Source organism: Ylistrum balloti, unplaced genomic scaffold (assembly GCF_031769215.1).
Source record: "Ylistrum balloti isolate Yb309-2 unplaced genomic scaffold, AGI_CSIRO_Ybal_v1 Utg371094, whole genome shotgun sequence".
NCBI lineage: Eukaryota > Metazoa > Mollusca > Bivalvia > Pectinida > Pectinidae > Ylistrum > Ylistrum balloti.
This window is the reverse complement of record NW_026782603.1, coordinates 156,220-225,000: the sequence shown is the minus strand read 5'-3', so window position 1 is coordinate 225,000 and position 68,781 is coordinate 156,220. Positions and strand designations below refer to the sequence as shown.

Sequence of the window (68,781 nt, the reverse complement as noted above, 5' to 3'; positions counted from 1 at the left end):
CATCACTATCACAGGCTAGGTAATCATCAATATCACAGGCTAGGTAATCATCAATATCACAGGCTAGGTAATCATCAATATCACAGGCTATGTAATCATCAATATCACAGGCTAGGTAATCATCAATATCACAGGCTAGGTAATCATCAATATCACAGGCTAGGTAATCATCAATATCACAGACTAGGTAATCATCAATATCACAGGCTAGGTAATCATCTAGGTAATCATCAATATCACAGACTAGGTAATCATCAATATCACAGGCTAGGTAATCATCAATATCACAGGCTAGGTAATCATCAATATCACAGGCTAGGTAATCATCAATATCACAGACTAGGTAATCATCAATATCACAGGCTAGGTAATCATCTAGGTAATCATCAATATCACAGTCTAGGTAATCATCAATATCACAGGCTAGGTAATCATCAATATCACAGGCTAGGTAATCATCAATATCACAGGCTAGGTAATCATCAATATCACAGGCTAGGTAATCATCAATATCACAGGCTAGGTAATCATCACTATCACAGGCTAGGTAATCATCAATGTCACAGACTAGGTAATCATCAATAGTACAAGCTAGGTAATCATCAATATCACAGACTAGGTAATCATCAATATCACAGGCTAGGTAATCATCAATAGTACAAGCTAGGTAATCATCAATATCACAGGCTAGGTAATCATCAATATCACAGGCTAGGTAATCATCAATATCACAGGCTAGGTAATCATCAATAGTACAAGCTAGGTAATCATCAATATCACAGACTAGGTAATCATCAATATCACAGGCTAGGTAATCATCAATATCACAGGCTAGGTAATCATCAATATTACAGGCTAGGTATTCATCAATATCACAGGCTAGGTAATCATCAATATCACATGCTAGGTAATCATCAATATCACAGGCTAGGTAATCATCAATATCACAGGCTAGGTAATCATCAATATCACAGGCTAGGTAATCATCAATATCACAGGCTAGGTAATCATCAATATCACAGGCTAGGTAATCATCAATATCACAGGCTAGGTAATCATCAATATCACAGGCTAGGTAATCATCAATATCACATGCTAGGTAATCATCAATATCACAGGCTAGGTAATCATCAATATTACAGGCTAGGTAATCATCAATATCACAGGCTAGGTAATCATCAATATCACAGGCTAGGTAATCATCAATATCACAGGCTAGGTAATCATCAATATCACAGGCTAGGTAATCATCAATATCACAGGCTAGGTAATCATCAATATCACATGCTAGGTAATCATCAATAGTACAAGCTAGGTAATCATCAATATCACAGACTAGGTAATCATCAATATCACAGGCTAGGTAATCATCATTATCACAGGCTAGGTAATCATCAATATCATTAATTTTTGAATTCATTTTAGTTCTCGCAACTTACTATAAATCATTTTACATTTACATTTTTATCATCTACGAAGAGCTGTTAAGACTAAGGCCATTTACTTCTTTCTTTTGTTTTCAAAAAGGAACTATATTTGTAAGGCCTATTTTAGATTTTCAGTTACAAGTTTTCTCGTTTATCTCCTTTTCCTAAAGATGTCTACATCTGCAAGACCTCAGCATGATACAATTTAACTTGATTTATGCCTAGGTATATTTTAAAAAAAAACAGTGGACAATATTCCATTTCTCATATAATTATTTGTGCAACCGGTTTGAATCAGTTTTATTCGGTTTATTATATTATTTTGTTCAATATTTTGTAAACATTCATCATTTCTATATTGTTCATGTTAGCCATTAAATAACATAAGTAATTATAATTTTGTTGATAAAAATTTAATATATTTCAGCAATAACAAACGACTTGCCAATTAAAGAGGATAACGAGAGTTCTCAGTAACATGACACGTGTAGAGAACAGCTGCCATACTCTTCCAGTCGGTTCAGGCGTGCCACTCACTATCTCTTTCTCGAATAGATTCTTTTCTATTACCACTTTGTTGACCTTAGCAGCCTTTTGAAGTACTTTGTTAGCATCTTCATATCGCTGTTTACTGATCAACCAACGTGGTGATTCGGGAATCAACCTGAAACGGAAAAACACGATTTGCATAATCAGAAATCTTCCAAAAATGACGTATTTTCGATAACATTCGATATCTACCATTTATCGTTTTCAGAACGACGAAAAAAATATTTTCAAGAAAACGATCTTATGATGCATTCTTCTGTGGGGGAGCGAAAAAATACATGCTTATCTGTTTAATTTCTAAAAAATACTTACCACCAATAGAAAATGAAAATGAATGCTGGAGCGGAACAAATGATGTTGATGTAATACCAATGTCGGGCAAAATAGCTGATACCGGCCAGAATCATTAAACCCAACGAAAAAAAATACTCGATAACTATTCCAGCATACTTTCGCTTTGAGGGGCCAACTAACTCAACACCTGAAAGCAGAATATGAAATACAACACTACCAAATTATAGTAGTCACCATAAAGATTAAGTCTCCCAGGTGTTCATACTGTTGAAATATTACGAAATCATCATTTTACATAGAGTTTTATGATGAATTCCGAAAAAGTGCTATCGTTTATTATTTTAGGTCTCGGCCCTTGTGAAATCTTACTTAAAAATGAGGACAACTTCGTTACAATATCACATATATTTGTGTTGGCTTTCAATTATTCAGCATAACACGTTGTTGGATAAGGATGATTACACTGGAGGAATTGATTGTTAAGAAGCTGAGTATAATAAGATTGGCAATAGATTTTTTTCATTTCACGGAGTCGCCTACCGAGAACAAATCCAACCGGAAAGACTCCTTGGGTAGTGGCACCAATAGCCGTCATGATGATAGCATATACAACATAGGAAGGGGACCAAGACATTCCGAACGTCAATCCAACCATCATCATAAGGGAAACATTAAACGTCATTCGCCGCCCAAATCTGTGAACAAATTGAACAAAAGGAAATCTGAAGCAAATAAAATCTCGTCCCAGTATCAAAAGGTAAACCATATGCATAGAGTTTGGAAGGAGATATCAAAGATCAGTAATATATAGTACAAAATGTTCAGAAAAATGGACTTCTAGAGATAAATCGGCCATAAAACATTGCTTGAATTTTAAGTTAGTTGTATATTGATATTTTCAAACCTGATGGAATTAATAGAACCAACACATTGGAATAGATTCTGCTAACACAAGCCGAAAATTAAGATTTTTTAGTTACCCATAAAACTATTGGAAAAATATTTAATGTCCCATAATGTCATTGATTTTCAATTGAATATATTATATCTAATCAAGGTTGTCGAATTTGGTTCAATTAAAAATCATATGGTCGAACTATATCGGACAATGGGGCTCACCCACGACATTTTTGTAGACAGCGGGCGCCACTGCACTATCGGTTATAAAGTATGGAACTCTTTTTGTTTGAATGCTGTGATTCGTTTACTATGCTGAAATATCGATGTTTGTCAGGATTTCCGGCTTTTTCAGGCATATAGATTCCACGTGTATCCAATTATTCATTTTGATTTGTCATCAAGAAGATCGATCCCTTGACGAAGGGATGAGGCAGGGAAGTCGGATTTGTGAACACTTGGTATTAACGTTTCATTAGGCCTACCCAGCAGTAAAATATTGTTTTTGACTCATGATTGATTATTTGTTGGTTATGTATACAAAAGTGTGGATCAGACAGATTTAAATGAGTGTAAGTTGAAGTAAGGTTGACGTAAAAGTGTAGATACTGTGATTTGATCACCACAGAGGAAAGTGCATGTACCCAAAGTGAGTAAAATAACGACAGAGAGTAAACATTTTAACTTGGAAAATAGGTATAGCTGATGACATTCAAAAATGGCCAAACGACCAGAATATTTCACGGAAGAATTCGCCATTGGTTTACTTGTGTTACAACCGTCGCCACATCTTAAAACAGCGCCCCTCTGTGGTTCCGCATGTTCATGTAACCTTAACAGCGTAGAATCACAATGAAATATCGAACTTGTGATCGATATCATCAAGGCATTATAAAAGGGATGGGTTTTATGATTTATTTTGTATGTTATTTGATTATCATTATATTCCGCCACGCGTTTGTTTTGCCGTTGCGCTCGCGTGTATTTGATATGCGCAACCGTATTTCTTAGTGTGGTCTTGCTAAGTAGTGTTAGTGTCTCGTTACGTCATATTGGTCACTGTAGTTGTCTTGTGTTCTGATTGGCATTCACACATTTTGAGACTGGACGTGAATGTAAGTAGATTTAAAAAGTATATTTGCTAAATTCACTATTTTTCCTTTTCTATCAGAATAGTAGTGTTTGTCATAATTGTTTGTATTTTACATTTAGACATCACGAAATGTTAATCAAATCACACCTTTTTATGTAAGGAAAACTAATGTGAATTCAAATGATTCATGAATTATAAATCTGCGATTTTAAAGTAACATTTTGGTGATTGTCGAAATATCTGATGTTAAACATGGGGTATGAATGTATTATTTATACCTAGATGTGAGATGTTTACGTGTATGTCCGAGTCTTACGATCACTTCTTATGATGGGTTCTTCACCACACGCAGGTACGGTATTGCTGAAATGTGTTTAAACCGTATTTATTTAAAATACGGTTTAGTGTTATAAAGATATTTATTGGTCACATTCATTGTGATTTACGACTGTTTCACTTGTTTAACAACACTTGACGGGTAATGTTAGATAAGTGAGAGTTATGTCCCTTGTTTGTATTTAAGTATGCGAGTTGAAGTACAAGTATTGATTGTTATGGTCGAGTCAATAAAGCTTGGTTCATGAACTCATTAAAATGGTTGTGTTGTCTCATTTAAAACACCGCCGGATACAGGCATAAAAAGTTATGAAAAAATCTGTGTTACAAAATACAACTTACGCATCTGAGAGATTGCCAAATATGATGGCACCAATGAGCTTCCCGGCGAAGAAGAGAGACTTAATCAATGAAGTTAGATGTTTATCACCACACACAATGTTGAACTATAAGTATTCAATGCATAAAATACACTAATTGATAGTATGTATTGCTAATTATACTCACTCGTGTAAATCTGCTAATTGCTTGAACAATATTTATATTTCCAATTTTTTTAATATCATGTACGATTAGATGTATGTATGGACCGAACGACCTGGTATTAGTTCTTCAGTATGTGCACGAGTGGTTATCCAAAAGGTTTTAGTCGTACACAGAAAGAACAAGATATTTTTATTTTTACGGCTTTATTATTTAATATAGTCTCCTTTCAACTGTACACACTTGACCATCTAGATTGCCAGTCAATGATTCCCGACAAATGGGATTTATAACTTTTTTTATATCCATAGTATCTATGGTAAACTTTCATATCATCTATTTCACAACGAAACAAACGTATTTGTCATTCAATAGAGAAAATGTAAAAGGAATATACTGTCTCCTCGTCATACAGAATACAGAAATAATTATGCTGATTTCGAGTTTTACATATAGATAATTATTGAAATATATTAATGGGAAATACACTATATATTGTCCTACCTTCGAAGCAAACGTTTCCTTAAACACGGAGTCGCTGTATACCCACTCACTACATTCAATAAGCGAAGCGTTGATTGGTCTACTGGAGTTGTCGAACTTGACATTGTTGTAATCAAACGAGTACAGATGGCACTGATCATAATCTTTGGTGTCATCATCCGATGGGGGAGGTATGTAGTTGTTGACAAGGCTCTGTTGAAAGGTACTGTGTATATCGTACGTGTCATTCTCAAGGCCTGGAATCTTACACCTGTATAACGATAATATCACATAAACGGAAATTTTAACTGTAACTAACTTGATATTTTTCCTTAACACACACAACCTAATAACGTAATTTCCTTTATATAAATACCGTTGTCGTTAGACATTGTTTGTATACATAATGAGAAATAAAGATGAGTTTTAGAATTGTTAAAATCTGAAACAAATACAAATCAATGCCATAAGACATGAATATAAAATTTTAACATTACAATGGCTTTTCACTTCTTTTATATTGTCATAGTACACACTATCACTGTTACGTTTTATTAAGAGATTCATTTTTTATGAATGCTGACGTTTCAAACTTTCACACTTAATCCAACAACACAAAACACGCGTTTTTTTTACAGAACCTCAAGTTAAAATGCAAGTTAAAATGGTTAGTTTGCAGCAAAATGCATAACGAACAACAAAGAAATGTCAACAGAATGTTAATCTAACTCGAACGGGATAAGTTCACGTTATTGAGCATCGAGCACCTTATATCACTCAAGGACAATGAACTTCAACACAAGAAATAATGATGGTGATCGTAAATCTTCTTCAACTTGGATCACTCGAAACTCTTTGTTAAAAGGTCGCCTGTCGGTTGTCAACTTCTTGCAGAAAATCGTGGTGTTATTCTTTCTCTTTCTAGTTTCACTGATGTTATTGAACTGTAGCTGTTGCATGGTACTTGTTTATAGAACGTCGTTTTAGACGTCTAAGGGAAACTGGGCGGGCTGCTCACAGGCGTCCGCGCGTGACGTCACAACGTCAGGGCAGGTTTATCCGTCTCTCGAGTTTGCGTAATCGGCACCTTACTGCCACTGAATCTGTCCTTCATACCATAGACTCTCATAACCGTCGTATCCATGCAAAAACTGTAAGGAAACGATTGCGGGAAGATGGTCTGCGGGCACGTCACCCGTTTGTAGGTCTGCTCCTTATCACTGCTCGTTGCCAGCGTCGTATGGCTTGGGTGGCGGCATATGTCCCCAGAATATTCATATTGAGGCAGTGGAGGCGGATAATGCTTACAGATGAGTCCCGGTTCATCCCGTTTCGAGCAGACGGTCGAGGTTGTGTATACCGACGTCGTGGGGAACATTTGCCGATATCTGCGTAGGAAAGGTTTGGGGATGGATCGGTTATGTGTGGGGGAGGCATCTCACATGGTGTTAAATCACCACTGCCACTAGGTATAGAGATGAGATCGTCCGACACCTGATGTCCCATCATTGCAACAAAACACACCCACATTCCAGCAGGATAATGCACGGCCTCATGTTGCGAGGATTTGTCGCGAATTTCTCACTAACAACAATATCCACCCACTGGACTGGCCACTATACAGCCCCGACCTTTCCCCTATTGAGCACTTGAGGGACCAGCTAGATAGACAGGTTCGACGACGCCGGCCTCCTCCTGTATCTCTGGCCGAACTGCGAGATGCCCTCTTGGAAGAATGGGCCAACATCCCATTGACGAGGATAAACTCACTCATGAACTCCATGCTTAGAAGAAACAGGGCTGTAGGGAGAACGAATTGGGACATACTCAGGATTGACCAGCCAAATCCCACAATCAGTCCATTTCGATTTCAAAGTTATCTTTTAATTCCTTTAAATAACTTCTAAATCACTTACCAGACACAAATTTTGCAGTTTGTTCTGTATGGTTTTATCTTCAGTCTTACTTAGTAATATTGAATATTATACTCGACGTCTTGCCAAGAATCATCTTCAAAGTGCACCATGCGTTTCTTTATCCCTTAAGTATATATAGTGTTTAAATCACTGTGCAAACATTGGAAGACTAATAAAGCTGAAACATATCTCATCACATGTTGATATCTCCTCGTTTCTGACCCAGGCAATGATATATAAAGCCTAAAGCTAATTTTTTGTCTAAAGCAGATTTTTAGTGTCTCAAGCTTGACAGGAAAATATCTGTATTTTAATATCAAGTCATGTATTTTGACAGCTAAAGTTAAACATTCAGACTAATATATGCCACAGCAAAATTATCAAAGTTCAAATGATATCGAAGTTAATAGGATCAAATTCTAATGAAAATATCAGCATTTGTCAGATATATCAACAGCTAAGTTGATGAAACGGAATAGACAAAACCAGAATACAGCTGTTTGTATTTGTCTATCAGTGACCTTAATGGCTCGTGAAATCACGTGAAATAAATTGATTTCGTTTACACTTGACACTATTCCCAAGTCTCGTGTTAGGGGAGGTCGGGTTAAAACATCAATCCTTTCCTCAAATATTGGTACAAACGCGAGCAGATACCGAAAAAATGAAAAAGCAATTTAGATCAAATATATTACGAACTTGTGCCTTCTATCTTAAATTAGCTTGTATAATTTAGACATCGATGCTTTTTTCATCAGTGTATATAATATATACATAAGTCGTATTTCAAATGTATCGCACGTTATAAACACTATGATACTTCTCTGTCAATACATCGTTTTGATACTTTTCAAGTAGTGAGTGGCCATTAATTTAATTCTAGCGATTACTGATTTTTTTTATCTCGGACGATAATGAATGCAGCCATTGATCAGTTTAAACGATAGCACTAGTGTAGAGGAGTTGTAGTAGTAGTATTGGAGGTATGTAAAAGTGTTATCTCTATGTTCAGTGCATCTTTATGTTTTTAAAACGTATAAATGATCCAGTGGCTGCATGTAGAAGATTAGTTTTAATGAAGTACGTATGTCGTAAAAGTTACGGAACAAACACAGAGATAATTATAAAAGCTTAAACATATCTCAACATATTATATTGTGACTCGTGTAATGATATAAAATGCTTAGAACATTTTGCCCGGCGAAGATTGAAACAAGGTATTTCAATATCAAGTTATGTATTATGTTATATACAGGAACACTTTCAGACTAATGTATGTCACTTAACAAATACCAAAGTTAAAATGAAATCGAAATAAACAGTTGCAAATTAACATGAAATATCAGCATTCATACTGTAAATGTATTATATTTGTCAATCAGTGACCTTAATGGGTCATGAAATAACCCGTTATACATTGGCCATTTAAACAAGGGGTATGACCAGCGAAAATGGTAAAAAAAAACAATTTTATATAGGTATAACGAACAATAAATTTCGCTAACATCTTAAGATATGGAACAACCAGAGATCATTATAGAGAAGAACAGTATGTATTGCAAAATTAACACTGAATTACCAACCCACCAAGCGATCAATACAGAAGGAAAAGTCAGCAATGCAAAATGAACGAAAGAAAATGAAGATCCGTTATCCGAATAAACGCTAGATGGCGCTCGAGTCTACGGCCACGGCCCCAAAACTGTTACAAAATAATAAGAAGTTTTGTAATAAGTTTGTTTTGATCGCTTCGTTTTGACCGTTCTTTCTTAGTTTGTTGATTTTATTTATTTAGATATTGACGAAATTAATTGTTTGTTTGTAATGATGTTTTTTAACCATTTTCGCCTCTCACAAACAATGAAATTGGGTTGCGACTTATTCTATGATAAAAATGGCATAAACTTATATATTTACTGTTGAATATGAAACAATTTAAAAAGATAATAAATGCTTATTTCGAATTTATGCAGCTATTCGCAAGATAGTAAATATGGCATACAAGATTAGGACAAACATCGGCCACAAATAAAACTACATCATCAATGCAAAATATACTGAACATTTATAGCTTCATTGAAAAATCAACTTTATAACAAATTCAGAAAAGAGGTCAAATACTTGATTACGGCTATATAACATCATAATATAAGCTGTCAGTAAAGTACAGACGAAGTTTATCTTATCTGTTTCATTGAAGTATTTGTACTACATTAATAAAATTCGGTCTTTTGTTTTCTTAAAAATATACTGTCGTTTATTGTCGATTGCTTTCAATTAAAATACATGTATGTTTTTTGGCGGCAATCCCATCGCATTAAAAGCCTTTCATCATTGTCTTATAGAATAACACCTACTTTCAATCTCGCGGTATGCGATCACTGAAAACTGTTGTATATTTTTATTCCTGAATCACAAAGAAATTATTAGATTTTTTATTTACACTGAAACAAATTTAAATATTCGTCTACCGAACTGCATTGTTTTATTTAATCTACACTCAAAAGTTGAAACAAACGTTATTCATTTTCATGTTGATATGCTTCATATCAAATATCTATTGAATGCAAATTCTGACTGTATATGTATTTAAAAGGTTCAATTGCACAATTCTTCAATCAATTGTTTTTTCCTCCCCGGTATGTTTACACATGGGGCATGGTTAATTTCAGATAAATCCAATATCTCTGTATTTATACGAAATATTACAGTTAAGTGGCTGACATATTGTAACACGGAAATTATCATTTGATGACAAAATTCCTTTAAAAAACGAGGAAAGAGGAATAGATATTCAGATACCGATCTCTACGTTTATACTCACCTGTGGTCGAGAGTTTCAAGAAATATCACTGACATCACCGCATACAATCCGTTAAAATATATACTTAAACATATTAATCCATATAGGTATTTTTGGTAAAATCCAAATTCTCCAAGTTTGACGAGAATCTTATCCAGATTCATTGTGAATGAAATGTAGGTCCTGTATATACAAAGTAGTTAATACAAACACGAGAACACTATCTATCTAAAGGATGTTTAAACAGGAGATAAAACCAGTATCAGATCATTGCTGTGTCCCTAACCTTTTATATCTAGGTTGTTTTCGATAATTGGATGTTATTGTTTTGACAAGAAGTTATCATTTAAGATTATGTACATTACACGACATATATACGACGTACAAATGATGTCTTCACAGACAAGATATGTTGCTGAAGCCTCTCACAGAATTATTGAGGTGATGAGGAACTTTGGTATGCGAGGACTAGTGAACTAATAGAGGAACTTAACGTGACAATCATATACCACATGTTCCTTAGTGAGGCATAGGGTAAGTCAGCGTGTACTACATACCTGACCGTTCATGGATTATACTGCAATTTCAATTAACTTTATTGATTAAGTGATGTCCATTTTAGGAACTATGTATACCATAAGGGACAAAAACAATGTTAGAACTTTTAAAAAGAAACAAATTCTTAAAAGTACACGAGACAAGTGTGACAAAGGAAATCTCCTCTTGCTGCGAAGAGATCAACATAAGTAAATCAACAATATGTACATAAACACATATTGTACATATTGTTCATATAGTAGGAAATCATACAAAAAGAGGAAATATAACGTCTAGAATTATTGCGCTTGATGTTAGTTATTTGAAAATATTAAATCAAATTTTACTGTAAATGACATTTGATATTGTTCATTCAATCATAATGCTCATAAGCGTGGACATTAAATACTGTGATCTAGTGACGTACCTATGATCAGGAATGTTGAGGAATATCACAGACATCAAAGCATATATTCCGGAAAAAAGAGAGGTCCAGCATATCATTAAATACAAGTATTTCTGATATAATCCGAATTCTCCAAGTTTTATCAAAATGTCGTCCAGCTTCATTTTAATTTTGTTTCTATCCAACACAATAGATAATGTACTGTTCTCGCTAAATTTCCATGTACACCCTTACAACGTTGTGCACATGACTTTTATACTTTTACAGTGTTTGCATTATGGCTTAAAATGAATAACGATTAAGGTTAGCCTTACTTCGTGAATCGTCGGATTTACACCATAGTAAGAGCAAAAACTAAGACCCGCCTCTTGGTACAAATAAATATGGTAAAAAGAAAATTAACTTTTAATGTCTGTAGTTTTTTCTAATCTGTATATGCCTTTTTTGTCCAATTTTACTATTATGATCCTTAGTATTAAACAAGTAAGTTTAACTGATTTAACAGTGAATTTCATATAAACACGAATGTTCTTTTTTGCATTGAGTTTTACATAGGATATAAGTGATGGATAACGGGAGCAGTGACAGTTTATCTGTTTATGACAAATAACAAAAATTATAGTGGATGCTGTTATCACTCGCGGTGAAGGAATAGTCAAAGTGCAATCTTAAGAATGTCTTCTGGGTGCAGTTCTGACAAAAAAGTTAAAAGGATGAAATTTTGCCATATATTCTTGACGATAGTAAGGGTAAACTCATGAGTATGATTATATCTCTAGTTGACAACAGTTTCGTTTTGTTTAGTCATAAAACTGTCCTCTGACTATTGGTATATTCCATGACTATTGGCATACTCATTGTGTTTGTCACATTGCTGACGTTTTAATATGTTGCAGAATTCACCAAATAGTCTTTCATAGCAGATGCAGCAAAGGATGCAAAGTCATTTCGCCTTTAGATCGCTTTATGATGACGATTTTCTATCCTGAATTGTCTATTTGTGAAAAGTAATATTCATGTGGCGACAACTTATAGTGTTTACAAGTCGCAGTTGTCGCAGAAGACATTGAAGTGCTTGTTCCCAAAATTTCATACTTGTACAAGATAGTAACACACATATTGCAAGGTACTAGATGAATATAATGATCTGAAATACAAACAACATAATGATATGTTTTTGTTGCGTGAATCCCAAAGGTGCAGTTTGGTAAAATGGTTGGGTGATATTATGCATTGATAATTAAACGGAAAACTGGTGCAGTTATGACTAAATAGTGATCACAGGAATATCAAAATTGATCAGTGATTATAAAAATCGGCAGTTTTCGAAATAATACTGGAACCTGCATTAATCAGTCTTTATTGTATATAGTTTTACACCACAGAAAGTGATGAGTGGTGTGCCTCGGGCAACAAAAATTACCGGTATACAGTAAAGTTTTTCGCGTGAGGATATTCATAGATAATTCATGAAATAAAGAGAATGATTTTTATGAAAAATATTAGCGTGTGCGCTCTCATAAGAACGAGATTCACATGTTTCAGACATCATTTAAAATCTATTGATAAAAAGTAAGGTAAAGATTACACAATGAACCATTTTGTATGAGCCTTCGACAGATAGATACGTACTATCATATAAGCGTGTGATAGTCAACACTTAGTACCACCCCATTAAGGTTGATCTACCTATTGCAGCCAACACATTATCATTTAAGTACTTCTTTACAACTGATAAGTGTTACATTTACACATACTGAACTAGGTACTACCATATAACTGATGAGCGTGTTACGGTCTGCAACCAATCGGTCATGATAAATTGAAAAAGGCATGATGTATGTTATTATCTGTAAAGAGTAAGTAAAGTCTGTCTGTCTGTCCCGCCGTCCGTCCGTCCGTCTGTCTGTCTGTCTGTCTGTCCTATTACCAAGTCTAGACCGTATCTATTTCAATTTTTATCAAAACATCAATTATCAAGTATTATCTAACGTCAAACTGCTGTTTTAATGCCTTATATCTATTTGTAACTAAAGCACTTGTTATCATAATATTGGTATTACGTTAGTTCAATTATTGACATTCAAAAAGAATCTGTTTCCTACATAATCGATTTGAATAAATTTACATATATAACGAGCACCTTGCCAGTCCAGACGTTTAATTTCACATTTGTGTTTTCCTTTAAGCGCCATCTGTGTTGACATATGATTGAATAAGCTAAATTTATTTCAGTAGTGTTAGGTGAATTATGAAATTTAAGTAGAAGTACATGTATTAGCATAATGAAGGACAGCAAAAAAATTAACTTGAATTCATAAAAATATAATGACCTTATCTTGCCTTTGATATGTTGTCGTTTCTTTTCTGATCAACGTAAGTTCTTTTTGTTCAGTAATTTTTAACGAAAGATACAATAAATTGCCCTTTAAACTTGATTTTTACAATCAATGCGTATGCTAAATCCATGTTGATTAATCAGAGACAAATAAAAAATTGTGGTATTGTTACTCAGAAATTATAATTTGTGAAGCCATTTTGAAAAGATTTTATCTGCTTATCCTGTCTGGAAAATTAAGCATGTGAAACATTTATTTATTTTTCTTTTTACCACGATTGACTTTAGGATTTGATGAAAGGAGTTAATTGACTGTCATATTTACTCAACTGTGAACTGTTTATTGAGCAAAGGTATGGAGCATATTCTGTGAATGCGACGGGATATGAATACGTTTTGAGCCTTACAAATCTTTGCCTGTGGAGTGGTACACTGCCCAACGCCTGACTCGTTGACAAGGCTGAGTATATTGGAATAAGTTTCTAGTCCTGATCTGGACGATCAATCTGCGAGAGACTTATGCAACTAACAAAACGTTCGATAATGTATTCGAACATAAAAGAGATAGCTCATAAGAATACCCTGGGTCAGGACGATTAGTACTAGCCAGGCAAGCATTAAAACTATACACAAACTAGTGATGCCGCCGTATTACTCTTTATGAGTTAATAAAACAACCAGGCCTTGGTTCCATACACGGCTTACTTCAAAACAAATAAGATATGTCTAGGTGATGTGCAAGACATGTTCCAAGAATGCTTATCGGATGACATGAAGAAATCGAAGATCACCAGCAGTGGAGCTTTGCTTACTAGGTACAATATCAACCAGGATGATTTTCATTTTTGGGTAGTAACCTGTGATAAAAACAGAAATAGATGGAAACGCACCTCATCTCCAAAGGCAAGAAATTCCACGCCACCTGTTCAATCCAAAAGGTTATGGCGACCAATTAGTAAAGGAATAGTTCCCATCGGCTTCCTGCCCATGAACACAATTAATGAGGAATACTACTCTAATCTACAGAAGCAAATGCGCAAATAAATGTATAGGAACCGAAACGATATGGAAAACATCGGTCGAAGGATTCTGTTTCACCTGGCGCACCTGCTGAGTTAAGTAAATTTTTCGTATCACCTCGAATACATTCTAAAATCTTCCTATACAACATGGTGATGGTCATTGGTATGAGGGTAGATATCATGTGTCGTCATTAAAAAGTTTCATTTGATATTTTCGAAATAAGACTTGTGCATGTCACAGCATTGCGAGGATATCACAACGGCTACAATCAACGTCTAGTTGAATATAGTAACTATCAAATCGCAATGTTAATATAATCAAAAGTAGCAATTTCGTGAATGCAATTTTGATTAGTTGATAATGACATTCAGTTTCTGTCACTTGAAGAACATTTAGATTTTTTAAACAAGTCATTCAATCTCAAGTGAAAGTCCTAGTATTTGACCAGCTTTTAAGTAATCCTACATGTACGAAATATTGTTTCGTAATGCAGCTATGATGAAAGGTAAAGGTAACTAAGAGAGAAAAAAATTGTGTGCCTGAATGTTTTTCATAGAAAATGTCCTTTAACTATTCTGATTAGAATCCATCATAAACTGGGAAGATCCGTATCTTTGTTATTGATAGACGAACGAACTGGTTGTAATATTGAAGCATGATAAGCCATTATTTCTTTTTTGCTGATATATTGATAGGTACTTCCTTCGTCAACAAGCAAGTCTGATTCTTTTTCTTTGTAATACCGGACGCCTAATCTGAGTGTACAATAATTTACTTGTCATTTAAATCTTGAAGTGTGGATTTCACATCACAATCGGGAAAACTGACTTGTGTATTGTTTTCCTTTTAAATTTTATTTCAAACTGCTTGTTGTTTTAAGAATGATGGACGAAATGATTACACCTACTATGAAATTGAATCCCACGAAGCAGCTTTCAATGGAATCCATAAATATCTTGGAATCCATATTTCGATAAATGGATTGGGTTCACGATATTTAGGACCATTTATACAAAGCTCTCGTAGTTAAATATTTTGAATGATATTTAAATTACCAGTTACTATGTGCCAAGTTGAACTGTAGTTTTAAGTTGAAGTAGAACACAAACAAACCGATGTACTTTGGTCATCTTCTTTCATTTGCTGCAGCGTTTGTTTATAGTTAGAAAGCTTAGATGCAATGGTCTTGGAGTTTAATCCCAATAAAATGGAAGCATTTCCTATTTATCTTAAATATCAGTACGGAACTTGACAGAAATTTAGTTTTTAATAATGTTAACATCGATTTTAATTGAGCATCATAAACATTTAGGCATTTTTCTAGATGCCGGTTGTTAATAGACTCATCATATTGGTAAGATTTGAAAAAAATGTCACGAAGCATATTGGGATACGTCCTAAGTTAAAATATACTTTGAATCACAAGACTTTAAATACAATTTATCCTACTATTATTATTGCCTCTGCTCACTTTGTTGTGAAGTTTGGGACGGATGTACGATTGCGAATGCCGATTAACTATAAAAAACACTACAGCTTGAAACGGCGCGTATTGTTACTAGTCTGCCTTCATTTGCTAACAGAGCATCTCTTTATTTCAAAACTGCTTGGAAAGTTTTATCTAAACGACGCACTCGCCGCAAACTTCAACTTTTTTATATATATAGATATATGACTCCCTCATATCTAACAGCCCTTCTTCCCTCATTAGTATCTTTATTAACACAATACAACTTGAGAAACTGTGAAAATTATTCCATTCCTAATTTTCGTTAACAATCTACACTCAATTCTTTTATACCTTCTACGTTAAGGTTGTGGAATGATCTAGACACTAATATTAAAACTGCACCTTCTTTTAAGATCAAAGAAAATCTTTCTCAGCAAAATGAAATATTTAATGTACCTGATGACTACCTAATTGGAGATCGTAAGCTAAATATCTTATTTACCAAACTCTGCCATAAATGCAGCCCTTTAAATGAAGATCTCTTCAACATTAATATAATCGACTCTCATTCTTGTGCATGTGGATATCCTTATGGAATTTTACATCAGGTCTTCTTTGCATCTGGTGGATATAACGACCAACGTCTGGCCATGTTCTGAAACCTTCATAGATATTTGCCGTTAAGTTAAGATGGATTATCATTTTTGTCAGGAAGACTACTCAGGTGACGATAATAAGGATTTATTTATATATGTCCAACAGTACAGATTGAGTACTTGCCGGTTTTAAAAAGGTCACGTTCCACATTCTTGTGTCTCTCTATGAGAACGCATAATTATTTCTTTCCAATTTGTTTAATTTTGTGTCCGAATTTTCGTGGCTTGCGAGCATGCTTGTGTTGTGTTATAGCATGATTCGGTTGGTATGGTTAACTGTGTAATATAGTGTATGGTTTATTTAAGATGCATTTTGTAACAATGTATTTATTATTATTATTCTCTCTCTCTCTCTCTCTCTCTCTCTCTCTCTCTCTCTCTCTCTCTCTCTCTCTCTCTCTCTCTCTCTCTCTCTCTCTCTCTCTCTCTCTCTCTCTCTCTCTCTCTCTCTCTCTCTCTCTCTCTCTCTCTCTCTCTCTCTCTCTCTCTCTCTCTCTCTCTCTCTCTCTCTCTCTTATAAATACTTATTACCGCTTAACTGAAATAATAGTAGGAAGAAGAAATTTAGCGAAAATGTTATAATGTCTGCTGAGAATCAAAGATAATTATTGATGTAATAACCTTGGATATAACATATCAGATGAAATATAAAGATATTTAGTGATGTATTAGCCATGGAATTAACATACCAGGTGAGAGACAAAGACTGATGTAATGACATTGGAGTTATCATTATTATAACTGTATGATCGTTTAGTATTAGGTCGAGAGTGAAAATGATAATTACTATATTAACGGTGAAGTTTGAATATCAGGTGACGATGGATGTTTCTGGAATAGTAATGGCATTTTTATGCCAGAAGAGAATTAATGATAGTTATTTATGTTGAAATATGAAGACCACTGAAATATATATGTAAATTGGTTTTTTTGTTTTTTTTTTTTTTTCAGAACGAAGATTTTTCTTACGCAATTATACAGTTGTGGATTATATATATGATCAAAATCTAAATCCTATTTAGTACAAGTTGTTAAAAACATCGAGAAAGAAAGAATACTTTTGCTTATATCATTGCTGATATCATGAGAAAAGATATATACAATATATAAAAATAACATGCATTATTACGGATCATGTTTTATAACCAGAATGTTTGTGATGTTCCCTTTATACATAGTTACCCTCGTGAAAAACGACCAACTTCACCTTCAGTCACCTCTGTGTGTTGAGTCTACTCAATTTATTACAGACTCTTTCGTCTTGTGATAGCTGTGCTGTAAGTAGTAAAATTAACAAGACTAGGCGGGGAAAGTTGTCACCTTATTACAGAGTCACATTTTCACTTGACATGATCTAATTTATCTTAACGAAGACATGTTATGCAAAATCATGCATCAAATCATCTCAGAAACCCCTTCAAATTATAAGTCAATTGAACCAAATGATGACGCTCGCTTTTTATGATTACATACATTTTCAAGTGAATATCAAATTAGCGTTTAAGTAGGTTTTTTGTGTAAGGTGTACATTTAATTTGTGGGACGCCTTAATGTTTACTATGATGTGAGTGGCTAGAATATAAATGGTATTCATTTATAACTAGCATTTAAGGACAAGATATACAGAGCTCAGATACACATCCTAGAACCTTGTTCATATGACAATCTGAACAGGTATATACTTCTTGACCTGATATACTGAAACGAGAAAAACAAAATGAAGTTGGACGACGTTTTGATTAAACTAGGAGAATTCGGATTGTACCAGAAGTATCTATATTTAATGATATGTTTTACCGCTATATACCCCGGAATATATGCCTTGATGTCTGTGATATTTCTCACTGCACCTGATCACAGGTACGTCACACAGTCAGTCTAATCTACGGTAATGAACCACTAACCTTTTTTCTGATGTCACGTACATTATACTCGACACGTCTTCCATCTCGTCAACATTGTTATGTTATAGGATGGTTATTTTTTAAGCATAAATACTTTTGAAACTAATAACCCGTTTTTATAGTATTCTGTCATTGTTTTATCTCTCCCTGTCCAATACATATTCTTTTCTCTTAACATTTGTGCTTTCTTTAGTTCTGTCATTTGCTCTTTGTAATACTTTTAACCGAAATGTCAAATTTATTTCTTTCGTTTACCTTTTAATGTATTCTATATAATTATTTTTGTATTTCTTTTAATTTTTTAACTATTCTTTTCATTTTTATCATTGGTTCTATTTATTTATTTTCCTTTTTTCAGGAGTAGCTATTTATGTATATTTCTTTGAACAATCTAATTGTATTTTTATAAATGTATTCTACTGCAACAACTAATGTCATGGTGCCATGTCGTAACAAGTAATGTCATGGTGACATGTCGTCGCTAGGCTAAGGAGAAGCTGCTGTAACAAGTAATGTCATGGTGCCATGTCGTCGCTAGGCTAAGGAGAAGCTGCTGTAACAAGTAATGTCATGGTGACATGGCGCTGTGTTGTTGATAAGGAATGGCTGCTGTAACAAATAATGTCATGGTCTGTGATCTTAATGGCGCTGTGTTCTTGATAAGGAATGGCTGCTGTAACAAGTAATGTCATGGTGCCATGTCGTCGCTAGGCTAAGGAGAAGCTGCTGTAACAAGTAATGTCTGTAACAAGTAATGTCATGGTGACATGTCGTCGCTAGGCTAAGGAGAAGCTGCTGTAACAAGTAATGTCAAGGTGACATGTCGTCGCTAGGCTAAGGAGAAGCTGCTGTAACAAGTAATGTCATGGTGCCATAATGTCATGGTGCCATGTCTAGGCTAAGGAGAAGCTGCTGTAACAAGTAATGTCATGGTGCCATGTCGTCGCTAGGCTAAGGAGAAGCTGCTGTAACAAGTAATGTCCTCGTCTGTGATCTTAATGGCGCTGTGTTGTTGATAAGGAATGGCTGCTGTAACAAGTAATGTCATGGTGCCATGTCGTCGCTAGGCTAAGGAGAAGCTGCTGTAACAAGTAATGTCATGGTGCCATGTCGTCGCTAGGCTAAGGAGAAGCTGCTGTAACAAGTAATGTCCTGGTCTGTGATCTTATTGGCGCTGTGACGACAAGGAATGGCTGCTGTAACAAGTAATGTCATGGTCAGTAATCATATTGACGCTGTGACGACAAAGAATGGTTGCTGTAACTAGTAATGTCCTGGTCTGTGATCTTAATGGCGCTGTGTTGTTGATAAGGAATGACTGCTGTATCATGTAATGTCGTGGTCAGTGATCATATTGGCGCTGTGACGACAAGGAATGGCTGCTTTAACAAGTAATGTCGTGGTCAGTGATCTCATTGGCGCTGTGTAGTTGATCAGGAATGGCTGCTGTAACAAGTAATGTCGTGGTCAGTGATCTCATTGGCGCTGTGTTGTTGATCATGAATGGCTGCTGTAACATGTAATGTCGTGGTCAGTGATCTCATTGGCGCTGTGTTGTTGATAAGAAATGACTGCTGTAACATGTAATTTCGTGGTCAGTAATCTCATTGAAGCTGTGTTGTTGATAAGGAATGGCTGCTGCAACATGTAATGTCGTGGTCAGTGATCTCATTGGCGCTGTGACGACAAGGAATGGCTGCTGTAACAAGTTTTATATCTATAATGTATAATGGATCATAAACATAAAGAAAAGCGTATCTTTTTCGCATGGAAGATGATAGATACAAGTGTACATCTTACACATTGACCTTGAGATCTGTTATTCTAAAACCTTTGTATTAAGTAAAGAGGTACATGAAAGAATATTGTCACCTCTCACCCTTCTCATAGACTGGAAAACAAAAACCAATTTAAAGGGCTGTTGGCTTTGAGTTCAAAAAGAAGGACTGATGGTGTATGGTTTAATCTATTCTAAGCTATCAGCCTATTGAGCTGAAGTACATTTTGACATACATCACACCGCAATCTTAACAGTCACTATAGTTTTCATACTATAGGGTTCTTTTACCGGATGAACGCCACCTGTGGAGAAACTTATTTTATTCATTGTCTTTTGACTCTACATGAAGTAGGAATAACTTGTGTAAAATCGCACTATATTACGAAAAACGGCCTCAACTGAACTAAAATGAGACGATTCCTTGCCTAAAAGGTAATTATCCGGCTTTATTTTGCGATTTGTATGACTAACGATCTAGAGTACAAAACTGGTTATTTTTTCAATGATTTTATTTTCGTTCTCCATATTCCGGCTCATAGGGAAAATACAAGTGCAATCAAAATTGCTGGATGGAATACTTCTGTTGAATATATATATATATATTTTTTTTTCAAATAGATTATCATACATTTACTTTCTTTGCTCTTAAACAAATGTACTTAACACCCAAAAGACGTGATAGCACTTTGAAGTAGATACAGCAGAGCCAAATAATGAATTAATTATCTTCTGAACCGTGCCACGAATTATTTTTAAACTTGCAGGCATGTTACAGCAAATATTTGTATCTAATAGTCCATTAGCAGTGTCTACCACCCGCATTGTATCTAATAGTCCATTAGCAGTGTCTACCACCCGCATTGTATGTAATAGTCCATTAGCAGTGTCTACCACCCGCAATCTCAAAGACTGTACGAAAGTCACGTTACAAAACTAGCCCCTTAGAATATAAGTTTGAAAATTACAGTAAAAATCGATTGATGAGGCTCAAAAGCCCCACCATTCAAAAATTGTTGCAATTTTCGTAACTTCGCTTGATCTTCAAGTGCATTTCTATTTTATGAACCATACGAGTATCTGAATTAAAACGTGGCATGCAGATTACGGCAAATGTCGGGGACTAAAAGTCCACCAGCAGTGTCTACCAACTGCCATCTCTAAGACTGAATTAAAGAAGCACATATGAATATTGCTTTTTATCACAGAATTTTAAAAATGTCAAAAATGAATTAAACTTATTGGCACAGCTGCTTCGTCCTTCTAGGAATCGTTAGTGATGTTAAAGGCCTAAATTGTTGAAACTTATGAGCCGACGGAGGAAAGTATGTTAAAATCTGGATATCAGCTGTGATACCTGCATATTAAGCCATTATGGCAATCCTTGGGGGCTAAGATTCACTAGCAGTGTCATTCATATAAATCTTAAAGGTATGTTACTAACACACTCGAAAATTGTTCAATTTAATTTAATGTAACAACAACTGATTCGGTGGTCATTTGAAGACGATGAATAGTCAGGTGAAGTTTGGGAATTATTACATTGCTATCATACTAAAATGTCATAATCTGGTCAGTACAGATTTGTATTGCAAGCATTTATCCGATCATGAGAATATGAGAATATTCAGAAATTTCAGTATCAAACAAATGTATTATATTCTTATCTAACGATGTGAATGAGTATAATTTTTGTGGAGTATCATAGTTTATGTTTTATTATGCTCAATATTTTTAATCGACAGATGTAAGATCCCTGGTCTTGATAATGACACGTACGATATACACAGTACTTATCAACAGAACCTTGTCAACAACTACATACCTCCCCCATTGGATGGTGACACACATGACTATGACCAGTGCCACCTCTACTCGATTGATTACAACAATGTCACGTTCTACAACTCTAACAGACCAATTAACGCCTCACGCACTGAATGTAAGGAATGGGTCTACAGTGAGTCAGTGTTTAAGGAAACATTCACATCGAAGGTATGTCATTTTGAACAATAAGGTTATGACTAAATGGATGATGATAAAATTGAGTATTTAATTTGATGGAAACGACAAGGTATTTCTATTATCTACTTGATTTGTTTAGATGCATGATTGATAATGTCTTCAACCGATCGTTTAAAATAAACATTAAGATATTTTTTATCTAACAGATATTCAAATATTAATAAAATGCTGAACTCCTCATGTTCAAACAAATATTGTATGTGCATTAATGATGGGTTGCAACAACTAATTCGTACAATATAAGCTTTACTTGAGAAAACATGTTTTAATATCTTCTTTTTCAATGGATGCCTGCAAATATCACAGTTCAACATAGTGTGTGGTGACAAATATATGACGTCATTTATCAAGTCCCTCTTCTTCGTCGGGAAGCTCGTTGGTGCAATAATTTTTGGCAATCTTTCAGATGGGTAAGTGACTAGATAACTATTAATTCATACAATGCTGTGTAAAGGTGATAATCAAACTCAATTTACAGAAAACACTGCATCTTCATAAAAATTCCGCCAAACTCAAGAGTATCAAACATTATTCCCCCTTATGTCATATCTTTTTTATAGATTTGGACGAAAGGTTGCTTTCTATATTGGACTGGTGGCGATGTTCGGATTGACGTTCGGAATGTCTTGGTCACCATCCTACATTGTGCTTGGTATCATTTTAGCGGCTATTGGTGCCGCTACACAGGGAGTCTACCCAGTCGGATTTGTTCTCGGTAGGAAGTAAGAATAGACTTGAAGATGTGAGATATTGGTTGTCCATTTTCATAGTAAATGGTATTCCGAGTTCGCAAAAGACCTAAATTCCACTGTAACTGTATTTCTTTGTGAATATTCGTCGTCCCACCTAAAATATTTACACGGGGACCACAGCAGATGGTACAAAACATTAATCTTTCTGCTGGTATCTATTCTCTGAAAATGTAGAGAATGGCAGCGGTTTGCAGTGTTTAAGAACCATGCATCCCAAGTATATTGGTTGGTTTGATAAATGGTGGTATCTCGTTTTTTCTTAAGAAGGTTCAGCGTAATCAAGTGAGTTATATTCTATCCTTATGTAGGTGTGGAGTTAGTTGGACCATCAAAGCGGAAATATGCTGGTATGGTAATCAGCTTTTTCTTTTCACTTGGCTTGATGTTTGTGGCTGGAGTTGGCTACTTCGCTAGACATTGGTTCTACATCAACATAATATGTTCAGTACCGGCTGCTGTATTCATTTGCTATTGGTGGTAAGTGTCAGAAATCTAAACATTATTTTGTAGCTTCACCTTTGGAATGTCTAGTTTTTAAATGCTCTGACGTAATACATATAATATACAGTATCAAGTCGTATGATACAAATACACTGGAGTGGTAGATATAAGATCACTTCAGCAAATGTATGTCTACTGTGTGGGTGGTAGATATTATAAAATCACGCTAGTGTTTATTTTCACTGTAGGTGGTAGATATCATAAAATCACGCTCGCGTTTATTTTTTCTGTGGGTGGTAAGTATCATAAAATCACGCTCGCGTTTATTTTTTCTGTGGGTGGTAAGTATCATAAAATCACGCTCGCGTTTATTTTTTCTGTGGGTGGTAAGTATCATAAAATCACGCTCGCGTTTATTTTTTCTGTGGGTGGTAAGTATCATAAAATCACGCCGATGGATGGAAAATATCATAAAATCATACTTGAATTTTTTTCTCTGTATGTGGTAGATATCAACGAAGTTATGTAAATGAGTGTTTGTTTTAAAAATATGAGTGTCTTTTGATGGTATAGATGATAAACACAAGCAATTATAGGGTATACTATTATAAGACAATAACAGACTGTCATAAACCACACTGTAACATTTTTATATATACATGTGTCTTTTCTATGGGTCCACGAGGTCGATCTAGTATATATGGCGGCAAAAGAAAATGCTTACGTCTCACCTGATGCTAACTGTACAGTAAAACATCACTATTAAGATCACTTTGGGAACCGGAGGTGGTCTTAAATACGGGCCGGTCTGCATAGCGAATAATATTGTGTAGACACAGATTTTTCTTACGGACACTAATTTGTCCATATTTCTACTGTCATTAAGTTAGTATGTAACATAATGTTGAACACACAATAATTGTATCTGGGAAGCCAGTTTGTCACTTACATAGTTAATTTATGTAACACCCGGCGGATGTCGGTTTCTATTACTGAGTCAGTGATCGAATTAGATTAGTGAAATTCAATGCAAAATTGGTCTTTTGGAATTTTAAGATTAAAATGAATTTTGAGGTGGTTTTTAAGTGATATTTCTCTGTTCTTTAATATTTTTATATACAATAGTGTTTACTAGTCTAATTATATGTACAATCATATCATTGATAATCTTCCCCAAATGATATTTGTCATCACACAAAGAACAGAAATAGTATACCTTACATCTCAACAGGCTGATTCCTGAATCTCCTCGGTGGTTGATTAATAAACAAAGATACGCAGAGGTGAACACCATTATTCAGAAGGCAGCTAAGGTTAACAAGGTGAAAATAGAAAAGAACTTATTCAAAAAGGGAACAGAAACGGAAACGACAGCACCACCCGGGAGGATGTGGCATCTGTTTTCAACGAAGGTCATGTTATTTAGGACACTCGTCATCCTTTACAACTGGCAAGTCACGATAAAATTTATGTACAGTTATCAAGTAAACAGGTATTCCCAAATAAAACTTGGCTGAAATAAAACTTGAAAATCTTGTCTTATTGAAAATGTTAGTAAATATATGCATATATATATCATAAACTTAGAAGCTTTTTATGATTACGATCGTTTTTGCTATATGACGAAATACGCGAATCATATTTTTGTCGCTTTCGTTTTTTCTAGGTGCATAGTGAGCATGATTTATTATGGGCTCTCTCTAAATGCTGGCAACCTCGGTGGAGATTTCTACCTGAACTTGTTTTTATCTGGACTAGTGGAAATTCCGGCTAATACCATGGTTCTAGTATTACTGGATCGAGCTGGTCGGAAAAAAGTCTACTGTCTCAGTATGATACTTGGGGGATGTGCATGTGCATCGACAATTATCCCCATTCTGATAGGTGAAAAGGGTAAGTGTTCTAGTCAAAGGTTGTTATATGTCATTGTATTTCGCTCCCAGGGTACCTGGAATTGATTTATGGAAAGTATATAACATGTTTGCATAAAATGCTTATTGGTGAACCTTTCTGCTGTTGGCTAGATAATTTTGTATCAGCTCAGAGCCCACCCTTATTCAACTCCTTATATCTTCCAGAAAACCAGGTTATTATCACAATACTTGCCATGATTGGTAAGTTTGGTGCTACTGCCGCTTTCAATACGATCTACTTTTACTCGGCGGAGTTATTTCCAACTGTAGTAAGGAATGCTGGGATGGGTGCTAGTTCCTGCGCCGCGAGAATCGGAGGAATTGTGTCACCATATATAGCCGACTCAGTAAGTACAATGTCGTCAATGAATCAATTGATTCACAATACAAATTGTTTGGTGCTTTCTGCAAGAGCAGAAATACAAATAAGATGCTCATAGCAGGAATAAGATGAATGAGAGCGAAACAAGTCGTCATGACCAATACTAACAAATGTAACCAATCAAATATCATTAGGAAATGTTAAATGGTATTGTGGATTTGTTGCTACAGTGAATATCATATGTTTTTATTACCACAGGCAATTTTGATAGGCGGTATGGTCGGTAAAGTGTTTCCACTGGGAGTGTTCGGAATACTGGCGATTTCAGCGGGATTGTCGTCATTGTATTTACCAGAAACACTGAACAGAGCCTTACCGGAAACCATTGAAGACGGGAAACAGTTTGGAAGGTATGCATGAATTTTTTTTTCTGCGATTTATTTCTTTGAGTTTTCATGTATACCGTAATAAAATCACGATATTCTTTAATTGGATATATCTGAAAAAATATTGATCTATATTCTCGTAGTTCGAATAATCGATTTTGCGATTTTGAACAATCAATGATTTCCTTCTGAATAAATATTTAAGTTATTCATAGTATGTGATTTCTAATTTAATTCTCACAGGTCTGCTTCCCTGTCTAAAGAGAAATACGAAACCAAAGAAAACACCGAGAACCTACCGCCTTGTTATGATAACAACGGATACGTACCACAGAAGGAAATGACCAAACTATGAGACATTGTTACATCTAGTTACGCTTATTGAGTACCAGTTCGTGATATATATAGATATCGTTATGTGGTAATCAGTAATAGATATTTACTTCATCAAATTAATATTATTTCATACATAGTTAAGCTTTATTCAGCAGAATTTCAATCCTTTTTTCATACCTATAGATACCAATGTTTGGAAATACTAACCAGCTTCTAGCAACATGACATTTAAAAAAATATCATTTTATTTTATATTGTATTATGCATTTTATAAATAAAGCAGCTACAGTAGCATCGCCACACGCAAGTAGCAATCACAGTAGCAGCACCAGATGTAGCAGTATCAACGGAAGTAGCAACAGTAGCATCACCAGATGTAGCAGTATCAACGGAAGTAGCAACAGTAGCATCACCAGATGTAACAGTATCAACGGAAGTAGTAGCAACATTAGCATCACCAGATATAGCAGTAACAACGAAAGTAGTAGCAACAGTAGCATCACCAGATGTATCAGTATCAACGAAAGTAGTAGCAACATTAGCATCACCAGGTGTATCAGTATCAACGGAAGTAGTAGCAACAGTAGCATCACCAGATGTAGCAGTATCAACGGAAGTAGTAGCAATAGCTTCAGCAGATGTAGCAGTATCAACGGAAGTAGTAGCAACAGTAGCATCGCCAGATGTAGCAATATCAACGGAAGTAGTAGCAATAGTAGCATCACCAGGTGTAGCAGTATCAACGGAAGTAGTAGCAACAGTAGCATCACCAGATGTAGCAGTATCAACGGAAGTAGTAGCAACATTAGCTTCAGCAGATGTAGCAGTATCAACGGAATTAGTAGCAATAGTAGCAGTTAAGAATTATGCAACCATGTGTAGAGTTTATGACCCTCTCATGTATGTAAAACGCAGCGTAAAAAAACTTGTCTTTTATAATTTGCGTATCTTTACCATGCAAACAATGGTTCATTATTTAGAATTATCAACAATGATTTAACAATCTGTATTTGTCCAGTTTATGCTACAATTTAGATTGGGAGCTTTTTACCTATATAACATATTAATCATGATAGTAACTACACGAGAAAAAATAACTTAACAATACTAGCAAGCTGATAAGATCGTTTTAATTGGTAAATATTTACCTACATAACTATATAAATCACAGTCTACATTTCAACTGGTGGTAATGTAGTATACAAAATGATGGAAACGTGTTAGTAGTCTATGTTACAATAAATTGATCATATAATGTAAATATCCAAAGTGTTTGTCTCTTTTGTCTAGTGTGTATAATTAACTGGTGGACAATTTCGAAATGTCTGTTTATGGTAAGTCGGATAGAAGTATGTCACCTTACGTTAAATATATTTGTATGCAGACATATATGAAACACCATTTCATCATACATCTGGATGGTAAAGTTATCTATATTTAGAACGTCATAGGAAAAAATCGTCATGCGTTTTGAAAAAAAACAGATAGATCGACTTATTTGAATGCTATCACCGTGTCATTCTCTTTGTACTATCTGGTACAGTCACCATGTCACTCTCTTTGTACTATCCGGTACAGTCACCATGTCATTCTCTTTGTACTATCTGGTACAGTCACCATGTCATTCTCTTTGTACTATCTGGTACAGCCAGCATGTCATTCTCTTTGTACTATCCGGTACAGTCAACATGTCATTCTCTTTGTACTATCTGGCACAGCCAGCATGTCATTCTCTTTGTACTATCTGGTACAGCCAGCATGTCATTCTCTTTGTACTATCCGGTACAGTCACCATGTCACTCTCTTTGTACTATCCGGTACAGTCACCATGTCATTCTCTTTGTACTATCTGGTACAGACAACATGTCACTCTCTTTGTACTATCTGGTACAGCCAGCATGTCACTCCCTTTGTACTATCTGGTACAGCCAGCAAGTCACTCTCTTTGTACTATCCGGTACAGCCAGCATGTCACTCTTTTTGTACTATCCGGTACAGACATCATGTCATTCTCTTTGTACTATCTGGTACAGACACCATGTCACTCTGTTTGTACTATCCGGTACAGACACCGTGTCGTTCTCTTTGTACTATCCGGTACAGCCAGCATGTCATTCTCTTTGTACTATCTGGTACAGACACCATGTCATTCTCTTTGTACTATCCGGTACAGACACCACGTCATTCTCTTTGTACTATCTGGTACAGCCAGCATGTCGTTCTTTTTGTACTATCCGGTACAGACACCATGTCATTCTCTTTGTACTATCTGGTACATACACCCTGTCATTCTCTTTGTACTATCTGGTACAGACACCATGTCACTCTCTTTGTACTATCCGGTACAGACACCGTGTCGTTCTCTTTGTACTATCCGGTACAGCCAGTATGTCATTCTCTTTGTACTATCTGGTACAGACACCATGTCATTCTCTTTGTACTATCCGGTACAGACACCACGTCATTCTCTTTGTACTATCTGGTACAGACACCATGTCATTCTCTTTGTACTATCTGGTACAGCCGGCATGTCGTTCTCTTTGTACTATCTGGTACAGACACCCTGTCATTCTCTTTGTACTATCCGGTACAGACACCGTGTCGTTCTCTTTGTACTATCCGGTACAGCCAGCATGTCACTCTCTTTGTACTATCTGGTACAGACACCATGTCATTCTCTTTGTACTATCCGGTACATACACTCTGTCATTCTCTTTGTACTATCCGGTACAGCTAGCATGTCGTTCTCTTTGTACTATCCGGTACAGTCACCACGTCGTTCTCTTTTTACTATCCGGTACTGCCAGCATGTCACTCTCTTTGTACTATCCGGTACAGCCAGCATGTCACTCTCTTTATACTATCCGGTACAGCCAGCATGTCACTCTCTTTGTACTATCCAATACAGACACCATGTCATTCTCTTTGTACCATCCGGTACAGACATCATGTCACTCTCTTTGTACTATCCGGTACAGACACCACGTCATTCTCTTTGTACTATCTGGAACAGACACCATGTCATTCTCTTTGTACTATCTGGTACAGCCAGCATGTCGTTCTCTTTGTACTATCCGGTACAGACACCACGTCATTCTCTTTGTACTATCTGGTACAGACACCATGTCATTCTCTTTGTACTATCCGGTACAGACACCGTGTCGTTCTCTTTGTACTATCCGGTACAGACACCATGTCATTCTCTTTGTACTATCCGGTACAGACACCACGTCATTCTCTTTGTACTATCTGGTACAGACACCATGTCATTCTCTTTGTACTATCTGGTACAGCCGGCATGTCGTTCTCTTTGTACTATCTGGTACAGACACCATGTCATTCTCTTTGTACTATCCGGTACAGACACCACGTCATTCTCTTTGTACTATCTGGTACAGACACCATGTCATTCTCTTTGTACTATCTGGTACAGCCGGCATGTCGTTCTCTTTGTACTATCTGGTACAGACACCCTGTCATTCTCTTTGTACTATCTGGTACATACACCCTGTCATTCTCTTTGTACTATCTGGTACATACACTCTGTCATTCTCTTTGTACTATCCGGTACAGCCAGCATGTCGTTCTCTTTGTACTATCCGGTACAGTCACCATGTCGTTCTCTTTTTACTATCCGGTACTGCCAGCATGTCATTCTCTTTGTACTATCCGGTACAGACATCATGTCACTCTCTTTGTACTATCCGTTACAGTCACTGTGTCATTCTCTTTGTACTATCCTGTACAGTCACCGTGTCATTCTCTTTGTACTATCTGGTACAGTCAACATGTCATTCTCTTTGTACTATCCGGTACAGCCAGCATGCCATTCTCACTGTACTATCCGGTACAGCCAGCATGTCATTCTCTTTATACTATCCGGTACAGCCAGCATGTCACTCTCTTTGTACTATCCAATACAGACACCATGTCATTCTCTTTGTACCATCCGGTACAGACATCATGTCACTCTCTTTGTACTATCCGGTACAGACATCATGTCACTCTCTTTGTACCATCCGGTACAGTCACCATGTGATTCTCTTTGTACGATCCGGTACAGACACCATGTCATTCTCTTTATACTATCCGGTACAGCCAGCATGTCACTCTCTTTGTACTATCCAATACAGACACCATGTGATTCTCTTTGTACTATCTGGTACAGCCAGCATGTCATTCTCTTTGTACTATCCGGTACAGTCACCATGTCACTCTCTTTGTACTATCCGGTACAGTCACCATGTCATTCTCTTTGTACTATCTGGTACAGTCACCATGTCGTTCTCTTTGTACTATCCGGTACAGTCACCATGTGATTCTCTTTGTACTATCCGGTACAGACATCATGTGATTCTCTTTGTACTATCCGGTACAGACATCATGTCACTCTCTTTGTACTATCTGGTACAGACACCATGCCATTAAATGGCTACATGCTAGCATTTGATGATAGTTTGACAGGTAAATATCACACTTACTCGCAAGGATATGTTTTATGGTAACAGTAGCAATGGATAACGATGAAGTATCTTACTGATCATGACGTTTTGACACTTTTTTTTTAAATCCCCGATATCTCCATTCTTCGTTGAGTTTGAGGATAAAACCTTCCATCAGACTACGGACATACGTATAGGAACTAAATATGCTCCTTTGTTGGCCAGATTGTTTTTCAATACGAGGCTGCATTTATCGCATAGGCTATCGAAACAACTCACATAGACCTTCTGAAATTATTCAGTCACACTTTCAGATATTTTGGTGACGTCTTGTCCTGAAATAACCACATACTTATTTACTACGTCCATCGTTTTTTAATTAGAATTCCGGAACACGATAGACTCTTTTACATCAGCCGCTTATCAAGATATCTTCCTCTAACGAAACCAACATGAACAGCTTTCCACCAAGCTGTATAATAAGCTAAATAGTTTCAATTTCTCCAGTGGGAATTTTCTATTGGGTATCAATATCCTTACATCTCCAACGTATGGTGTTCACGTGTAGCTGTTGATTCGATATTCAGGGACCTGTTCCCAGTATCACGACTGGCCTGAATATTCTGAATTAATCACACACAAAAATTATGATATGAATAACAGCGTCAGGTAGCGATAGGTATTATACATGTTAAATCGTTGTTACAGTTAGTATATAACACGTCATCTATTTTAAAATAATATAGTTTTATTTCACCAAAATCACTGTTATACTGACTACTTACGTCATTCAATGAAAGGTTTCGTCATTGTTATATTCAGCAATGGTGATCAAATATGGCTTGAGCATCAATTTAAATACAATTGAATGCCTATTTCATGCGTTGAATTTCATTATATAAAGCAGGACAATGATAAATACTGGGACGAAACAAACATAATAAAAACGAAACACCAGAAATAAGTAAGCAGGATATGTTTTTTTCAATTCCACTTACAGTGATCGGCCCTACTGGGTAGTCGGTGAGTTAAGAGCTGACCAGGCCGTTTGTGGTAGTAAGCAGGATATGTCTGTTCAATTCCACTGACATTGATCAGCCCTACTGGGTATGTCGGTGAAGGTGACCAGGAAGTTCGTGGTGATCACAGGTAACCTCCTTTATTTTAAAAATGAAGACGACCTACTGACATTGGTGTTTTTGTTTACAAGATTTATTTTCTAATTGCCATAGATTTTAATAATTTTATCTCATTTATTCATAATTGAAGAAACGCTGAAATACATCGTTTAATTTAATGACGCTATAATGGATGCGTCATCTTTACCAATGAAAACTAATATGGATTAAAAAACATTTTGATTGATGTGTTTATGCACCATCATACCTAATGTATATGTTTGATAATGGATGTACATACCAAGCTGTAGTGCGCAGTCGTCAGGAAACAAAGGACAGGCATCAGCAGTTTCGCAAGAAATACAACTTTCAGGGGAAGAATAAAAATGGACAAAATTTTGATACAGATTGGGGAATTTGGCTGGTACCAGAAATTTGTATATTTCCTGATTTGTTGGAGCACTTTGTTTTCCGGACTGTACGAAATGATGTCTGTAGTATTACTTAATACCCCAGAGCACAGGTGAGTTGTTTTAGTACAATATAGCATTGTCATCATGAATTATTATCATTTTACCAATATATGAACATAAGGACAAGAATTTATGTACCACATTATCATCAAGAATAAGCTAACATGCTTAGTATATTTAGTAAAAATGAACCTGCCATTCAGAACAACATTTAAGTTTATGCAGCAATTCTGATAGAGTTCATGCAGTTCACATGGATACAAGGGCAAATAAGATGATGCATTTTTTCATCTTCATAGTAACAAGAAGTTCATCATCTGTAATGCCAAATTTAAACAAAAGAGTATTTGTGCCTAGTATTCTGTGATAGACTTTATACCGATGTTTTGAATGGCATCATGAGAGCGACTTCTTGGTACCGACTTTATAAATTTCCAGATAATCTCTAAAGTTTGAATGCCAAGTGATCATTATCTCATTGCAGCTTAGTTTGTAGTAAGAAGAGTAGAGACCAATTTTGAATAAAATGTCCTAGTGTGTTTTATCAACGTTCTTATAAGCGTTTTTATTTATCTCCAGTATTATTTCTCCCTAGATTACGAATTGACCTTTTCAATGTACGTGGGATAGCTGCGAGAATACCATATAAACGGGTTCTATACATCACATCTCTAGAGAATTAAAGTTTTCTTGGAATTTACGAAAGGACACTATGCTGTCGCCGTTTTCAAATAGATGTGCTACCTTATTCATACTTCGAAATTCCATTATCTCCAATATAAAAAGCACATCTCTCTAAAAGCCGTTGACGTTTTCTGTTTCCGTATGTTTCCAAGTCATCTTAATCATAGAAATGTTTTCCGGGGAAATGTATTTCCTCGAATAAGTATTTTATCCTAAGAATTAGTATTTCCATTCTACGATTTTCGTAACTATTTTCCAAGTCATTTTCAAGGCTGTGGTAAGTAACAAGATCTTCAGTATCTGAGTAACGTCTGCTATTTCATCATCGAAGTTTACGAACCTTGAATCAGTTTTATTAAGGTCATATTTAATACCAAAGAATCTAAATTTTCTAACACAGATTCATTTTAATCCTTTTTCAGCACAAAATTTTATGTAACCACAATTTTCTCTATCGAGTCTTACGTCCTCGGTTTTACTACTTTTTTCCCTTAGACCGGGCCATTGGCCATATTAATCTGAAATATTTAAAGCTGATTTAAATTAATTCCATCTTCTTCAGGATATGTAGTAGAATCATCTACATACTGACAAACTTTTAATGAAGCACTTGATATTTCTATTAACATGATAAACTAATATTGCGACAGAGGGTCACCCTGACACATCCAATATTTGATCGGAATAAATAAGTAAAATCTGTTATTTATGGCGAAACTGGTGACGTCATCGTAAAAAGAGTAATCTGTGTTTTGAAATTGAATATGTTGTACTTATTAACCTGGTTCTCTTTTGAAAAATATAGCATCACCAACATGGATTGGCGGCCTATGATAATATCGGGCACATGTTATGCAACAGTTATTTCTAATACAGAAAGGAACACGTAGTAATTGTCAACTGTGTAGTAGTGTTTTAATTCGATCGTTATGGAGATATGAAGTGAGTATTTTTGTGCAAATGTTTCAAAAGTTTTCTTTACCTTATAAGTGATATTTTGAAGGTGCAAGGTCCCTGGCCTCGAAAATGACACGTACGATATACACAGTACCTATCAACAGAACCTTGTCAACAACTACATACCTCCATCGGTTGATGAATCACAAAATTATGATCGCTGCCATTTGTACGCATTTGACTACAACGATGTCAAGTTCGACAACTCCGGCAGACCAATCAACGCTACACTCGTTAAATGCGATAAATGGGTATACAGTGATTCTGTTATGAAAGAAAGTCTTTCCACTAAGGTATGACATAGCTTTATTGCATTTTATTACAATTATCGATGCTAAAACATCAGATATCCTGTTTATTAGTTTGACTTTTTATGATACCTAACAACGTCGGTAATAAAATTATTAATCAAACGACAACTTAAAGTAATCTCTATGCATAAAAGACAAGTTTCATTACTTTACAATTACAGCTAGACATAGTGTGTGACGATACATACCTCATTCCGTTGGTGAAGTCGTTGTACATAGTTGGGAAGTTTATTGGCGCCTTTGTGTTCGGAAATCTCTCCGATGCGTAAGATGTTTTATTAATAGAAGATATCAAAATGTGGTATATTGTTCATCTTTGTATTGATTGTCTCGTCATTTCTACTTGGATTTAAACAACTTCTAAGTTTTGTTTGTAGTTATAAAATGAATGCGCTTTTATATCAATAAAATTATACCAAATTTCTCAGCCTAAATTCTCTACTCAAACTGTAAATTTATTAGTATGAAATTGCGCTTATGAACGTTCATATACTCTTAACCATAATACCCATTATTAATGGCTTTCGCCGGCTGCACTTGCTGCCGCAAGGTTTCGTTTGTGCTCTAGTTGGTATAATCTGGTGTTAATTGACTTGAATCACTTAGTGTTGTCATCGCTTCAGTGTATATATAGACCCACTTCATCGTTCATGTATAGATCTTATACCTTATCATATTTCAAATAGATGTTAATACATCCTATTGTATCAGATTCATCGCTGTATCTTACATACCGAGATGAATATAGTATCTGTAAGGACTACTTTCCACATTGTTAACATAATTTATTGAAACAAAGGAATTGGGAGCAAGCTATTGAATTATATAAAGCGTTCTCCCGCATTATTATAAACATACACCTAAAATGAGCAAATGGCAAGCTTAGTGCGAGTTTAAAGCCCTCTGAATGCAGAGGAGGAATGAGAGTAGAAAGATACGATGAACTTAGTTTTTTATGAATTTTCAAGATCGAGTTTATTTGTGTCTGGATCTACTGTCAGATAATGGTTCCTAGCTCGATTTAAAATACAGAGAACATCTACTAGTATACAGTGGAAGTTCTGTAACTATTCGTGCGGATTTTGAACAAGACGGACAATTCAGGTACCGTGATAACATCTACTCTACAATAATGTCCTAGATAACAGACTCCATTCAACTCTACGCTTTTGACACCTCTATATATGAAAATATAACCAATAAGCAGTGTATTACCGTTACTTAAATCATAGGAAATCCCTTTCTGACTGACATACTACAAGTAGGCAAGAAAAAGTACGGGAAATCGATTATCATAAAAGAGGATGTATAGAAATATCATGGATTCTGCGTGCTGTGACGGATCTTTGTTGTTAGGTATTCTACATTAAATATATATTGGATGTGACCGTAACGGACAGTTTAAGGAATGTAAGGTATTGATACTTCACATAGACGTTTTTCTGTGTAGCTTTTTATAGCTGCTCACCACATAGCAAATAGAATCATGTTTAGTTTAGTATATCTAAGATGATTCATAAAAATATCTAGGATCGCAGATCATACATGAATTCTGCAATTTTGTTCTTGACATATGGAGAGAAAAAACCTATAACATAGAGATCACAAACTTATAACGAATAAATAACAATAAAGAACAACCTTATAACAGACTACCCACGAAATGAAAGTACAATCTATTCACACATGTACACACTTTTAAGGACTCCAAAGTGGACTAAGGCTTTTGCAACTGCTAGCCTCCCTAGTTCATTATAAGATGTTTATGTACAATGTAGATGATAAGCTACTTCGAGGCTGTAATACAATCCATCACTGGTCAGTCACTCACGACAACACGACGTACACGACATTCTCACACACCTAATGACACTCACAGGCACACAAGGTATGTACGCCTGGTCTACACAAATACGGTTTCTGTTTGCGAATCACTGCACCAGGACTCGTCAGTTTCTTCTGTATTCGTCCTCTTCTGTATACATCATATTTGTTTACCGTAGTACTAACTAGAACACTCCTGCCACCTAGTGGCGCCAAATCATAGTCATTTTCTGTCCTCATTCCGAGTATTTTTTTATCAGTGATATATTTTTACTTCAGAATTGGCCGTAAAACCACACTATGCGTTGCCCTGATGGCGATGTTTGGATTGACCTTCGGAATGTCTTGGTCTTCCTCCTATATCGTGTTCGCTGTCATCATAACGGCCATTGGAGTCACAACCCAGGGAGTCTTTCCGATAGGGTTTGTCCTCGGTAGGGCGTCTAAAATAAATATAATATAAACTACTTTAGATATCACTTTCTGTTTAATGTGACGACATCTTTCCAGTCCTTGCTGCAATATACACAATTTTAATCATTGCACCCCGATATGAAGTGATTGGTTTTTTGGTAAAACAAAATCCGTTTGACGCAAAAGACATAACGTTTCATTGGAGAAAGTATTTGTCCTCAGATAAACCTGAAGATTGAATCCTGATGGAAGGTGATCTATTCAAAGGTTAAGATCTCAAACTTCGAATTCTACGATTTAAGCAGTAACACCCAAAGGTGGCAAAAACAGTTGATGATACACGTTGCTAAGTTACTGTTTTATTTCTCTCATTGTAAAGAAAAGTTAAATACCAAGGTTCTAGTTTGAAATTCATGATAAAGCATGATTAAAGAACAGAGGAAGAGTATTTAGGCCTTGGAACATACTGCTTTATCAAATGTATCGTTATTTGAAAAATTATTATAGAAATCGATTTACAGTGTCTACCTACGTCTTACTTACAGGTGTAGAGTTGGTTGGTCCATCAAAACGAAAATACACCGGCTTGGTTGCCGAGTATTTCTTTTCAATCGGACTGGTTATTCTCGCCGGTGTCAGTTTTCTCGTTCGAGATTGGTTCATCATCAACATCATCTGCTCAGCACACGCTGCTCTATTCATATTTTACTGGTGGTTGGTATCTTTAAAGTTTATTCCGGAATTGAATAATTATGCAAGAATAATAACACGTACCTGTGAATATCTATAATCGATAATGTAATAGTCTGAATGTCAGTACATCCGGTTGCCTTATTAACTTACAAACAATTATCTGAACAATCGAATATTACTCTATTATTAGGCTGATTCCAGAGTCACCTCGTTGGCTGATCAGTAAAAAACGCTATCAAGACGCCTATACAGTTCTACAGAAAATAGCAAGGTCGAATAAAGTGACAATAGACCATAAGATCTTAGAGGAAGAAATGACGACCGAAGCATCTGAACCTGTAGGGCGGGTGTGGCAATTGTTTTCAAAAAGCATGCTAGCGCGTACTCTCATCATTTTGTTCAATTGGTAAGATTCACCGTTTTCACTACGTACGCACGACTGATTAATATTTTTTCTGTTTCACATTGTCGTCAGCAAAAAAGGCAAATATGATTGGCAGTAACCAACCAAATCTGCAGAAAGAACGAAACCCTCCAAAGCGAAAGAATGTGAATCCATCCAGACGAAATCTTGAAAAGACACTAAACTGAGATAAATCGCCAAGAGAGAGTACGAAATATAGTAGTGTTATCGCTATAAACATATATCATCTCTTATGAAAGAAAATGTTTTACAGTGATCAAGAAAACTTAGGAAAGTGGAACCATACTTATACTAATGATTTTTTCCAACAGTTATCAAACAATTTTAGACATTTTCCTTCTTGACGCATTAATATGGGTAGTCTCAAACACCGCCTTGATCTTTTTACACATTTTACATGTATATTTATTTCATATCTGCCATCTGTCAGTAAAATGTTTGTTTTGCTTTTTTTTTTTTTTTTGTTTTTGTAGGTGCATAGTGAGCATGATTTACTATGGCTTGTCTCTAAATGCTGGTAACCTAGGTGGAGATTTTTACCTTAACATGTCTTTATCTGGACTAGTGGAAATTCCGGCGAATGCTATGGTCTTACTATTAGTCGATCGAGTTGGCAGGAAAAAGATTTACTGTATCTGTATGATATTTGGTGGATGTGCTTGTGCGGCTACAATACTTCCGATTGTTTATAATGAAACCGGTTAGTAGGAATTTGTGAATATATAAAGCGTGGTTCATTTCCTTTAACCGTTTCATGTATTAAGACAATTATAAAGTGCTCATCATTTTTTTCAGAGAACGAGGTCATTATCACGACACTTGCCATGATTGGAAAGTTTGGTACGTCAGCCGCATACGGGACAATGTATCTTTATTCTGTGGAGTTGTTTCCTACCGTTGTGAGAAACGCAGGTTTGGGTGCAAGTATTTGTGCTGGGAGGATTGGAGGAATAGTGGCACCGTATATCGCAGATTCGGTGAGTGATACAGTGATTTACCAAAAAAAAAGCACCTGTGAATACAAATTTGGAAAAAGATACAGTCGAGTCTCATAAATTGAATCAATTGTCCGTTCCGTCCTTCTAGGACTCGTCAGTGATGATAGGGGTCGAAATTGTAAAACATAGGAGAGAAGACTGAGGGAAACCAAAAACGATTTTAAGAAATAACAACATCTTGGTTGGGAGGTGCTCAAGAACAAAGGATTCACCGCTTGTTTCACTTGTTGTATAGATATTTCACTAGAATAAAATCTTTATATTTGTCGGTAAACTCGAACGCTTTCAAGTAAATATCAGTCATTGTTACAAGTAATCACAGGGGGAAATATCTATAGCAAATGCGTTTTGTTAGTGTCACAACAGAACCTACCTATGTTTAGCAAATAAGCAGTAAACCTTTTGAGCAAACCAGTTATGACATGCATACGTTTATGATATCGATGGGTGTTTCCATGAAATATATATATTCCAAAAATCACTAAAGCAATCTTTCAACAAAAGTTTATATGTATCCGAGTTTGTCTGCATTTTTCCGTATTTCTCTTTGTATCTCCATATTATATAATCTTTTTATTTAATTGGTTTACCTGACTTTGTTACCTAAAAAATATTATTTGTCACATTGATGCTTTTATTTTAATGTTATTATAGGCTGCATTGATAAGTGGATTGGTCGGTAAAATATTTCCTTTAGGAATGTTTGGATTACTCTCCATAATCGCCGGATTGTCATCTTTGTACTTACCGGAAACTCTTAACAAAACATTGCCAGAAACTATGGAAGACAGCAAACTACTCGGAAAGTATGTTTTCATTTTTATCAAGTAGAATTTTTTTTTTGCGAGTTTGAATCGAGTTTGATTTTCGCTTTGTGCCGGTTTAATTTGAACAATCACGATGTATTTGGCACTCTGCTTTTGTTTTTCATATCGGTTTATTTACGGGAAATATATGTCAAAAATGCTTTTGTGTGAGCACACGTTTTCTTGTGCTGTTCTGATTTTAGTGTAGTTGTGACTTGGACATTTTTCTATGACCATTATAATGTTACAGGTGTGTGACATCATGTGCTGATTAATCAAAAGCGATGTTTCTAGGATCATAAATGATTAATTATTTTCATTTCATGAGCCAGACTGCCCTTTTGTCACACCATTTTTAGTTCATGACATAACATTATAGTCTATATAATGACATGACAATGAAAGCACTCCAGAGTACTGCGGCTAATACAAAAAATACAAGGACGTATTTACTGGATAAGAAGTAGATTATGTTACAAAATTATTTATGATAATTTATGATACTGCATGTTTATTTGTATATAACCTTACAACAACAAGCACATTCATTACATAAGGGTTTAAAGAATAATGTATTGTCTCCCTATGCACAATCAGATACATCACGCAATGACCATCTCCGGATGAAATGTGACGACAATGACACAATATTTAAGAAGCCACAAGGACGTATCTATAAAAAATACACACACACAAACAAGAAAATACTAGCATGTGAACATAATGATAATCCTTACTCAAATTCAATAAAAGTAAGGCAAAATATTCTGTGATCGGTGAAAAGAAGGCAGATGTGGTTTTTGAAAAATAAAAAGTATTATGATTCATTATTCATGATGGCTTGCACGTCCAAGCAAATAGTTTACATTATTTAGTCGATGCAACATAACAGGGTAGTAATTGTTCTTCGTCATGTTTGAAGTACTATGTCGAGATAAAGGTTTATATTGCGATGGGCTTAATCTTCATAAGTAATAAAACATGTAAAACATAATAAAACACAATAAAACGATGTTCTAAATGTCACCTTCAAAGTACAATTAATGTTCAGAATGTATCAAAAGGTGGGATATTTATCACATTATGTATTATTTTATATTCTTCAGGTCTGCCTATATGTCGCTTGGGGACAACGACAGCAAGGAAGACAAAAATCATTTCTATTATAACAAGGGATACCGTTCAGAAAAAGGAAATACAAATCTTTGAAATGTTAGTATTATGATACCGTACTTGTCCTTTGTGTATGATAGATTTTCCCGTTTTCTATTGAATCACACAATGACTTCACTGGAATATATCTGACAACGGCAACAGTATCAAAGAGGCTACAGCGATCGACTTTATCGAACAAGAGGCGGCAAAATTATTACCTTGAAACCAATAATGGAGGACAGATGTAACATGTATAACAAAATATTGCATTTTTTGTCTGTGACCTAGATGAAATTATTAATTGGCCATAATTGATATCATCACTGTGGTTATGACATTGTTGATATAACCCTCGTAGTTTTGACTTTAAACAGACATGATGATTTTCCTGGTTTTGGACGCAATGGAAGGGAAGGTTGAATGAGTTCAAATAATTCCCTAATATATGTAGAACCAGTATAAGCTTTTCTTTGTTGCAACTGGTACGTAAATTAATAAAGTAAAGTATCAATAACATATAGCATAACGTTACACGATGTCTGTACGATGTAAGCACAATGTGCGCACGATGTAAGCAAGATGTAAGCAAGATGTGCGACCGATAGCAAAGGTGGACGAATAAGTTATCGCAAATCTGTGCGCACGTTATGCGGTAGTACCGCACAAATGTGCGATTCTATCATGGTTGATATATATCTAAAGAATAAAAATCTCGGCAATTAATCATCTAAAATCTACTACCGTCATAAAAGTAATCTATTTCCATTACTTCTGTATAACTTTTTTTATCTATCTTTATTTTCATTTCTTTTCATATTGTTAACAAAAATGTATACTCAGGTAAGTCTCAAGTATTAAGACATAGCTAGTGCGAGTAGACCTATTAGGTATATACCCGTATACAGGCATTTTGTTGCCCAAGGCATGCCACTCGCCATCTCTGAATTTCATAATCAATGATCAATTTTAATAAGCTTGTGATCGCTATTCATTCATAAATACATGTTTTCCATTTAATATTCAATCCGTAATATTAGCCAACCATTTTTACCAAGCCACATAAACGTGTGATCCTTTCGTACATTTGTGCGTTATATACTGCAAAATACATGTATGCACACTATGTGCGCACATGTTTTTCGGTGCGTTATCACAACTATAGATGTAAAAATATAGTTCCATAGTTGCCAAATCCGAAACAGAATGTTGGTTTGTATCTCTATTTAGTCTAGCACCTGATGAAGACTGTAATTGCTATTTTTAAGAAATGGAAAGATATTTGTAAACTCGAGATGTAAGTTACCCTTTATTTTTGTTTTGTAATTTTCATTTTGGGAATACAAAGACTAGAAAAATCGCCATCAGGCGGACACCTTTGACTTTTGACAGTTGGATATTATCATTGCTAATTCTTGAGAAGTATTTAAAGGATATTTTGCAAGCTGAATATGAAGGTTCTTTTATTCCATAATTTGGAGAAATATACTAATATCGACAGGCGGTCATCTTAGATTTTTACCATGAAAATTTGTTATTGTTGGTTCTTGAGATGCACTAAACGTATATGTCTCACATTTCTTATGCACGTGTCCTTTTTCCCTTGATGTGTCCTTTTTATTTTGGGACTGATTAGGATATCAAACTGGCCGATAGACGGCCATTTTGGTTTTTGTCAATGCAATATTGTGATCTCGTTCACTTGAGACGGGCAGGATAGATATTTTGTAAAACGTAAAATAACTTCTATCTTTAGATAAATATATAAAGATGATGGTTTTCACTGCTCATGGCAACTTCACCCAATGTGAAATTAAGAATAATATGCAGCTTCTCAACGTAAGTTTATTTACTTTTGTATTCTGGCTCTGCTCTTATATATCTATATATATTGATACATACTTGTCTATGTAACTTTTAAGCATTTCGTGTAAGAACAACTCGAACATGACATCTTTTCTATAGATAATATGCACACTGTCACATAACTCAAAGCATACCAATGTCATTCCAAAGTGAACGGAAAGGGAACGATTATGTTTTATCACGTGAACATGGTGGATTATGTTTTGAGGTTTAGACAACCAAAAATATATATACTGCATACTTCATCAACAATCTGAGTAATCAACCACTCGGGCTGTATTTAATGTGAATATGAATGCAATTTATGTGAAAAGAAAGAAAAAGAATTAACATTAACACCATTATATATCTGGTACCAATAATGCATTCATAATGAGGATGAAAATAATCTGACAACTATTCAATAGTTATATTTACATTACAGATCTGACTTTAAAATATTTTATTGGCAGAAATTCTTGATAATCATTATCTTCTTAAAGATCGATAATTTTTAGAATGTATTTAATCTGAGAAAGACATGCAGAGTGTTGACGCGTCATATTATTGTCTCATGATCCAGAATATATTTACGTCACATGGAAACTATTCAGATTTACAACCAAATTAAACAAAAATTTGATGGACCAGGAGCAAGGTATGAATAAGCAATATTTACAGTTTGCGGTATCTCATGGTTTTGTTTTTTATCTATGTTTTTATGTATATTCATATACCTCAACATAGGTATGGATAAGCGTGATTTGAACTGAGAGCATTGAAAAAGAACAAGGAAAATAAGACCAGATGTTCCAGAGGAGCAAGCGTCAGTTTCATGTATCTCACGATTATTAAGACCTCAACAGAAAAGATTGAGCTCTTTGCGAGGGCTCTGTCCAAATCAATGAAAACCTAGCAAACCACCATTAGTTTGAAATGGATTAAAGTAATTGATTTCAGTTGTTAATTTTAATGGTAATACTTATAAATAATATTAAACTAGACAGAACTTTCCATATTCTAAACATGAAGGTAGCATAGCATTTTGTAGAGACAGAAGCAGGAAATTGTATAACACTGTGCTATATCCCTTCTCTTGCGGTATGAAAAGTCGCAAATAGCCTTATATATTTCTATACAACAATCGTGGTCAAGCAATCCGTTTAACGCTACTGCTCAGACAGTTTGATAATTCATGCACACACACTCATTAGAACATGATATATCATAAATCACGAGTCAATATGAACGACCAGCAGTTATAGTTTATGTCCGTTTAGGCTAAACTGTGAATAATTAAAATCAATATAGATCCTTCTCGTGATTTAGTAAACCAGGCAACACCTCAAGCTTTCAGATCCTTCACAAATCTTAAAAATGATTTTAGATTGTACTGAAATATTTGTCTACCAAACTTTCTGCATTGTGAATCCTAATTTGTTATATTCACGTTTGTTAACACCATACCACTTTGAAATTTTCAGTAAGCACACCTTCAGGCGTTATTTCATCGATATTGTAATTTAATCAGATGGCAAGGTATCTGACTACTGTATTCTTATGGAATTTTAGATTGAGTAGAACCAGGAGATAAAGTTACGGCCGAGAAATGTTTAGGTTTTATAATTCATATTTACTTCACGAGAGAAAATGCACTTTTTATATACTTCCTTTCAAATGTAAGTACTCATATATTTTATCTGTCTTTGTGTCTAATTTTTATAGCTATCACAATTGTGAACTTTCAGTTTTAATTACTCAATTCATTACTTGTCTATAATTGTACCTATCCTCTCATTACAGCCATTATGCAATATTTTGTTACTTTACTAACGAATTATTTGAACATAATTTTATTTTTAAAGCACCTTGTAATCTGTATTTATGAATAAGTTTTGTTCTTTTCTGATAAGCAATTTGTCTTTGAATCATTTATTTTTTTTTTTTACTTTTTCCTTCTCCTTCATTGAATTGATTGTGGTACAGACAACTTACAACAGCATAATACAACGTAGAAACATTTTAATATTAATGAAACATAAATCAAGTTTGTTTGTAAACTCTTTTATCTCAACCACTCAGTATGTGTTTTACAAAATATCACATTTGTTGAACACTTAGGTAAAACTTACCCGATATATCACTGACATAATGCACGAACTGAATTGTTGTTCCTGAAACCAAATACGCCTTGTGTTTTTTATTTTGTTTTTGGTTTTTTTTTTCGTCGCTACATGGACCATTGCTGCCCTTAAACCACATCTATATAAACATATTTAAACAAACATGAATATATAGATTCGTTATGAATTTCACGAAATAAACGTTGTATTTAATTCAAAGCTAGTGTAAAATTATATTGATATTTTGTTTTCGTTTTCACTTAATTATTTCCCATCAATTTGTTTTATATTGTTTTGTTTTTCTAAGACAGATAAAGACAAAAACAACAAGAAAATATCAATACGTGAACATGATCATAATGCAAACTCAAAATTCAATGAAACAAAAGTAAAATATGAACAGAAGAAAGACTTACACAGGGACTCATAAAAAGGTACATGGATAATAAGACCCCGGAAGAGGTCGCGTCTTCAGCATTACACACGTCCAGTTTTATATCGTATGGAATAAAATATTTCTCAATAAGGTCGCTATGACGACCGTAAAACTTCCTCATAATATTCATTATGAGTTTTCCGTTAATTGACAGTTTGCATGAACAAGCATGTAAGCATGTCGCTTTCCAGAAATGGAAAATTAACAATAGGGAAATTGAAATCATCACGTCAATCATAAAACTTGTTGGTTTCGTTGTAGGAAAAGTTTGAGATAAGCAGCGGGTGTAGAAGAGTCTGTCGTGTGGTGATTCCCAATTCTAGTTGGTATACACGATGGATGTGGTCTATAATCTTTGCATCTACGAACAAAATCAAAGTCAAGTTTTCCGGAATAAAGATTTTAGGAATGTCACTACAATAAATGTGATGGGACCTGATGTGAATATACAATATCTAACGTCAAAGAACGTTCTAACGTTTCCCTAACTACTTGTTTTCTTCATGTAAAATTTAGTAAAAAGATAATTCAGTTGTTTACTGTTTAAAATATTTCTTTCACTCGTATAACAGAATACATATCTGTTGTTCAAACGTGCTTCGCACTCTTGTAAAATGCAATTTTTCTCCTATACTCATGAATATATGTATATGTTAACCGCGAAACCATTGCATATCATCTGTACAATCCAGAATTTCTTATACTGAAAGAATATTTATCAAGTGAATCAATATAATTGCGTATGCATACTACTTTGATAAATTCGCTAATTAGTTATCAATAAAGGTACGTATTATTTATTCAGGATAACAAATGGCTTGCAACTTTTGAAGACAGCTTGTTTGAAAATACTAAAAGAAATAATAATGACGTTGAGGTTATGTAATCGACGAAAAACTTTGATCAATAAAAAAATCTTTTTAAATTTTCTTTTTCGACTTTTATTTTAGTGACTGAGCAAGGACACACAGGCGTATAGCACTTTTAGGTAATGCAATGGATAAATGGAGTTTGTGCCAAAATAATGAATTAAGCTACATCATACGACTGTTTCGTTCTCGGATTCGTCAGTGAAGCTAGGCGCATAATGTGTAAATCGTTGAAAGCGAGTAAAATCACGATCGGCCAAAATAAAAGACCAATGACACTGAGCTATTTCCTTTTTGATAATAGTTGTTGGTGTTTAGTTCTGGCAGATGACATTAATCTTGAATCGTATCTGGTCATTATGCGCCGTCATAGATGATATATCGTATATTTCTGAACTGTATTTAACGTGTGCTGATAGCATTTTGGAGAGGTCAGAGTTATATTAACAACGTATCAATATTTTTCTAGTTTTTCATATTACAGGAAAGCAGGTAAAGTAGTTCTTAATTTGAAATGAAATTAGATAATATATTGATTACAATTGGAGAGTTCGGACTGTACCAGAAGTATGTCTACGCCTTGGTGTGTTTTACCTCCCTTTATATGGGAGTATATGCGATGATGTCTGTTATATTTCTCAATACGCCTGAACACAGGTAAGTAACTGTACTTATTTAACTGCAATCGCAAAGTAAATAAAAAGTTGACAGGTTTTCAAACGAAGCCATGTCATGACTGTTTCTAGGTTTTTGCTTTTATTCGGACGATAACAACACAGTAGATAACTCAGGTAATAGAACTGTTTTCTGGATCATAGACATATCGTCAGTTATGAGGTATTTTACAATTCAAGTGCAACTCCCTTATGATCACAGAACTGTTTGTATTTCTAGCTCGAAATAGATAAAGAAATTGTAATAAATAACCAATAATGATTTACTCGGATATCACTGAAGGAGTTTAAAAGAGACTATAAGAGGTTCCCAAGGAATATACGATTTCTTCGCTGTGCAAATCGTCTTGTAATCCAAGTTCATCTAGTACTGTCACGTTCTAGAATTGAGAACCAACTCATACACTTAAAGCAATCGTTTTACTTAAGAGCAAGGAATGCATCACAACTCACATAAGAGAAAATATGACGAATTTTTTTTTTTTTTTTAAATCTTCATCAATTAGGATTAATCAAACCTTTGTGCATAATTTTATTTCGGCTGTTTACATACATAACAGAAACTATAACATTATGAAAAGTCTTAGAATATTAAAAGAGTTATCTGAGATATGTTAATGTCGTTAGTTACCATATGTCTTGTGACACCGTCACTGCCAAATTTAAGTGAACACTGAAATTCTTGAAGGTTCAAAGGGACGTGGTCATTAAAGTTCTTTAAACATTTAATCAAGTCAGCGGTGTATCTGAAACTGAAATCGATGGAGTTTGCATTACATTTATGACCTGATCCGATAAGTTCTTCGATTGTAGAATAGCTTGTTCCCGTGAGAGACTTAATATACTTTTTCCATCAAACACAAATAAGATATTATCAACTGGAAATTCAAATACGTTTTGCGAAAAACAATTGAACATGTTTCGACGAAACCCCGCACATTAGAAAAGGTTGTCGTTCGCAAATTAAATAACCTTTTCTTATAAGCACCAGATTTTGCATTAATGACGCAGACAAAAACTGATTTATGAATAATGTTTACGTCATCATTATTTTCTTCTACAAATAATTTATCCCCCAATTAACCATTATAGCTGATAATCTGGTCAGATTTCACATATACATACTGATAATTAATACGTCAGCGTTCCCTGTTTCAGATGTAAGATTCCCGATCTTGATAATGACACGTACAATATACAAAGTCCCTATCAAGAGAGACTTGTTAACAACTACATACCCCCATCGGATGATGCCTCCCACGACTATGATCAGTGTCATCTGTACTCGTTCGATTACAACAGTGTCAAGTTCGACAACTTCAGTCGACCAATAAATGCTTCACTCGTTAAATGCAATGAGTGGATATACAGCGATGCCATGTTCGCAGAAACATACACGTCTAAGGTATGTATCAAACGTAGATAACTTTATTCACATATATAGGAAAGTTGTGATATCAATAGGAAAAATATATTCAATTCAATCGACCTAATGAATATTTAATAGTCCAATTTGTACATAGCAGGTAAACGTTAACACAATAGGTCTTTAACTCTTTTCTCGGGACAATTATTTTCGTCTTCAAAATACCTATGTACTTTCGATATATTTTAATGTTATATGTTTTTATTTATCATTTTCTTGTTATTATACATGGTTTTATTGATTTGTTTAATTTGGTGCTACATCTAGCTCAATATCGTGTGCGATAGAAAACACCTCACGTCTCTCATCAAGTCCCTCTTCTTTGTCGGGAAATTCGTCGGAGCCTTAGTATTTGGAAATCTGTCAGATGTGTGAGTAATGTTTTGAAAAATTATTTACATACACCTATAGATGGAACATACACCTATAGATGAAACATACACCTATAGATGGAACATACACCTATAGATGGAACAAACACCTATAGATGAAACATACACCTATAGATGGAACAAACACCTATAGATGAAACATACACCTACAGATAGAACATACACCTATATATGAAACATGCACTTATAGATGGAACATACGACTATAGATGAAACATACGACTATAGATGAAACATACACCTATAGATGGAAAATACGACTATAGATGAAACATACGACTATAGATGAAGCATACACCTATAGATAAAACATACACCTATAGATGGAACATACGCCTATAGATGTAACATACACCTATAAATGAAACATGCACCTATAGATGAAAAAGAAATTTCGCCTAATGTTGAGCATTCAAGTTATGAACTTTGTCAAATGGTTGGGTTCCCGGAGTGATATTGTAAAGGATCAAACCTTTTTTTTAAATACATACCTAACGCCTTCAATCTGTTCTGCTCCAAACCACTAAAAATTGATGATTTGCCTCATTGCCATCACTAACAAAAGGAAAATACATTCAATTAATGGTTATGTACAATATAAACAAAAATACGGTATTGGTTATGAACTATCACATGATAAATTTCAGTGTTGGACGTAAAATAACACTTTGTATTTCCCTGATGATGATGTTTGGACTGTCATTCGGAATGACCTGGTCTTCCGCCTCCTTCGTTTTATACGCCATCATCATGACTCTCATTGGTGCAGCTACTCAGGGAATCTTCCCAGTCGGCTTTGTCCTCGGTAAAGTGGCACATGCCAAAAAATTGAGCATACATTGGTTTTTGTGACATATTCTGATAGTGAAAATGCCATACAATGGTTTATAACATACTTTCTTATTATCAGTGTTGTAACATATCTTATTTGGTACATAATGTTTGTAATGCAACCCGTGTTATATGAATAAGCGGATCTGTCATTAGCTTAGACTTTCATAATTGCTATTAAGACATCAAACTTTTATTGCATTATAATGTATTGTGACGTCACTAACGAATAAGATATATTGTGAAAATATCGCTAATTGAGATTTTGAATTAGATTAATATACTTCTATTTTCACAAATGATTGCAAAAGTTTACATTTGTTTTTCCATTTCATATGAGATTTATGAAACTTGTCATGAATTATTCATTTTACCTCGGCAGAGACTCGGTAAAACTTCATAAAAATGAGTTTCATAACATTTATCGGATTCTCCATATATAATAAAGTACATTGAACTGACACGATAAACATCACTTATGTGAATATAAAGACGTCAATATCTCTCGATCTAGTGCTCAGAGATTTTATATTGGATTTCAGGTGTTGAGTTAGTTGGCCCCTCCAAACGGAAATATGCTGGCACAGTTATCGAGTATTTCTTTTCGATTGGTTTAATGATACTTGCCGGTGTCAGTTATCTAGTCAGACACTGGTACTACATCAGCATTATTTGCTCGACGCCACCTGTTCTGTTTGTTCTCTACTGGTGGTATGTATAAGTTATAAAGGATATTTTGGTTATTTTTCAGTACTGATGTTACGTATACTTTCATAGTGAAACAAACAAACGATTTCGTGTGTAAGTGATTTCGGCATTGATAACAAAGTAACCTATACATAAAACATTAATGAATTCATCACACTTTGTTAACTTGAACTGAAATTGTATAAGTCGTAAGTATTACTTATTGTGCCAATAGTTTTATACATTGATTCCATATGGTTTATCATTTTAAGGCTGCTCCCTGAATCTCTCCGTTGGTTGATAAGTAAGGGTAAGTATGAAGAGGCCAATGCAATTCTCCAGAAAGCAGCCAAGGTCAATAAGGTCACAGTGGAAAAGAATCTGTTCGAGAATGAGGGTAATGTGCCGCCTGAACCGACAGGGAAGATGTGGCAGTTGTTCTCGTCACGGGTTATGTTACTGCGAACAATCGTCATTCTCTTTAACTGGCAAGTACTTCTGTTATCTCATCCTTTATTAGCATTATATGATATACCTTTGTGGTCGACCTTGCTGTCTCTGATATCTAAGACATGTTTAAGGGGAGTGAATCAATGACTCAATAAAGTTATTACTTGTTTCATTATCATCTGTTATTTCCTTTCATCATATGTTCATGCGTACCTCTCACGGTTACTATCGACAAACGAATATTTCGAATTGCAATGCTCCTCGGTCAGTAAAATAGTACGATTGGTGCAATAATTTTACTATTGCAGAATTTTTCTATGAGGATATTGCAACATTTTCCAAACCTACAAGAGCGAATTTTATTTGTTTTTTACAGGTATAAAGTGGTATTGATCTACTACAGCATGTGCTTGAGTTTTACATGTGTTTAGTGACTATCATTAACTATGACCTGAGTCTGATTTTTATCGATAGGTGTATAGTGACTGTGGTTCACTATAATCTGAGTTTGGCTTTTATAGATAGGTGTGTAGTGGCTATTATTAACTATGATCCAAGTTTGGCTTTTATAGATAGGTGTGTAGTGGCTATGATTAACTATGATCCAAGTTTGGCTTTTATAGACAGGTGTATAGTGGCTATGATTAAGTATGATCTAAGTTTGGTTTTTATAGACAGGTGTATAGTGGCTATGATTAAGTATGATCTAAGTTTGGTTTTTATAGACAGGTGTATAGTGGCTATGATTAAGTATGATCTAAGTTTGGTTTTTATAGACAGGTGTATAGTGGCTATGATTAAGTATGATCTAAGTTTGGTTTTTATAGACAGGTGTATAGTGGCTATGATTAAGTATGATCTAAGTTTGGTTTTTATAGACAGGTGTATAATGGCTATGATTAAGTATGATCTAAGTTTGGTTTTTATAGACAGGTGTGTAGTGGCTATGATTAAGTATGATCTAAGTTTGGTTTTTATAGACAGGTGTGTAGTGGCTATGATTAAGTATGATCTAAGTTTGGTTTTTATAGACAGGTGTGTAGTGGCTATGATTAAGTATGATCTAAGTTTGGTTTTTATAGACAGGTGTATAGTGGCTATGATTAAATATGATCTAAGTTTGGTTTTTATAGACAGGTGTGAAGTGGCTATTATTGACTATGACTTGTGTTTGTTTCTTTGTATAGGTGTATAGTGGCTATGATCTACTATGGCCTGTCTCTGAATGCTGGTAATCTCGGAGGGAATTTCTTCTTTAATATGTTTTTATCTGGGTTGGTTGAAATCCCAGCTAATACAACGGCTTTACTTTTACTGGATCGTATCGGCAGAAAGAAAACTTACTTTTTCAGTTTGATGTTTGGAGGATGTGCATGTGCATCAACAATACTTCCTATTCTGTATGGTGAAAAAGGTAAGTGGTAAACATTATTTCTCATTCTGTATGGTGAGAAATGTAAGGGGTAAAATACTTCCTATTCTGTATGGTGAAAAAGGTAAGTGGTAAAAATAATTCCTACTATGTATGGTTAGAAATGTAAGTGGTAACCAATACTTTTTATTATGTATGGTGAGAAAGGTGAGTGGTAAAAATTCTTCTTATTCCGTGTGGTGAGAAAATTCGGTGGAAAAAAATACCTATTTTGTATAGTGAGAAATGTAAGTGGTAAACATTACTTCCTATTCTATATGGTGAGAAATGTAAGTGGCAAAAATAAATCTTATTCTGTATAGTGGTAAATGTAAGTGGTAAAAATGAAAAGAGAATATAAACTCAATATCTAAGAAACGTCAACAAAAGAAATAGTTACACAGAAAACAAAGTGAATAAAACTCTTGAAGATATCATTTAATCAAGAACCTTATGATTCTTTCAGAAAATCAAATTATCATCGTAGTCCTTGCAATGCTAGGTAAGTTTGGTGCCAGTGCCGCATTCAATACGATCTACTTTTTTTCCACGGAGCTGTACCCCACAGTTGTAAGGAACGCGGGACTAGGTGCGAGTTCTTGTGCATCAAGATTCGGCGGAATCGCAGCCCCATACATAGCAGATTCGGTAAGTGATCCCTGGGGTATATATATATATATATATATATATATATATATATATATATAGAGAGAGAGAGAGAGAGAGAGAGAGAGAGAGAGAGAGAGAGAGAGAGAGAGAGAGAGAGAGAGAGAGAGAGAGAGAGAGAGAGAGAGAGAGAGAGAGAGAGATTTACCTATCATGTGTTGTGTAATTGTACACCTATAAGAAATTAAACACTCTGAATAGGAGATAACTACCAGTAATAAATACAAAGTTAAAAAGTTCCTCGTAGAAGAAATATAATTATTCTTAATAAAATGATAAGCATTTGCGCTGTACCTCTTTATTAAATCTAAAGGAAAAATATTAATTCAATGCTAATTATTCTTTCTAGCTGTTTGTTTTCATAATGATTACGCAGACCTGGTTTTAAGCCATGACGTAACGGGCGTTCCGCTTTTTTAATCGACAATTTCAGGCAGCGTTGATAGGTGGCATGGTCGGTAAAGTTTTTCCATTGGGTGTATTTGGAGCTCTGGCTATACTCGCTGGATTGACCTCCTTGTACTTACCGGAAACTCTGAACAGAGCCTTACCAGAAACAATGGAAGATGGAAAGACATTTGGAAGGTATGTCTAACCAAGTCCATGTCCTCAAGTGTATAAAATATACGTTCCCGTGTCTTGTAACAGGTTTACATGCTATCGTCTTGTTATGTATATATAAATGTATGTTTCAACAATCAATCCATTGACCAGTAATTGGACATTGATTTACAACACCCATTAATTTATTATCTTACTGTTCTATTAGGATAAATATACGAAACCACAATATACACATTGTAACTTGGTTAAGAGACAAGTGTACTGATAAAGAAAAGTTGAATACATTCCTAGATCAGAACTATTTTTGTCTTGATATGAGATTCCAACATCGTTAGTAATTCATTACGTAATCCTATGCTTGATCGAAATTGATGAAGATGCAGCTAGATGCAGAAAGAAAACCTCGTTTATTTTTAGGAAATGAAATGGCATCCATTTATAGGAATCATCTTCTCGTGAGCAAATGTTATTTATTACAAGCTAACCGATAATAATAAGTTGTGTATTATTACTGTATTAAGACACTACCTCCATCCACTCTGTCTATGTCTATCCCTGGAGTTCATTAAATATCTAGATAAAACATACAGAGTTAATAACCTGTTATCTGCATTATAGCCTATGTTTTATTCGAAAAATATCAGCCCCTTTTTAAATTAATCGTGTGAAAATATGTTCCCTACCTTGCCGGTTACAAAGTCCAGGTGAATCAGTCCAGAAGAACGACTTTCTCAGAACTGAGTGTGCCAGTATTTTTACCTACGCCATCTTATTCAACAACCAAACACATCTTAAAACGCACATGAAATAGTGTGGCAATATCAATTCAGAACGATAAATAAAAAAAAATTTGGTAATATCGGTTTGGATAAGAAACATCATATCATATTTTGGCAAGTAAGCATCATACAATATTCTCGTAGGTTCGGATCATTTCATTTAGGCAAGATCAGTTGCATAGTATCAGCATGAAAAATATTATCTAGATACTTATTTAATAGTTAATATTATTAATATTCTGACTTTGGCATCTGAAACGAATAGCTTTGCCCTAGGGATGATTGAATTTTGCACGTTGCACGTAAGGTAACGTCTTTACTAAAATGTATCTGATTTAGAGAGATTTTTTCTATGTGTCGCGTCCTCATAACAACAAAGATCATATGAGGACGCCGACCCTGAATGACTGAAGCTAATCGGCCCACATTTTCAAACTGCTGTTAAACTTCAGCCTCTATCTACGTTAGCAATCCATCTAATCCCATTATTCTGACAGAGGGGCTTCGCCATCGTTATCCTCAAATTGCCGATTTCAGGCTTGATATTCTAAATTCAATGTCTCTGGTTTATCATCTTATGGAACTGAACCCACAGCGTTTCTCACTTTGGCGCTTAGATTAAGGGCCTAGAATGGACGTCAGGAAGCAATAAAATGCGTTTATTATACGAAACTGCAATGGATATAGTAGATTCTTTTAGTGCTACATCGAATAAAGGATGTGCTGTGATCGTGGTCTGGGTTCTATAAGCTTCTAAACAGAGAAAAATGACAATTTTTTGTTCACTTACAGTACAGCCATCAACTTTTTGTTTTAACAATATACCCAGCACTACAAAGATGGGGATCAAATTGCACCACCATGGAGCCAAATAATTCCAATACAACTGGAAATGTTTGGCTATATTCGCCCATCCAGATTATTAAATCTGATTCCAAATCCCGCATGCCATTTCCTAAATAGCCGTGTCTTATTATCACGTCGTTCATAATGTCAAGTTTGTTTCCTCATATTCCACCCTGAAGGAGAATATCTAGCCTTCTTCAGATTGCGTGTTTCGTAATTCATCGTGTAATGTCTTTTATAACACACTCCCTTCATATATTTTCTGTGTGTAAGTCCAGGTCAAAGCATATAGATATTTCATTTAAAATATTTATATTGTTTTTTCAGGCGAAACAAACTCAAAGATCCTCGTTCGCATGCGCTAGAAGAGTGGGACTAGCAAAATAAAACAAACGAAACAAGCAGGTCCTCTCGCAAGTAGAGAGCCAATCTTAACTTGAATGATAAAATGTGACTAGTGTATAATGTATTATGTATACAGATAAAATAAAGACGCTTATTTCATTTACAGTCAGATAATAATTGATCAAAATCCCATCAGATGTTATTCTGTTCAACATCAAATTGCAAATAAAAAATCGTATAAAACATTATATATCACTCGCGTGCAAATTTTGTGTCACGTTATTTCAGCCAGTTAGTTTTGTCGGACACATTTCCGGTACGTTGCACGAGAGTATAATACGATGTTTTATGAGAATGCGATATTCATGACACTAGTATGTATATTATGGAAGAAGATTGAAATGGGATAGGACCATGCCTTGATCCTTATTTGCTCTCGTTTTTGATACAGGATTGTAACAGTTATGACACTTTTTATCAACAATATGGGTCTGGGTCGATAATCTGTCCGTAAATTTTCATATCGATCAAAACAAGGTGTTATAATTGTAGATTGAAACTCAGATTGAAGAATGCGAATGTTTTATACTTTAACAGAAGAAATCAGAAAGGATTTTCGCTCAAAATTCAAACGTTGATACCATTGTGAGTGGCATGTAGCAAATTAAAGATAAAAAGATACATATTACGAATTTTATTACAATTTTTGCCAGTGAAATATAGAGAAATATCACATTGATAAGTGTTAAAATAACAATTTTTTGTTACTTTTCACAAGTGAAAAATAACATCTTTGCAGACTTACACAAATGAAAAGAAAGATAACACAAATCAACTTAGAAAGTTGACAAATCATTAAGCCCGGTACAAGAAAACAAATCCAGACATCTGAAGAATACTAAAATATTAACCACACTTGTGGAAGATATTTATCATTAATAAGGACACAATTAAATATCCTCTATTAGTTCTTCTAAGTATCGGGTCATGTCCGCCTCTTATGTGTATTACAACGATTGTACAAAACAAACACAAGTGAACGAAGACTTGTATATAGCATAACCAAAAACGAATTAAACTGTAATATACAGTTTCAACGACTCTGTCAATGATCACGAGGACCTGAAGTATGAAACCTTAGAGGAAACAGTGGGGAATGTTAATTAATCAAAATGTCACGACATCGGGTCAATATAAAATATTTTGAGCCATCAACTTATTAACTGACAAATGACTTGATTTGAATCTTTGAAAAATTATATGACGGTGACAACACTCACGATAATTCTCAGGAAGTTTCCGGCAGGAATTTACTTAAATAAAAGTTCTTATATCACAAACAAATTATCTATGACGTTCTGCACGTACTACCGTCATGAGATAAATGACCAATGTGATTTAATATTACATAATAAATATTAGCAATCTGATGAAAATATATCGGTAACCTTCTTAATATGGGGAGGTTTTACCATAATTATCTACGTTCAAATATGAAACATTTAGGCAAAATCTTGAAATTCCTATTGAGTTGAATAGAATATTAAAAACGTAAGACCTGGGGGAACAGATGTGCAGGAATAACGCATAAGAAAAAAATCGAAACAAAATGGATATTCAAGCTTGCGTATTCAATGTGCATATATCAGAAATTGTCCCTGTGAGCCAATATCATATAGAACAAATAAAAGAAATATTCACTTAAGCTATAAGCAGTTGAAACCAAATAATTCATTCGATCTTAGAAAACTGGAAATGGACTGCATACAAAATCTGTAAAAGCACCTCTCATCACTATAAAGAACAGTTTATAGATATTTAATCAGAATCGTTTACAATGTAAAAATTTTCGTTTCTGGTTTTGTCTGAACTGGGGCGAGGATTATATGCCAGGCATCGTTAAGGTATTCTGAATTCTTCAAAAACAAAACAAGAAAATACCAACATGTTTATATAATCATTATAAAAACTCAAAGTCAATAAAACTAAGGCAAAATATGAACAAAAGGAAGACTTACATGGCCACTCCTGAAAAAGTACAAAAAGAATAAGACAAGGTGTTCCAGAGGAGTACGCGTCTTCTGCTTCATCGACGAAATCCACCAAATAAATCTTGGTCAATCCAAGAAAGCAATGTCACATTCTCAAAAGAGAAAAGGGTATACAACAATAGAACCAACAGGCAAACTAACGTCCAGCTTCATATCGCTCAACAAAATTGAATTTATCAATGAGATCACTATGACGACCGTAATTTCATCAACCTACATCTTTTGAAAACTTGTGGTACGAATATCGTGAATATGGAATCAAATCAACTGCGACACACATGTTAACACCATAGCTTAAGAATTCCGAGATGTTGCTATCCAGTAATAGAAATCTACCATTTACGCTTTCGATGTTATAAAGTAGAGATCATAATGAAAAGGAGTAAAAATCTACGCTATGAATTCGACCATAACCATAACTGGTCATGATGACGACACTTTCGGATTTATATTTCTTATGTATTAATTAATCATGTTGAGCTTTAAAGTATACGGGGAGAAAAGGATGAAAAGCTGGACCCAGTGGTGGAAAGCCTTGCTCTTTATAGTACGTTCAGGTACTTGAAATATATATTTAAATCAGCGGCAAATGATATATAAGTCATACAGCAGATCTGATGAGGTTAGGTGGTGAACAGTAAAGGAAAAGAGTTCCATTCATTCGGGTAATGATATCTCCATGTTGACGATATTCATGATTGAACTTCATTAATTCAATTCAATTATAATAGCTCTGCTAAACTATCACTTCCCCTTGTAACAAATATAGGTTCCTGACGGGAAAAGTTACAGATTATTGGAAATCAAAATTACATGCAGCTCTGTAAACGTCTCGTGTTCACCACTATCAAATCCTTTAAATATATTTTATTTCCTCTTCCAATGTATAAATTGATACGTTCGATGTTCGAAAGATTGCATATAACTGTTATACTATTAATTCAGCCACGTGCAGTGTTTGATTTAATGGCGGATGTTGTTGGTTACGCAAAATTCGCATCCCTTTACGAAACAGCATGTCACCATGTCCATGCTAGAGGTTTGATTCGAAAGTATCCTAAACTCACTTATTTTTAACACTCGATTTATTAAGACAATTCATCTATCACTGTACAGGATCATTCATAACTCTTACATTGGAATAGATAACTTCTTCATCGATGAAATATTAGTGCCAAATAATAAAGTTAACTGTATCATACAGTTGTCTCGACCTTCTATGACCACTCAGTGATGCTAAGGACCTGCATTTCGAAGCCTAAGAGCTGAGAGGAAACATCGAAAGAAATTTCAAAATCTAGATAGAAATTTGCACTAACCCCATTATTCAATCAATTTAATAATTTTCAGATATCTGATAATTTAAAAAGAAAAAAAGTCTTAATAACGCAAAAAAGTCGTAATAACGCCTTTCAAAGGTCGTAATAACGCGAATTAAGTCGTAATAACGCGAAAAAAATCGTTATAATGACTTTTACAGGTAAGAATACCATTGTCATTGCATCTATTCAGTCCTTAACAAAAGACTTTGGATGGCGTTATTATGACTTTTGAAAGGTGTTATTACGACATTTGAAAAGGCGTTATTACGCGTTTATTGCATAATAACGCGATTTTATATTTTTTTCCCTTCGAAATTTGACCTTTTCAGGCTTTCGTAAATTCTGAACCATGCCAGCAATCGAATAAATTATAATATGATATGTAAGATACCTCAAGATCAACAGCAGCTTATTTAGTGCTAAGTCACGCAGAAATTTACACTTGCGTCATGAAAACGCATTAGCTATTCATTTTATGTATCTAATATAAATGATAATTATGCTGAATGTTAACGCCGTCTACAACCCAAATATGCTAATGTTTAAGCGTGTTTTATCATTTTTTTCTTTTTGATTATCTTTTTTTCTTTTTTTCTGTTTTTTTGTTTGCTTGGTATTATGGTTTATTACCAGTTAGATTCAACATTGATGTTCCCTCTTCCTCTGTTGATCAATTGTAACGTATTTATCAAAGACCCGTAATGGATTTTGATCAAATTACTACTCATCTAGGTGCTTTTGGACGGTACCAGAAATTTATGTACTGTCTTATCTGTATAGCCTCTGTTTTCAGTGGAATATTTACTGTCATTTCTGCTATAATACTTGCAGTTCCGGAGCACAGGTAAGAGACAGGTGGAGTGATTGGAAAAAAATGAAATTTGATACGCGTTCGCCTGAAAATTCCGCATTGAAAACAATGCATTTTTAGTCTAATTCTAATCCTTTCTTAATGTCTTTGCATAGCGGATTACTGATGTCGTGGATTTGGGGTAGATTTTCAGTCACTTTTTGTCGATTGCTCACTGAGCGATATTACAACTAAATGTAAAACCATAATATATGCCTTTTCCAGAAAATTGTTATCGTCGGAATTGTATATTGTTTCAGATGTAAGATTCCTGGTTATGATAACGACACCTATGAAGTACAAAATGAACGGCACCAGGAGTATATTAAGAGATACATCCCAACCTCTACTGATGACACACAGCCTTACGATCGATGTCACATATATGCACACGATGATTGGGACAATATCAGTCATCCCGAAAACGTTACGAAAATACGTTGCAGTTCATGGGTATACGACCAAAACGTATTTAAAGAAACGTTTACTTCCAAGGTTTGTTATAAATAAAAAGGTTGTAAGTTTTTCCTACACATACCTATGTTTTGATCACTTTTCACATGCCATTATACAAAACAAGAACACTGAGATGTAATCATTAGACAACGAGTTCAAGGAAGTCCTACCTAACATGTTCTATACTGAACCCTGCTGTAGCTGGAACATTATCCAACCTGGTATTCAGGTTACTACAGGACCTTACCGACAAAACCTGTCACATTCATATCGTACAATGTCTAACCTATTGATCTATATGCACACTGCTGAACTTGTTACTTATATACTGAACTCTACTAAACCTGTTACTTCCATACTGAACACTGCTAAACATGCTCACTCCATACTGAACCTTACCTATAATTTTATCTCTTCATGTACTGACTTTGTTGTTTTGCAAACTCTACATTGGACTTTAGATTAAATATCACATGCTATGAAGAGAGCATTATTGATTCGATTGTCAAAATGATCGCTGACGCAGATTGCATTTGGGATAATTGTTGCCTCTAATACTCAAATTTCCTCTCAGATAAACCCGCTCCATTCCAGCTGGACCTACAAGAGTGGTCAATATGAGAATGCTCTTTTGGGAATGCTCTTTTGTATTAATTATTGTATCAACAAAAATTGTTTGTTGGCAATCACTTTGAAGATGATCATTTATCTTAAATAGCCAAATAACTAAAATTGAAGAAAATCAATCTCTCATAAAAAATATCTGTGATTTCAAGGATAAGAAGGATTCTTTGTAATGGAGCTGTCTTAAGATATCATTTCACTCGTATGACAGATTTTATCTGTTTTAGCTCTTACTTCGCACTAGTGAAAAACGAAAAAATAAAGATAGTATGCTATACTTGTTAAATATCTGTATATATTGAATCAAAAATCAATTAAATAGGCTGCATATATTTTAAAAGTTTAATAGAAGTCACCAAAATGCTTTTGATATGACTTGTTAAAGGGTATTTTGGATATTTTCAGCACGATTTGGTTTGCGACAGTTCCTACAAAACAGCTATGGCGACGTCTCTTTATTTCACTGGCGTTTTGGTCGGAGCCAATGTATTGGGACATCTCTCGGATGCGTATGTTATCATTATAAATTGATGCTTAAATATTGTGGAAGATTTAAATACAGTAAATACAATGTTTGATCAGTAACACTCGATAACGAACAAAATTCTTTATCAAAATGTCCGTAGTAAACATTCTGTGCATATAATTTAGTTCACACCACCGTTATGAATATCCCGCTATTCTGTTAGTTACTGTGGCGTATCTTCTAAAATCCAGTCGGCTAGATAAAAGTTGTGGTCGTAAGGAAGACGACAACATCATCTATGTCCCAATTGTATACCTTATACAAGTGTTTCAAGTTAACTCAGGACGCAAGTGAATAGATATAATAGATACAAGCGGTCTTGCTTTTTTGTTATCTTTATTTATCTTGCTGGGGGATTTCTTATTTCATCTTTTTGTTAATTTTTTGGTAGAGCGAAAATATGAGGACATTTACTCTAACTTCAAACAAATGACATCAGATGATTCCTTTTGGGATGAAGACTGAATTTTGTAAAACGCTATGGATATCGGCCCCGTGAGACGAGAGGGGGCTCTTGGTTTTATTATTATTATTATCATTATTTATTTTATTACGCGTGTGTGTGATTGTTTATGACGCTGCTTTTCTTTGACTATCTAGATCTCCGGAATATTTTACCGTGGAAATAGTCCATTAACGAAAATGAAAAGATAACAGTATTAAATTTTTAATCTTTAAATAATTGTCTATTCTAGATTCGGTCGTAAAATCAGCTTTATCGTTGGAGTGATACTGCTTATTGTGTCCACGTTGAGTTTGGGCTTGTCACCTAGCTATACATTCTTCTGTGTCTGTATGGTCCTTACAGGAGGAGCTTCTGAGGGCATGTACACTCCAGGATTAGTCATAGGTATGCCAGTTTGTCTGTGTTATTCCATATTGCAGATTGAATTCATAGAAATACTCACTTAAAATACACCATGTCACAAGTAATAGAGGATACTATTTCCTGCAGTTGTGAAGAAGAACAGTGGAGAATTTATATCATTCCTCTGTTATTGAAACTCTTTTAAAATCCAGTGACTGCATTGAGTTCCAAATAAAAGTATTACTTCCTTAACTATGCGTATAAATATCGTCCAGTGACCAGTCGTTGCAAAAGCTTTATTAAAAAGTAGCATATTAATGAACAGCCCATTAGATGTTAAAGAGACTTGTGAAAATGTTGATAATTATTTAATTAGGAACTGAAACATACGTGTATTGTTCTTCCAGTTTTTCTAAGATCATGGGAATGCTATACATGTTTCCCTGAGTAATTTGAAGTTGGATTTGTAAGACACTTTAGTGTTACTTGGTTGCTAAACTTGCTCTAATTTGGAAATGTGACGATGTTTACTAGGATTTACATGGTGATTATCGTCTATGAAAAAGGATATGCTTACCATTCCGCAACACCTCGTCCTATTCTCTTTGTAAGGTTTCAGGGGTTCCCAATAAATCAGTCTTTTTTAAATATTGTAGCCTTGGTTCACCGACAAAAGTATAAATCTTTATAGCAATTTCTCAATCTTGTTAGCCTTCTTTATATCATCGAGTGGAATGTTTAATTTCGGATCAGCATGATAATTATTTTGTCTGTGCTTGTGCGCTACCGGACAGACATGTCATTAGTGACATTTCTTCCTATCCTTTTTATATTTAAATTTCAATGTGTTTAATTGTTTCAATTAAAATGTGGTTTTGACTGTTTTGACCCGTTATACAGGTTTGGAGTTGGTTGGGCCTTCAAAGAGAACAGTCACTGGTACAGTGACTAACTACTTCTTTGCTGTTGGTATGGTAATACTCACAGGATTAGCCTACTTCATACGTCACTGGAAATACGTTGAAATAGCATGCGCAGTACCGACAAGCCTCTTTCTACTTTATTGGTGGTAAATATGACGATACCTTATGTTAATGAATATTTCTAATGATAACAATAACCGGGTTTACCTTAATCAGTGCAGTATGCAACAAGGCGGAGAAGAGTGTATACAGAGCCCTGCCTTTGTATCATACCCATAAAGGGTTCTAATTGAAGAAATTTCTTCATAGAAAATATTCAATCTCTTAAATATCTTTTTATTTCATAAACAGGACATCGTATTAATAAACAGAAGTCATGTATTGATATTAGACAGACATACTGAAAAAGCAACTCAAATAGAATTTATCTCTGTTTGATATAATGTTTGTATGGCTATTTCCTTTCTAGGCTTTTGCCTGAATCCCCAAGATGGCTTATCACGAATCAAAGATATTTGGAAGCTGAACAAATTCTGAGAAAGGCTGCAAAAGTTAATCGAGTATCCCTACGGGAAGAGGTATTTGACCATAAAAATTGGATTGACATCAAAACGGAAAAAACAAACAAAAGGAAGTTCTTTCAGTTGTTTAAGTCCAGGGTTCTACTGATCAGGATGTTGATAATATGGCTGAATATGTAAGTTCATTACACTGCTTAATCTCATGTGAACCTGGCTATCTTCTGTAACCTTCTATTTTCTTCTGTTTATTTCGCATTATTTTTTAACAAAAATCATATACATAATTTATTACGCAAAGTAAATAAATCTTTCATCTTTGAGGTATTCGTTATTGTAATTAATTGACTATTTTAAGTGTGCATTACATTGGAATAAACCTTATCGAAATAATTTGAAAATAATTTCATGAAGTGATATCTGTTGTAACAAAAACAACATTTATTACAGTAACGCTAATTCAACTTTTTAAGACAAGCATATATAGTACGCCTGCATGTTTAAGGGAATGGTGTTGAGGTTTGTATGAATCATTAAGGTTTAAAAAATGAAAGTTTATTGACACCCCCAATGCGACCTGATTAGTTAGTATTCCTTAAAGCAAAGTATCAAAGATCCCCAGTCAATCAATATTGACAATTTTGAATGCCTTCAAAATGAAATTTTATCCATAACAATCATTATATTAATCGTGTGAATTTTAAAGATTTTCGGAACAATGCAAAAATTCAATTCCAAACTTGCAAGGTCAAAGTTCACTTCAAAAGACCGAAACTGTCAATTTCACTTTAACAAAACGTTTCAAGGCCAAAATATTGATTGTGTTTCGTCAACACTTTGAAAATAAAAACTTTTTATATAAAGACAGTCTTCTGTCGTCTTGTTCTATATGCATTTTCTTGTAGAAATATGCTTTCGATGGTTCGATGAATTTTTTAAAACAAGTAATTGTTACATTTATTATTAAAAATACATCAACTAATACATCAACTAACTTCCTACAAAGTCTTACCAAAGACACCCAAAGAATAGCAATTTTGAGTAATTTAGGATAAGTTACAGTAGAGTCAAACAATGAATTAAAGGGCATCATATAGCTGTTTCGTGATTGAATATTATTCAAAGCATAATCGGTGACATTTAAAATAGTAGGTAATTCAGTGTCAGTTTCATTAGTTGAATTGCATACAAAATTTATAATGAAAAGCATTTGCTTTCAGTGTGTCGTCACTATCGACAATAGCTAAGTCTACACAACTTCCCATTTCAGAATTCTTACCTTTAATATTTATTTCAGTAAGAAACGCTAAATGTAACAACTTTAATTGTAATAAAGTTAGGGTTAGAGTTACCTCTGCATCACCTATTGTAATATTTTGTTTACTGTAATGATTATCAGAATTAAGGTTTGCCTTATTGTAATACATGTAAATTGTAAGCTTGTGACAAGCTCACTACAGATGGTAGCTTTCGTGAATTGCATTTATCATTTGATTTACTTATTTAATAAAACTACAGGAATGGGATAATATTGTTTTACAGTATTTCTTCGTTTTGTGACCTTTTAACAAAATGATTATGTTCTGTACATGTAACTGTGAAAGAATGTACTTTCGTTGAGCTCAAATTAGTGGGTTTTTTCGGAAATGTATTCTTTTGTTCACACCTGATTTTGTTGATAGACAGTACTCATGAAATCTCCTGATGCTAAAAGTGTCATGTATAACAGTTTATCTATTCGTGGTAATATATTGATTCATGGTTGAAGAATTTCTACAAAATCAATTTTTTTCCGTTTACGATAGAATATGTTACTGTGTATCTTACAGGTGTGTCATTAATATGACGTATTATGGATTGACGCTAAACACTGGATATTTAGATGGCGATTACTATCTCAACTTCTTTTTATCTGCATTGGTGGAGTTTCCCGCATACACAATCCCATTACTTCTGATGGACAGGATCGGCAGGAAATGGCTACATTTTGTCTGTATGATTGTAGGAGGCACTGCCTGCTTTTCAACAATGTTTACCATTCTCCATTTGGATCAAAGTAAGAAGTAACGCCTTGTTGATATGATTTCTGTTTTCATGTCATTTTTTAACGTCAGTGTATCGTTTGAATCAGTATGTAATATATAATCTTTGATGATGCGAAATATATATACCTTAGTATCACATAAATTGCCGTTCACACGGCAATATTTCGCTGTCTATAGGGCACGACATACTCTTCTACATCAGTCACTTATCTCGATAATTTCTTACAACGAAACCAACATGGAGAGAGTTCCAACATTCTGTATGATAAGTGTAATGATTCCGATTTTCCTAGTGTGAATTTTCAATTTCTGGATAGCAACAGGCTGGCATCCCCAGCCTATAGTGTTTACAGTTGTCGCAGTTGATTCGGTATTCAAGAGGATAATCCCATTCACCCGATTTCTTGCAAAAAAGTCGTCAAATGACTGACAAACTCTTACCAAAAGATGATGGTTGATACGAATCGGTGGGAAGTTTCACTGCCGTCATAGTAATCTCATCGAGAAAAAATTATTTCTTTGTGTGATATGAAGCTGGACGTGTTTGATCCTGGTTAGTTGCCTGTTAATTCCGTTGTTGTATACTTATTTATCATTGTGACATTACTTACTTGGACTTGGTCTTATTCTCATTGTATTTTTTCTGGAATTTCCGTTTAATTGTTTTGTTTTGTTTTTTGTTTTTGTTTTTGTTTTTTTATCATACTTGTCCCCGTTTTATTGAATTTCAGTTTGGGTTATGTTCACATTGACATGTTTGTTCTTTCTCGTCGTTTTTTTCAAAGGGTATTATTTAGTTGTTTAAATCTGTTGATACAATATAAATATACATTATCAGGGTTTCGTGACCAGACTTCTAAGTTAATATAACATTGTGGTGTCACTTGTACTCTTGCCAAAGTTTTGCGAGGTCATACAAATCTATGGCCATGACCGTCTTCTTGTATCAGTAGAAAGCGCACGTATAAGGATGATGCAACAAAAATGTATACCGGTGTATATACATACAAACGGGCGAGTGTACCAATCCATGAGTGGTCAACAAAGGACAAATCTATGCATCTTTCCCTGACAACTGATTTGGAAAAAGAAACACTCGAAACATAATATTTTTGCTCAAGCGAGAAACAAAATAAGAATGTCCCTTCACTTTAATGATTCATGTATGGTCATTTGTATTTGAAATTCTTCACACTCCACTTAGTTTGAATCTACCATATTGTTGGCAAACAGCTTAGTAAAGACTAGCACACAAGGTATAACACAGTAAAGCATCATATACATCCTTAACTTATATCATCATTACTCCCATAGATTAAACAAAGGATGATAAAATCCTTAACAACAAATAAATATTTGAAAATGTCGAATACAATTTGATTACATTACGTCTGTCATTTGCAGGTTACCAACAAGTGACAGTAGCATTGGCAATGCTAGGAAAACTAGGAATAACAGCCGCCTTCTCCATCATTATCGTCTACTCGGCAGAGTTGTTCCCTACTGTAGTACGCAGCGCGGCGATCAGTACTTGTTCCATCTTCAAGTGGATGGGTACTGTAGTGGCAGCCTACATTGTTAAGTCGGTAAGTGGAGAATAACATCTGAAGTCCTAATAGCTTCTGTATCCTAAAGTATAGCATGCATTTGGATTAGTTTTGTCTTAAAACAATAATATGCCACCATGAAGAGACAAAAGCACTAAAACTTTACGGTCTGGTTTCTAGTTGGTTTTATAACAACATCCGACTTATTTGAATTATTTGCTCTGTGTAAACGTTCTCGTCTGTGGTTCTTTCTTTGGAACACGTGTTGATACGATTTCTTTCAATAACCAACAAAACAACAGTACCAAAATAAGGACATAAAACAACAATCAAACACAAAATATCTAAAATCAAGAAGATAGATTCCTAATAAGTAGCAGTGGCAAAATCTAAAATGTTAAAGTCAAAAACTTAATAAAACATGGGAGATCAATGCCGATACACAAGGATAAAAACAGAAACTGGAAAGTGAAAAGGAAAAGAATATTCTGTGTTGTTATTGAGTACCTCCCTTTTCCAATATAAACACGTCAACTGAATCTTAATTGAAATGAAAATTCGATGAAACTATGGCAACACATGAACGAAAGAAGATTTAAATGGAGACTCTTGAACAAGTACAACGAAAATTAATTCACGTGTTCCGGAAGAGTGAGCGTCTTCAGCTTCATTGACGACACCCACCCATATAAATCGTGGTAATGTTACGTTGCCAAATGAGAACAAAGCAAACAACATCGGAACTATCATTCATATTCACGAGCATCAGATACGTCTAGCTTCAAATAGCACCAAGAAAAAACAATATCTCTCAATGCGATCGTCAAACATCCCTATCAATTAATTTATATGTATGCATATATCTTTTTTCAGGGTAATTTCATTGATGGACGATTTGGCCGAGTTTTTCCGATGGTTGTTTTTGGAGTGGTGTCAGTAGTAGCTGCATTATTAGCTTTGTTTCTTCCGGAAACGATGGACCAAGATTTACCAGAGACTATTGGAGACGGGATCCGGTTTGGAACGTACGTACATCATGCAATATCTTGTATAACCCGTTTTGTTTTCAAAGTTCACTGTGGTAAATTGAACATCATAAATAGGCACGTAATTGATAGGTCGTGAAATTTTGTAAAACGACTTTATACCTTACTTACAGTTGTGTCTCTTTTATTCATATTTTAATTTTGATTCACACTTTCAGACCTGCCTATAAAATAAAACCTGATACAAGCAGTGTTGACATCCTGGCAGACAAAAATGTAACCTGTTCCGAAAATGATGACCCCGGGACTGAGGTTTCCGAAAGCTATAAATACCCAGAATAGAGACAGCTTGCCGCTTTGATGCTGATTGTTGTTCAATTTTTAATATTCATTTTGATTTTGAGATGATACTAAACGATACGGAATCATATGGAGAGATTGCGTGTAAAATCAAATATAAAAACGGCATTTAGCATTACTTATAGCACCTGACCCACTCGAGCGGAGCTGGTTTTAAACTATCTGACAAGTTGACTTTTTAAAATAGATCAGATGTACATGTATTTTCAATATTTCAGAGAAAATTTAAACAATTACATATCTTTTTTTAACAATGTGGAGCCATTGAAAGTTGTTATCGATGATCTGAAGCATATCCACAAGCTGTTTTAGAAATTAAATGTTCGAACATCATTTTCATATATATACCATGTTTATAAACAGTTTCTTGTACTAATTTGTGTTTTGATTTATGTAAAATTGAATTTTCAATACATGATTGCAAAGGGAGACTAAACTTTAGATGTATAATCTCCCTGTTGAACTCAACTTTTAATGTGATACTAAAAAAGAAAGGGTGACAGTTAGGGAAATCAGTATAACTATATATTATACAATTTCTCTGCAAAGTGGCTCCAAAATTGGTCCCAATCATCTAA

At 34.7% G+C, this 68,781-nt stretch overlaps 5 protein-coding genes across 5 annotated transcripts in view; 4 read left to right on the top strand and 1 right to left on the bottom strand.

Moving 5' to 3' along the window:
• The window catches only part of LOC132560668 (organic cation transporter protein-like), a gene marked incomplete at its 3' end in the record, with an annotated part of 12,139 nt that extends 751 nt beyond the window's left edge, over positions 1 to 11,388 (bottom strand). The window contains exons 1-6 of the mRNA XM_060225335.1: positions 11,246 to 11,388; positions 5,584 to 5,833; positions 4,939 to 5,042; positions 2,811 to 2,965; positions 2,289 to 2,457; positions 1,873 to 2,091 (exon numbers count right to left, since the gene is read on the bottom strand). Of these exons, the coding sequence (XP_060081318.1) occupies positions 1,873 to 2,091; positions 2,289 to 2,457; positions 2,811 to 2,965; positions 4,939 to 5,042; positions 5,584 to 5,833; positions 11,246 to 11,388 (1,040 nt within the window). The remainder of the gene's footprint in view (positions 1 to 1,872; positions 2,092 to 2,288; positions 2,458 to 2,810; positions 2,966 to 4,938; positions 5,043 to 5,583; positions 5,834 to 11,245) is intronic.
• A 7,020-nt stretch (positions 11,389 to 18,408) lies between these two features.
• On the top strand, positions 18,409 to 26,566 carry LOC132560667 (organic cation transporter protein-like). The gene is made up of 10 exons (XM_060225334.1): positions 18,409 to 18,551; positions 22,118 to 22,367; positions 22,704 to 22,807; positions 22,958 to 23,112; positions 23,458 to 23,626; positions 24,822 to 25,040; positions 25,257 to 25,483; positions 25,669 to 25,850; positions 26,084 to 26,235; positions 26,455 to 26,566. Exons 1-10 carry the CDS (start codon positions 18,409 to 18,411, stop codon positions 26,564 to 26,566), a joined length of 1,713 nt encoding a protein of 570 aa, XP_060081317.1.
• Positions 26,567 to 29,985: 3,419 nt separating this feature from the next.
• On the top strand, positions 29,986 to 40,900 carry LOC132560666 (organic cation transporter protein-like). The gene is made up of 11 exons (XM_060225333.1): positions 29,986 to 30,009; positions 32,419 to 32,630; positions 34,268 to 34,514; positions 34,694 to 34,797; positions 36,636 to 36,790; positions 37,316 to 37,484; positions 37,654 to 37,869; positions 38,361 to 38,587; positions 38,683 to 38,864; positions 39,540 to 39,691; positions 40,798 to 40,900. Exons 1-11 carry the CDS (start codon positions 29,986 to 29,988, stop codon positions 40,898 to 40,900), a joined length of 1,791 nt encoding a protein of 596 aa, XP_060081316.1.
• Positions 40,901 to 46,630: 5,730 nt separating this feature from the next.
• LOC132560665 (organic cation transporter protein-like) lies at positions 46,631 to 55,221 on the top strand. Its single transcript, XM_060225332.1, has 10 exons — positions 46,631 to 46,773; positions 47,949 to 48,195; positions 48,484 to 48,587; positions 49,256 to 49,413; positions 49,982 to 50,150; positions 50,399 to 50,614; positions 51,764 to 51,990; positions 52,454 to 52,635; positions 53,087 to 53,238; positions 55,170 to 55,221. Exons 1-10 carry the CDS (start codon positions 46,631 to 46,633, stop codon positions 55,219 to 55,221), a joined length of 1,650 nt encoding a protein of 549 aa, XP_060081315.1.
• A 4,040-nt stretch (positions 55,222 to 59,261) lies between these two features.
• LOC132560664 (organic cation transporter protein-like) lies at positions 59,262 to 68,185 on the top strand. The gene is made up of 10 exons (XM_060225331.1): positions 59,262 to 59,404; positions 59,671 to 59,905; positions 60,896 to 60,999; positions 61,712 to 61,866; positions 62,725 to 62,893; positions 63,217 to 63,444; positions 65,095 to 65,321; positions 66,715 to 66,896; positions 67,731 to 67,882; positions 68,062 to 68,185. Exons 1-10 carry the CDS (start codon positions 59,262 to 59,264, stop codon positions 68,183 to 68,185), a joined length of 1,719 nt encoding a protein of 572 aa, XP_060081314.1.
• Positions 68,186 to 68,781: the final 596 nt, after the last annotated feature.

Bases quoted from the DNA above. Each gene is read 5' to 3' on its own strand.
- LOC132560667 (XM_060225334.1), top strand. From the start codon at position 18,409: ATGAAGTTGGACGACGTTTTGATTAAACTAGGAGAATTCGGATTGTAC. The intron at 22,808-22,957 runs GTAAGTGACTAG...TCTTTTTTATAG, and splicing joins TTTGGCAATCTTTCAGATGG to ATTTGGACGAAAGGTTGCTT. The intron at 25,484-25,668 runs GTAAGTGTTCTA...TATATCTTCCAG, and splicing joins CATTCTGATAGGTGAAAAGG to AAAACCAGGTTATTATCACA.
- LOC132560666 (XM_060225333.1), top strand. From the start codon at position 29,986: ATGTCGTTCTCTTTGTACTATCTG. The intron at 37,870-38,360 runs GTAAGATTCACC...TTGTTTTTGTAG, and splicing joins CTCATCATTTTGTTCAATTG to GTGCATAGTGAGCATGATTT. The intron at 39,692-40,797 runs GTATGTTTTCAT...TATATTCTTCAG, and splicing joins GACAGCAAACTACTCGGAAA to GTCTGCCTATATGTCGCTTG.
- LOC132560665 (XM_060225332.1), top strand. From the start codon at position 46,631: ATGAAATTAGATAATATATTGATTACAATTGGAGAGTTCGGACTGTAC. The intron at 50,151-50,398 runs GTATGTATAAGT...TATCATTTTAAG, and splicing joins CTGTTTGTTCTCTACTGGTG to GCTGCTCCCTGAATCTCTCC. The intron at 50,615-51,763 runs GCAAGTACTTCT...TTCTTTGTATAG, and splicing joins ATCGTCATTCTCTTTAACTG to GTGTATAGTGGCTATGATCT.
- LOC132560664 (XM_060225331.1), top strand. From the start codon at position 59,262: ATGGATTTTGATCAAATTACTACTCATCTAGGTGCTTTTGGACGGTAC. The intron at 59,906-60,895 runs GTTTGTTATAAA...GGATATTTTCAG, and splicing joins AAGAAACGTTTACTTCCAAG to CACGATTTGGTTTGCGACAG. The intron at 63,445-65,094 runs GTAAGTTCATTA...TGTATCTTACAG, and splicing joins TTGATAATATGGCTGAATAT to GTGTGTCATTAATATGACGT.